Here is a 72,089-nt window from a genome sequence, read left to right as displayed (position 1 = left end):
GATGTCCCTTGCCTGAGCCCCTGGGAGACAGCAGACTTCCCTGTGAGTTGAGAGTCTCCATGTTGGGCCCTCTGTTCCCTGTAAAAGGGAGCCCCTTACTAAAACTACCTTTCTTTTCTTGTTAACAGAGGAGATAGTGATGTGTGATAACGGTGTTATTTTAGGAGGCTCCACTATTCCAGATGGACTTTCACTCATCTCATCAGCTGTCTGGCCTTCAAGTTCCAGAGCCTCATACCTGCTGTGGGAGGTACAAGTCCTCTTTGTCAAATTCTGGGAAGGAGGAGGAACCTTCCTCCTGGTATTTACCATGACCTGCTTCCGTCCTTCATCTTTAACTGACCCGTGGCTAACAGTGCTTTGACTAATTCCCCTGCAGGGTTCTGAGTCCACCTGCTTCTCCACTACAACGGAGGGTCAGACTCCTGAGAATCCTGAGGCTGTAGCCTCTCTGAAGATAACTGGTCAATCTCTTGCTCCTTCACTTGAATACTATGTAGCCTGTTCACTTCTTCCTGTAGCTCCTTACCCTGGTGACACAGTTCCTCAACCACAGCACACTTTCTGCCCCAGCCTCACGGAGGGGCATCAGGCACTCCCAGAAGCCTGTGACCTGGAGAGCTGTGTCTACCTTCAGCAGGTCTGGCTGGCTGGAGGCCTCTGACATGGCTGGTTCAGTGACCCTCACAGCTACATGGGTTTGAGCTCCAGAACATGTCAGTACCATATTTGAGGAAGCTTAATCTAGCATGCTAAAAAGACTGGAGTTGAAAAGATCTCTTTGCTCTTCCATATCAGCTACTGGGTCTGTTTCCTGACTCTACTGGCTGCTCTCACATGGTCAGAGAGCTGTCCTTCCTGCTCGCCCTGCTGCAGGAACTGCTGTACAAACTGCCCTGCTGTGCCCTCACTACCCTGCCATGCCCCCACTGCTGTGCCCCTGTTTGTTGCCCAAGGGCTTCAGAGTTGTGATGAGGCTTGGGGGCTGCTGGATGGGTTCCTGAACTTGGGAACCCCTCTATGCAGCACAGTCTCACTCTCTGGCCTTTCTGTCAGTCACTGCTGCTTCAAATTAAGACATAACTGTAAAAATTTCAATGTAGACTTGCAGTTGGATACAAATTTTCCCTACGTACAAAGAGGACAAAGAAGACATGCAAAGTCCCCAACTTCATCTGAAGCTAATAATCCAGATAATACAGATGGAAAATAGTTTTAGGCAACTTCTCTAGAAAAGGTCCTCACAAGATAATGTATCTGTTTCTGGGCCACTTGTCTCCAAGACTTTTTCCAAGAATGTGGCAAGCCCTTTTCCAACGTTCTCAGGGACAAAGAGCCTAAAGCATCAGATTCCAAATGCCATCTCAGTGTAAAGTTCCTGCTAAGAACCCAGTCTAAGTCTGCTCACCTCTTCCATTCAGTTCAAGGTCATGTCCCCATCATATCAATCAATCAATCTTGTTACTTTTTTTCAGTAGTTGGTATCACTAAACTGATAGATTAAAAGGTGTCAGGTCGGCCTGAGTACACACACAGAGTAAGCTTCAGAATTCCTGTCATCTCATCTTCTAAATTATAATAGCTTTAGTGAAGTTGTTATTCCAATTCTGTCAAATCTGGATAACTTTTCAAAGTGGTGATGCTATTTAATCTAAATGGGATCATTTCCATTCTTGGTATTTCCATCATATAATTTAATGTCAAGCATGCAGGAGTTTAGCTCCTCATCAAACACCCAAAACAAGAACGGTTGGCAATCAGTGAAATAGATGAAAATCGGTTAAGGTGTTCTTATGCGAAGAGCCTACTTGGACTAAAGATACAGTGTGCTGCTTTTTAAGTGGAAATCATACTGATATGAAACATTGGACTCAAAGTTAAAGCCTGTAGTAGCTTTGTGGTGTGAGATCTTAAGTCTCATTGACATTAATTGTATGTATGGTTCAAAGAGATGATATACACCAGAATATTTTAATTAATGTAGCTGAAATACAAACCTCACTGCAGGCAGGTGAAAATATTAAGGATCTTATTTGGCAACTGCTTTCTCATCTAGTTAACTACCCTATCACAGTGCATTTACCTACATGCAGGAGGGTTGACTGAGAAACAAAATGAGACAAAAACACAGAAGCAAAAGGTACATGGAAAATTTCCCCTCTCTTGGTTACAAAGCAGTAAATCCAGGAAAAGTGATGACTTACATGGGCTTATGCTAAATATGCTCCAGTTAACAGAAGGATGCGTGATCTGAGGTGCTCTCAGCAAAATAACGTTTTTTTGATCCTTTTGATCACTCATATTTTGATCTGAGAGGGAAAGCATTCATTTTCCTCTACACTCGTCTTAACTTGTTTTTGTAGTTCTGTGCGAAGATTTCTTTGACCAAAAGATTCTTTAATATCCAGGTGAGAAAGGGGAACTTTATGGTGTCCTGCCTGATAACAATTATGGCTAGTGCAACCACTGCTGGGACCTGGAACAGGAACAGCAGTAGCCTCTGATTCCTCAGAGGTTTTCTTCTGCCACTTCTTATCTCATGTTGTGACCTGATGGGAAACATGGCTGCCTTGGAGTTTAACGAGTGCCTGAGCTCCTTTCTCTCTTTTTTCATTTTTTGAGTCCCTCCATGGAGTTACATCTCCATCACTTTTATATCCAGGTACCTGCTGGGCTCAGAGCCAGGTCTGACACCATCTCAGAAGCTTTACCACAATGCCCTCAGACTCCTAGGGTCTGCGTATGTCCTGTTTAAGGCTGTACACTATACACAGGCGTAGGTAATGCATGCCAATGAAGTCCTACATTGTTTGTGAAATGTACAGGCTCAGGACTATATAACTTCTGATCTTTTTTAATGGAAAGCATTACACTGAACTTGACTTTCTGACTGAATGCAATGCTGCTCTAATAACATGTCTATCTCATTTGTATTGCTCAAGGAAATTCTGTTCTCTGTGACATTACATTTTATCTGTGCCATCAATCTCTAGTAGAAAGACATACAGAAGCTCTGCTTAGGCTGCAAATTCTTTTTTATTATTATTAATGCTGTACATAACCACTTCATCTTTGCAGTCATTATTTTCAGAATTCATCTGTTCATTTTTCTGGAACTTGAGAAAAATGTAGTTTTTATGTCTTATTTAACGAACTGTGGTTCACACCATAATGGAATAGCAAATGACTGTCAGATCACAGATAATATGCCATCTGTGATGTTATACTGAGTTGCTGGGCCAAATATTCTGGTGTAAGTCAGCGCAGCTTAATTTATATGAGCAGAGCCTTTCAATCAAACTTAAAATAAAAAATTTCATGCTCTCAAATTATCTTTTCCTTCTTCTAATTGCAGGACCAAAGTGCAGATTTCAGGAGTTGTATTACAACTTCTGGGAGTGTGAAAGCACTACAGCAGGAAAGCAAGCAAGCAAACAAATCAAACCAAACTTTATTTTTTTGTGTTTTGTCTGCCTCTAAACATTAAACCATTCAATCTGTAGTGGAATTTTTATGTTCAGTCCTCAAAATTTAGTGCATGAACAGAGTCTTTTCATTTTTCAGTGTGCTGAAGATTCTCAGGGACAGGGAGATTGCTGTTGGCAGCAGATTGTTGAGACAACTCACAGACCTCACATCCCCTCCAATGATGGAGATATAACTTACCCAGATTCTCACCAGACATGTGATGACAGAAACAAAATTTTGGTAAATGTTACAGGCACGTCCAGTCATTGGACAAGAGAGAACATGGCTTTGCAGTGCCAGCATGTGATGTTATATGACTTGTTTCTGTTATAACATTTTCACCCTGCACTGGAAACGCAGAGTCACAACTATTGCCCTTATCAGGCCCTGACCAGGGTAAGCGTAATGTGAATGCTGGGACTGGGCTGCCTGTGACTTGGTGAGGCAAGAAACTCACAGCAACTCATCACGTGGGCAAGGGCACAGGCAAGTAAGAGAGCAGCACAGGTGTGTTCAAAACCTTCCCAAATTCTACACTTCATAGCAAACTGGAAAAGATTAAAAACCCCCATGAATTCCAGGGGGGGGGGGGGGCTTTGCGGGGGGAAGCTGATTTAGGACCTTTTGGAAAGACATAGCAATAATTTCAGCAGTTACAGATACACCCACAGTCTGTTTAACACTCGGCAGCAATAGAAGTTCTGGACTGAGAAGGTGAGAACTGAAAGCCTGCCATTTTTATCCTCTGGAAAAAAAAAAATCTCTTTTACCTTGCAGTGCATCAGCACAAACAGGTCTGCCCACATCCAAGGACTCAGAAACGTATTGCCAGGACTCAATCATTGTTTGAAAAACAGGCAGCTTTGGGAAAGAAAGGATGGGAAAATTTTTCCACAATGTTTGGGAATGCTTGGCATGCAGAAAACCCCTGCTGGCTTCCTGCCGTTCTGCCTGGGAGCCAGAGCACAGAACTGCAGATTCCAAATGTATTAATTTTGCTGCTGCTTTGAGTGTTTTGCATCATCCTTGCCCAAACCAAGAGAAAGACAGGATGGACCTTTTACTGCTCCCTTTGAAGCAGGTTTTCCTTCAATGGCAAAGTGTCAGAACCTGTGCTTGACCAAACAATTTTTTCTGCAGCAGACTGTGTTTCCCTAAAAGTTCTTATCTGAGCCAGAGGTCCCAGCCATAACCCCATGACTCTGTAGGAGTTGGCCTTGGAGCTGGCACTCTTTGTAGATGATGCTCCTTCATTTACCATCACCTAGCACAGTGAACCCTGGATGTCCTATTGATGGCAATGCCCCCCCAATGTCTGTGGGGCTGTGCCTACTCCTAAAGTCGTATTTTAGCCCTTCTTGATTTTCACTTTCACACTTGCACTCACACTGAGGCACCAGCACTATCTGTACTAGAATCTTGTCAGGTCAGGGCAGGAGGGATCATCAGGGTAGGTTGGTTATCTTCCTATATTGACACCTTGGTTCTGGTCCTGCAGCAAAGTGTTTCCTTACAGGGAAAGTCATAAATGATGTCCTTGGTGACAATTCCCCGCTCTGACTCTGATGCCACAGGGTGTTTGAGGGATGTGACCCTTGAGCTGAATGCTGTAAGGAAGCAAAAGATTCTCACACTGTGTGCACCCAGAATGAATTTTGTCCTCAGACAGAAAGGGCACTGGTTATGTTAACTGGAAAAATAAACTCCACCCTTGAACACCATGCGCACCCTGGCTGTAACCACAAAATGGTTCACATCTGTGTGCAAGGCATGCACATGCTCCTGTGGTCCCTCCCCATTTGTGGCAGGAGGGATCAAGGAAAAAGCTGTAAAGAAGAAAGCCTTTACAACATTCACCACCAACTTTTCAAAGTAAGTGGTCCAAATCAGTTTGGACCTGACTCCTGTCTCACCACCATAAGCAAGTAAGATGGGAGCACTGGGAAATGGTAGCCCTCCATTTTTAAGCTCAAAAGCATTGAGAGGAGTACGGCACTGAAATTAAAAATAATATGTGATTTCTGCCCCCAGGAGATGCATACTTTCCTACCAGGGAGATCAGATTTGAACAGGCTCAAAGAAACATTTACTAACAACAAAGTGTGCTGCTTCTTACAAGACTGTAAGAAACAGCATACTGTGAAAGGGATCTGTAGGTCAGAGCTGAAGTGGCATTGATTATTCTGGTGATAACAGTACTCAAGCAAATAAACCACAGGGCTTTGAGAGCACATCCGAGTTACGAGATACACATTACTGCTTAAAGCATTTAGATGAGATGAGAAATGAGCGTGCTGGAGCTATTCCACATCTGAACAAGATGCAAAGTAGTGGAGTTTGCAAGACGCTTGTGTGCACAGTGCTAACAAACACAATCAGGAAGCAGGAAGCTCAATTACGTGTTTTCACAATACATGTCATACATATTGCTCTCTATCATGATGTGATAACTGTTTGTATCCGCAGATTCACACACTGTAAAACAAACAGCAAAGGACTGCATTGCAAAGCGGTTTGTCACTGCTGATTCTCTAAGCTTTCAGTGACCTCTGTTTTGACCATATTGTTGGTGTTTGTCCTTCTAAAAAACATGTGGCAATAACACAAGCATCAGAACAGGAAGAAAGAAACATCGCTAAGGCAGAAGTTTAGCTGTGTCAATCCTTGCTCAAAGCAGAGCAAGTATTAGGCATCTGCAGCCTGGACATTGAAGCACTGCACCTTTCCCCTTCCTCTCTTAACATCATGCAACTCGCAGTGTTACAGAGTGGCCTTGCACTCTTCTGCAGCCTAAGATCCCTTGTTGTGTCTCTGATTGTTTAAAGCAAACAGAATATATGTAGAGTTTCTCTGAGCCTATTCCTATAATTAAAAAATACCAGGTCACAAGTCAATTTTATTTTGCCTTTTATCCAAATTTCACTCAACTTCGCAGACAATTGTTAAACCTCACAAACCTCATACAAGAAAATGTGTCTGTGCATTTTGTCAAGATGAAAACACAAGAACACAGAGGTTAAATGACCAAATGAAAAACATACCCGACAATTAGTGGCAGCACCAAGAGTTAAACAAAAATAAAGAAGTCCTTTCTCAGCAGCCATCTTGTACCAGCCATGGTACTATAGAGTCTTCATTGTCCTTAAATGCAGTGCATAGAAGCGTATAACTACTTCCAGTGGTGCTCTACCATTAATAATATTTTTCCATGCAGAAGGGAATACAATTTTTCAATGTAGATTATTCCCTGTCTGTAACAACTGTCTCTAAAATCCTTAAGTGATTCTCCAGTGTTTTGTGCTTTGAAAGCACATCTTCGACAAATTTTACTTTTTGATCAGCAATAATTTAGGTTTTTCTTTTTCAAGTAAGATATTGGGATAACCAGAAAAGATGACCCTCTTCTTTAGGGAAGTCTAGTAAGGACAATAATTTTCTTAAATTACTTCCATGCAAGTTGAACACTAGGGGTCATATTTAGATAACCACTGACATACTGCAGAGCACATCCAGGAGAAAGACAGCCACTCACTCACCAATGACCCATGAATGTTAAACAGTTTGCTGAGGAACAGCAATTATTTTCGTGGTATACATTGCTGGTTTGCTGTAAGTGCTAGGTTGACTCCTATATTTCTGTGTTTTTGACAGGAGCTGGGAAACAAAACGAGAAGGCTTACAACATGCTCACAGCAACAGACAAGCTCTATCTTTCTCTTGATGGGGACTGCCCCCATCCAGTTATTTCAGTCTTGTGCTTTTGTATTTTCAGAACCACAATAGTTACAGTTTAGGAAAAGGGGGGAAAAAATTTCTATTGTTGAAACAAAGTGCTCTGGAGAAAGCTGAAAAGTTCATTTAGGAGTCAGAATCAGAGGCAGCAGTTTTCATCAGTTCTACTAAGCTTTTGTACACTTACACATTTCCTGTTAACTTTCACCACCTATAATCCCCACAGAGAATAGAACTGTCTCCAAGCAAAGTACCTTGACCTTACGTTTCCACCATTCCTACAGTAGTAGGTAGAGACAGCAAGGAGATACACGCAATTATGGAAGTGAGGCCCTACCAGTGTTGAGACACAGAGGTGTTCCCCTCCATCAAGCAAGAAACGTGAGGAGTGGCCTGGTGGGTGTCTTTGCATTCCCACTGTCCCCAGCTGTGCTATGGTTCCCTGATGGCTTCAGAAAGCTTGTGTGCTCACGCTGTTATGGGTTGTCATAATTCTGGGTAGACTTCAGCTTGCAGCATGGCCCTGCTGCAGTTCCATGCAATGAAATGCAGATGTAGAGTACAAGAGTTAGCTCAGGCATAATACCTTTCTGCCCACATGGCTTGCTTGCTTCCTGTGTTATAATTTCCACTACATAGTTGTCCAGTCACCTTAAAAGTCCTAAATACTGGAATTTCCAGCTTTTCCTTTAGAAGACTATTCCATAACTTGAAATGTTTTGCTGTCACAGAGGTTTTCCTTACATCCATCCTAAAATTTCCTTCTCTTAATTTCATCTCACTATTCGTAATTAAACACCCAGGTAAAAAATTCCTTCCCTCAACTAGAGCCATATTATGGCTGATTTTTCAAGCACATGCAAGCTGAAGAAGAATCAGAGAAACTGGATTTCCCTTTGCCTGTGAGGTAAATGCAAAAATAGCATCAAGATAGTCTCTAAAGGATATTCTTCCAAATTTGAAGTGATGAGGGTGTTAATATATACAGTTAGTTTGAACTCTGATGCTGAGGAAAGTGTCAAACAGAACTGAAAATAAAGAAGCAGTTCAAGACAAATAGAAGGTCTAAAGGTTCTTTAAAAGCCTTTACCACTCTTTCATATTAAACATATTGTGTCACAAATATGTCTTTCAATCTCGTCTTCGAAAATGTATTGCCACACTTAAATATCCCCACTGTTTTGTGGATCTTCTTGTGAAACTCCCTGACCAGTGCAACAACTTTCCGAAGTGGTTAACAAGTTATTCCAAAATCTTATTGCTGATAACTTAGTAGTAACAGATTATTGGTTGAAGCAAGGATTTGTGCTCAGGCAAGGTGATAAGAAATCCTGGATTCATAACTTTGACTAAAACTCATCAGCACTTTGCGCAATAATAAGAGAATGCTCCGTGTTGGCTTTGTTAAATTGATTTACCTCTATTGTGTTTACCTTCAATTTTCCTGTAGTTTCAAATTGAAAGGGCTGGTTTTTAATACCCTTTGGTTTGTTTATATGTATCACAGACACTGAGCCTTGACACTGAACCTCAACACTGTGTGAAAAAACTGATGAGATACTTCAACCTCTAAACAGGAAATCAAAAAATTCTATTCATATAGAAATTTAGCAGTATAGACACTTCTCGTTAAAACACAAAGTTCACAAAATTTGCTCATCAGAAACCCATATTATTCCATTTATCTCAGGTTTGATTGCAGAAAAGTCAGAACAGTGTCAACTGAGACTCAAAAGGACTAAACTAACATTTCACAGTCAAAACCCTACAGAATGAAAAAGAACCTTTAAAAAATGCTGCAATTGCAAACATTCAAAACAGCCTTGTTTTCTTTAAGATCTCTGGGGAGAGATCATCCTTAAAAAACTGATTGATTTTTAAAAGCACACCAAATACCACCTGTTGAGTCTTAGGTCTATTAACTGGGATACCAAAAAATTACATTATTTTTGTTATTTTTTGCTGCTTGGGACAGAGAAGCTCCACAAAACTAATTGCTGAAACATGATTTTTCCTATGTCATGCATGGCTGAATTTGTGGATTTGTTTCCAACCCTAAGGCATGCCAAAGAGTGTTGGGTAACTGTCCCACCCCCCAGTTCATCTTGACAGGGTAGATTTTATCTGGGGACAGTCAGTAACATGATGCTGACCCTGATTTCAGGGTGGATAAGGAGAACACATGTCTGGATCACGGCCACTAGGGATGGGCACTCCTGTGGATTTCAGGTGGAAAGCCTGCTCTCTGCTCTGCCAATTGGAAAGGGCCTTGTCTGGAGAAAAGCCAAGCAGGCAGTCAAATGGAAAAAAATCTGTTTTCTTAGATGCCCACAGACAGTTTGTGTGCAAAACAGGTGTAGTAATAGCATAATTATGTATTAGCATAATTTTTCTTCCTTGGGTATGATGTGACAAGGGAAGCATGTAAGGCTGAGGCTGGTAGCTGAAATGGTCTTCTTGTGAGTTATCACAAAGCTTAACTGGTAGTATTTTCATGCTGATAGGTTTTAAACAATTTGTTGCAATCTATCATTGTGACCCATTTCAAATCACAAGGAGTTCCCTATTAATTCTGGAAAATGTCATTTCAAAAAGGGGAAGGTTTTACAGACTGTTGTAAGCTCTGTGTTTTTAGCTACATCTCAAAACTTTAAACAGTAGGATCCCCACCCCATATATACATACATATGTATACATACATAGAAAATTATTTTATTGAGCATTTATGTTTACTTTATCATAATCGATTCCTATAATCAGATTAAAACTAGAAGAGGAGGATAAATATTAAAGTAGAAAGTTTCCATTCAACAGCAATAGAGCACTATTTTTATCAAATGACTTTTGGACAAAATAAACACCTGGTGTACAAAAGTAAGGCAGACGGCGCAATTCATCTACGGCAGGTCAGAGGCTGGAAGAATTAGCGCAGGACTCTAATACAGATCACCTCTACTTGATATGTTTTTGAATTCCAATAGGAAACCACATAAACAAAACCTGTACACTTAAATACTGAAGTTAGCATTTCAAATCACAAGTTGGACACCTTTTAAAAGCTAGTGAGAAGACTTATCATGGGAACAGATTATGCAAAACACTGAAGCATGGACATTTGCTGTGACAATGAAGAGAGTGACTCATCTTTGGAGTACTAGCTTCGCTATTTGACTCTTCAAATCACAGTTTCCCTGCTTGGGAATAGAAGAGGCCCGTACAAGGCACGGGGCTGAACATCCTCACTTCTTCTTTTTAATGAGGATCGGTGAATTCAGCACCTTGCAAGAACTGGATTATGTTTGAGGAACTAAGTGCTGTGTTTTGTTGTAATTTGCTGCAAATCTGAGAAAATGTTCCCTCAGTAAATTTGTGGTTGGAGAATTATTTTCACCCTGAAAGTCAAATTTTCGATACTGTAAGAACCAGGATTATATGCTGCAATCTACTTATCTGGGGTTTTATCCAAAACACATAAATAAAATCAACTGATTCAATAGGGAATACCCCACAAGTACATCTAGACCAAATATTATTGTTCTGCTGTAGCAAAAAAGGATATAAAAATAGGAAGTCTATTTCTATGGGCTGTCCCAAGACGCACAGCAGCAAACCAGCAGCAGCAAACAGCAGCAAACCAGCAGCAAACAGCTCAAGAATGGGAGAACTAAAGACCACTTGACTCTAGCCTTCCCTAAGGGAAACAGAGGGTGGGAGTCCCTGGCTGTCCCAGGAGCTCTCTTTGCTGCAGATGCGGAGTTGTTGATCCAAGAGCTCTGTGGAACTCCCAGGTCGCCTTGGGATGAGGGGCTAAAACATCACCTCTGCCCTTTCTTTCTCATACACCTTTCAGAAGGTGGCTGATTGATGAATCTGTGGGTTCATGACATGACATTTTGGTGACAGAACCTGCTCAAGATGTTGGAGCCCTGATTTCTCCACCCTGTATGCATCCTGTGTGGCAGTGCTGCAGTTTCTAAGAGACCTGGCAAACAGAGACTATTCCTTTACTTCGGGATGGATGAATCATTGTACCAGGTGTGACTTTTAACCACGAAGTCTCTGCACCTCAGCACTTTCTGCCCAAAGCATTGCAGGTCTGTCTTAACTTTTCATTTCCTCTGTCACCAGTAGCTCATTCCTGTCCCACTGCAGCCCAGCTGGAAGAAAAATGACTGCCAGCACTGGGGAGCCTGCTAGGGAAGTCACAGCCATACAGCAGGTTCTCTCATGCTCTTCCTTGTGTTCCAAGGGGTCCCAGGGCATAGAGACATTTTAGGGCCAGATGGAGAGGGAAGTGAGACAGCCATGAGACTAGTGAGGGTTTTTGTAGATTCAGTTTCTCCTTTGAGCTGTGATCATCTCCTAGGATGCTTCATAGGACAAGTAGAGCTTATCTAAGGCAACATAAGCTCCCTAGAGGTGTGTTCACACTGTCAAATTTTAGACATCTAATGTGTGTGCTCTGACTAGTTTTCTGAACAGCCCTGTCTCTCTCTCCATTAACTCTGTGGGAGCTCAGGCATCCAGGGTCTCCCCAAGTTCTTCTGCACTGTCTCCTGCAGTTGTAAGTCCAAAGTGGTCTAAAATATTGAGGCCATACATTTGCAGAAGCTCCACTCTCTTGAACTCCAGCAGCAGGAGCTGCTAGCTGGTGCAGGAAGAAAAACTCCCGCAGCATTTCTTCTCCTGATGGACCACCCCTGCTGGGGGTGGCATCTGGGGCATGAGGTGGTCTCCCTGTCAGCAAGCACTGCTGTGTGTTTGCACCCACAAGTTCCTTGTGGTACTCATCTGAAGAGACCCCTTTGACATGAACAACCATGCTTGAGCTTCCTCTGTCTTCCAAGGGAATGGCAAAGGGACCCATGAGGCTAGGATTGTTATATCAAAGATACATAGGATGAAATAAAAAGCCTACAAAATGAATATTTTTTGTCTTTTCCAAGACCAGCTGATACTTTTATGAAGTGTTTATCTCCCACTTTATTCCCGCATAGGTTGTGATCTGTTTTGTAATTGCAAAGTGCTTCAAATCTTACATTCAGTGACATTGTGTTGATGTGAGAATGCGATGCACCAGAGACTGAAGACTGTTTTCTTAGTAGGTTATAGAAGCAAATTGTTATTGATAACACACAGCTGATCTCTGTGTGATTATCTCTCCATGTATCTGGTTCAGTGACAGCTGTTGCCAAGGAAGATAAAAAGGGGCTCTATATTTCAAACAGACATGGGAGAATTAGAAGGAAAGGAAGGAAAAAATCTTCATAATCTATGAGGTTTTTTTGTTTTGTTTTTTTTTTTTTTATCATTGCATTAAAGAAGTTTTAGGACAAAGACAGCTTCTTCAGAAATATTCGGGAACCCTGCAACACTGTTGCAGGAGTGATAACTTCCCAGAAGGGGCATTCTGTCAGTATGCTGATACAGAATGATCACCAGCAGAGTTGTATCAGAGTATGCTTATGGTGTATGAATCAAAGCGAGCAGCTCTGAATAACCAAAAGTGAGTGTAGAGCTGAAGAAATTCTAGTGACAAGAATTCTAGTGTAGTCAGAGTTTTTTACTGTGTGTTTTTCCCCTGTGCTTTAAATCATAACTAAATGCTTTTCTGCAAAACAATAGCAGTCTTAGCAAAAGTGTTTTGTTAAAATAAAGAGTAAGGTCTGAAAACAAAACCCATTTAAACTTTTGGAAGAAGAGAGGAAATCTAACAAACCTAAGAGGTCTGCTTTTCTTTTCCCCTAATTATTCTTGTTTACATATATTAACACTCACTTTTTATTTATTAATAACAGCTTTGAAGTACTGTAAGCTCATGTGTCAATCCATATGCCCTGTCACTTACAGTCAATCAGTTTACATTGTGACTACTGGCTGTAGTTTTTAATACATGTATGGGGCCTAACACAATTATCTCCAGTTATGGGGAAGTCTTACAGCAGTCAATAGGAGCATCAAATGAATGAGGACTTCAGGAGTGTTTGCTCTGCCTAATATTCTGAGGAAAAAAACAAACCTCAAGAGAGTCCAACCCCAAACCCAAAATAAGGAAACAAACAACCCCAAACTCCAACTAGAATTTCCTTCCTTCTGTCCTTCCTTCCTTCTGCCTTCCTTCCTCCCGAATTCCTTCCAGATTCCTACCTTCCTTCCAAATTCCTTCCTTCTGAATTTCTTTCAAATTCCTACCTTCTTTTGGTTCTCCCATTCTCTCTCTCCTCCTCTCACCCTCCCACACTCATGCTACAAAAAAGCTGTAGGGACACAATCTATCAGCATTCACACTGGTATGGCGTACATTATTTCCCAAGAGTTTTTTTGTCTCTACAGTCTAGCAGCTATAAATCAGTGGTGCACCACTAGGTAGCACTTCATTCTTTTCCTCTCAGAAAGGACTTTTGTACAGTGCCCACAGGATTTCAGCTGTAGCACAATCACTGGATACTTTGAAAAAGTATCAGAAACTAAAGCTCAAAAAGCAGTACTGCCATTCATTTCATATAAGACAGAGTCTACATTAGCTAAGAGACTAAAATATTTAAAATGAAAATGACAGCAGCTGGAGACTGATTGAAAAAAGAGATAAATTCATACTCTTTTCAAATTAATTTTGAGATAGAATATCAGGCTTCTAGAACAAGTAGTTATATTATCAGACCTAACAAGGTAAGAAGCATCACTATACAGGGAAGAATATGCAGACAAGCCTTTTCTTCATATTTTGTGAAGCCTTACACACTTTACAACATTAGATGCCCAGCCTTCACCCATAAACATATTAAGTAATTTCAGGTGCTACAGTATGTTAATTGGACATCAGAGTCCATGAGCATACTTAATTGAGCAACATAACCAAGAAAGACAGGAACAAATGCTGGATTTATTTTCCAGTCTAAGTAGAGGTAAAACTGCAGGTAAAACTGCTGTCAAATGGCCGGTTTGAGAAACCACCAAAAGACTTGGTGGATACTTTGTCAACTTTCCACATGTTACAGATCTTCAAAGTGACACCAAATTCAAACATACTGACCAAAGCCAAGTTCATGTCCACCTCTGACCTGAATAAGGCTCACAATCCTGCTCTCATAACTTCATGCATGTTAAAAGATGAAAACACATCCTCTTAATCAGACCATCATATTTTAAAATAGCTTTTGATCGTATTGTTCTAGTAAAGGTAGTTGTGATGATTGCATACAGAGTACAGGAAAAGCATGTCTTTAAAAGACTGCAGCCAATGTCGTTTACCAGAAATGAGCTTGGCCCAGGATAAGTTGTAAAGGCCACTTTAAATTATAATAAAGTGTTTATTGTCAGGAACACTACTCTCTTTGGTACAAATTTCCACATTTCTCTCCCCAAAACAATTGACGTATGTGGTTGGTCCAAAAGTTATAGTCTGCAAATGTTAATTGTTCTTTAAAGTGGCGATTAGGCATTACCTGTCTCAAAAGTAAGAAATACATTGATAAAACAGTAGTAAATTTGGCTGTACAAACACGTACTCATGAGAATACTCTGGTCATACTATAGTCATGAAACCACAGGCAGTAGAGTAAAACCTTTGGAATATCTCCTAGCCTTTTAATATTTTATAAGCTGAGAAACTAAATGAAACACAGAGTATGCAGGCTTATTGTGTCACAATATAATAAATTGCAAAACATAAGCTCATATTGGTAACTAGAGCTATATCCTCCACATGCTGCAGCACAGGAGTTCTCTAGATTCAGCCTGTACCTGTCTCTGGTCCCATTAGCCTTCTGCCAGCTTGTTCCTGAACAATCTATGTTAAATATGCAACGCAGAAAAGAGATCAGGAAAGCACAGAAGAGAGCGATTTATGCAAAACTGTTAGGTCTTTCAGTTTTTTTGTCTCTGAATGTGAACGGTATCATTTTTACTCAGCTAAAATGCCACAGGTGTGCTGTAGACCTGGAGGAAGTTATTAATCTTATTTTTTGACAGGCAGTTCAGATATATACGATTATAAAGCAATGAAGAAAACCAATAAATGTTCCTGGGTTTTGCCTCTGGTTTCATTTTCTCAGGATGAAATGGGATACTATTGCTGGTGCAGTTACCTCTGTGTTGTCTCCTATTGTGCTGGATAGAGGCTGAGCTTGTTTATTCCATTCTTATTTTGAACATATAGGAAAGTATCCCTGCTTTCATTGGAAGGAGACTGTGAAACAAAATTTATTCCTCAATGAAGCAAAAAAGAAAAAATAAATAAGGGTCTTAATTTAATATATCCTAATCTAATTAAAGCTCTAGTCTAAACATGTATTAGAGGAATTTTCTTGGTCTTCAGAACTTACCTTGACCATGAACACAATAATGTCTTTTTCATGACCTATCCATACAGAACATTATGTACTGAACACAGGAACTACTTACACTTAATGTTGTTCCTCTAACTGCATTGAGGCAGACACTGAATCTCTCTGAATTTGTATCAGTGCCTTCATTTTGGTAACAGTAGAGTGAGAAAAGGTAAAAAAAGAAACAACAGAAAACCAGGCAAACACTTCTTCCAGAAATGTTCTGAAAAACACATCAACTTGTCCCTTCAAACTTGGGTAAATGTCATAGTATCATGCCTTGTTACTTGGTTTGCACGACTCTAGATACCAAAGATTTTGTACATGCTTTTTTTTTTCTCCATGGTCATTAATTGCACATTGACCTGACATGCAAAAGACGTGCATTGCAAAAGACATGACCTTGCAAGGTATTTTTCTGGCACGAAAATCACAGTTTTAGTGCCTCGTTCTCATTGGGTTGTGATTTTCTGGCAGCAGTTGGGAGAAATCAGCAAAAGTAAGAACAGGTCAGGTACTTCAGTGGCTGCATCCTAGGAAGCAAGATTACTCTACCTGGACTTGTCTGGGGCAACTAAGTCCTGACCTCTTGGGTGGTAGAAAGGCTGCTGACAATGGAGCCTGAGGTAGGATTAAGTGAAGGAAGACCTCCCATCTCCTGCTGTCCTTGCTGAAGAAGGGCCTCTCACAGTCCCCTTCAATCAGGATAGAAAAGTCTTATAACCTATTGAAGGCATTTCATAGATATTTGCGTCCAGCTCCTTAGCTTTGCAGTCCTCAAGGAAAGAGAAGAACAAGTATAGGACTGTGACAATTAAGTCCTTCACAGAGGACTATGCAGACTATCACATACCCTCAGAGACTTACTTAAGAATGATCCTAACTTAATCAGCATAGGTTTTCAAATATGCTTCTGTATTGGGTTCCCAGTGGAGAGAAACAAAACCCTGCATAATGGCAGCCTACAGGGTCTCATTAGCCTGTTGTGCCTGGCAAATAAATAAATTAAACTGTCTGGAATGGCCTGGAAGTTTCTACTATCTTCAAGATCATGAAAAACAATTTTGAAACAAAATTAATGGTTTTGTGCTATTAGGCTGACCCTGCAGGACAATACATTACTTCAGTGGCCTTCCATACCTCTTTCCTTCCCTTGCGCTCAGTATGCACAGGAGATATGTTTGATTAGGACCTCCATTCCCAAGGGAGAATTAAGGACTTCATTTGCAGTATATAATCTAAGTGCATTGTATTCTTTTGCTTTTAAAATTCACCCTCTTGTTATGGTTTTGCCCATTGCAGAAAATCCTGGAGATGTTGTAAGGCCAGAGATCACTCACAGCACCTGCACCACTCTGTCAAATACTGATGTCCCTTATCAAAGATTTCAGTTTCTAAATATTAAGATAGAAGCCTTTCCAACAAAATAATTGCTAGATATCTTCAGGAAACAGCACCAGGAATCACATAAAGAAACACAGGTGCTAAAGAGCTATTTCCTATGTTGGTTTAGAGCCTATCTATTCTTATTATTGTACAATAAATGAAATAGTAATCTTTATGGGATAACATACGAACTTGTCCTTCCATTAAAACTGGATTTACAGCAGTAATACAATTATTTCAGCAGCATTGATCTAGATATTGCTTCCAGAGCAACTTCTGGATGCAGAGGGTGTAGGAGAAGGCCTCTTGAAAAGGCTTTTTAAAAAGTCTTTCACAGAAATCAACCTGAATTGCTTGTTGAGAAGCAGATCCAAATTCACTCCTGCATTACCAGACAAACTAAAAACATAGCTCCCGTGACAGTGTGAAGGTGTTTACTGGCAAGTATGTTAGGATGAAAAAAATTAATGGGGAAAGAAAGGGAGCATCTAATCACTATAAATGACCTTCAGATGACAGATAAAGTTAGGGGAAAAGATACAAGCAAACAAAAACACAGTGGAGCACAATGGGCTAAACTTATCCCAAGTATAACTTCAGCCAGCTGGCCAGTATCTGGTTGTGAAAATATGTTTGATGGGGAAAGAAAGAAAGGAACGAATAAAGTATAAAATCTGTTCTAGAACATAGTACATTGGTTTTGTTTGGATAAATCAGTATGCCTTCTATGCTGCCATTCTTTGAAATCAATTATTCGTTATTGCACTGCGAGTATCAGGCTGGGATCCTTGCCACTTTTCTGACCCCTTTTATCCCCCTTTTTTTCCCCCACAGTGTTCTATAAATAGCCAATGTGCTATTTTCCTGTGATCAGAGTAAAGAGGGGGTTTAGGCATTTTTTTACCTATATCACCATGGAAACAAGATCCGTGTATACATCTATGATTAGTCTTTCTCTAGAGTAAAAGCCTTCATTATCTATGCAAGCTTACGGCTAATTGTTCTGCGTAAGATATGGGTGTCTTATTCCTACCCACTACTTAGGAAATTCATTTCATGTAGTTGCACATAACAAGCTGTAAAGAAGGTTTTATGAAGCCATTAATGCAGATATAATACTTGAGGAATTCCTTTTGGATTGGATATATTTATTTTTCCAAACATTTTGTTTGAGAGAAAACGAGATTGCTATCTGCTGTTTCCTTATTTTTTTGCAGGAAAGCAAAGGGTTGTTGACTTCCTCTCCCCTCCCTTCCTTCCTTCTTTCTGAAGGTACTGTACTCATCTGAAAAAAAAAAAGAGAACGAAATGACTGTTCCTGTTCTCCTTCTTAAGTCATTTGAAACATTGTCCCTGCTAGTTTTCTAAGTTTACTGCAGTCTCTGCACGGGGGGGAGGGAGACAGCGGGAGAGAGAGACAGATATTACAAACATGAGAGCAGGTAGAGTTTAGGGCAAGATTCCTTCCAGCTTCAACAACTGGTAAGTTAAGTAAAATGCTTTTATGGTTAACTCTTTAGAACTGCAATATATATATCTGCTTTTGTATTAAGAAAAGGTGTTAATCAGATACACATTTAACTGATAAAAGAATAATAACCATATGCATTAACAAGAAGTCTATTTACGCTAGAGATACCTGCAGTCTGGTTTTTAGATACTGGTGCTATTACCGTATGGTTTAACCTATGCAGATAGGAAAGTATTTTCCAACAAGGATGATAATAGTCATAATATAACCTGCTGTGAATTTTGCATATGTAAGTTCTGCTACCAGAATCTTCTTACAGGCTTCACTAACTTTATCCCAACAGTTTCAGCAAGATTCAATGGGCCATTTGTAAAATATAGAGAGGAGCTGTCATAGAGAAATCAATGTATTTCATTTATCATCTGCCAGTACTGAAGTCTGCTCCAACATGCCAACCTGTGCTATACTGGGAGAAGAATTACTGGGGCTGTTTTTGTTCCCTTCAAACTGCATTGTGTTTAGGATTACACATGTTTATCTCTACTCATCTGTGTATATGATTAGTCTAGGAACAGTGACATTTAAGAGGTGGTAAGATAGTTCCTGGCTCTCACTTGAAATACAACAAAACAAAAGAAAAGGTTCATGTTGCGTAGTACATAACAACACTGAGGCTGATCATCCACATCAGTAGTAGGATGGACTCAATTTTGTATCTCTTGTTTGCATTTTTGTAGACATCAATAATGTTTTTCATGCTGTTCATAAATGCATCAGAATGATCAGAATTGCCATGTAAAATGAGTGATTGAATGCAAGCGTATGTTTCAAATATGGCATGAGAAAAATCCCCCCCTGCACACTTTTATAGAAGCAGAATGCAGAAGTGGGGCACATATAGGGCAGGTGTCCATTTCTTTGCAGAAGGAGAACTTGTTCACCTTATGATTCAGTATTTCTTCAAGCTGCTGCTCTCTGAAGTGCAGAGTCCTCTGCAGGATGCCCAGAGCCCAGACAGAGAGGCTACAAGTGGTGGGCAGATATTGCAGAGGGCTGGCAGGCAGGTCCAGCTGCCCTGCTCCAGCTCCTGTTCCCGCCAGGGTACCTGGGCTGCGCTTCCGCCCTGGGACAGCCTTCTGCTCCCACTCCTCACTGAAACAACTAGTGGAAAGGACTTTTTGCCTCCCTCTATCCGGTGTCTTTCTGCAAGTTTTTCCCCTAAGAAGGCATGATCTACCACAAGTTCAGCCCAGTTTCTGGGTAAGTTGTAAATTCCTTTTGCTTTGGGAGCAGCCAGAGGGGGTTCTGCCAAAGGAGATGGAATAACTTGTTTCTTGAACTCCTTAGCTTAATGTTGCCGCTCAGTCTAGTTTGCTACCAGTCAATAGTTTATTTGGTTATACACAACCCACAAACAATTTGTTATCTGCTAATAACAAACGTATGCCACTTCTTGCCATGAAAACCATTTGCCACATCTTCCACTCGGGATATCTGGGTTTATTTTTATGTGACTAAATACTGATTCAAATTAAAGAGATGATTTGGACAGCTATTTTGACAGTTACATGTCAAACACCTGGAATACCAGTTTTTACATCAAGTGAGACGTATAGGAGTCTTCCAAACACACACAAAAAATTACACAAGCTCTGTGTTTTTAGTGGTATTTTGTTCAAACTGCAGGGTATTAGTCTGGATTGCACTCACTTGTAAGTTTTGGTCTGGTTAGCTCAGAAGTTTAGTTTATCATGTAGGTAAGAGCAAGCTGCAGCCTTTAGGTACAGATTTTGTTTCTGAACATGATAAACATTGGTGTATTCTTGATTTAGATCATGTAAACAATATATTCTTTCTCTGAGACACTGTCTGAAATACATAAATAAGAACAAGTTTGTTCAAATCCTGGTAGGTGAAAAAAACCAGTATATACTGTTTTCAAACCCAGTTCCCAATAATGAGCACAGAGAAAGAGGTTTTTTAAAGGAACACTTAGTAATTTGACAGTTAAAAACAGACCTTGAAGTTTGAACGTCATTTGTAGATTTTACCTATTAGGTTTACTTTCCTTCAAAAAATACATCTTTGCAATCTTCTGGAGTTTATTTGTTTTCGCCTCTATAATTTATTGCCAGAACTATTGTAAGATGATTTAATACAACAGGAGCCTGTAACAGAACTAATATCTTTCTTGAGGTGTCAGGATGATGATTTTTGTTTTGCTGACATGTTATTCCTACATCACTGAGATATTTACAAGCAGAGAAAGCTATAGTCTGATTTTGGATTGGGTACAGATTTACTACTGCAGTTCACAGCACAAATTAAATGTTTGTGAAATGAATTTTCAGTTATTCACCCCAATATTTGTGAGAAACTGGACTGTTAATAGTTAATGACTCAAATCTTAAAATGATAACAATTATTCACACAACAAACCAAGAATAAAAAGAGACAGGTTGTGTTTATTTTGCTTGAAGTCTTACTGCTTCTACTGCTTATAGCCACAGTTATGTGTATAACATAAATAAGTAAATGGTCAGTCAGTGTATATATTTCCTCAGAGAATTATTTAAAACCATTATTTCCATTTGATTTGTTCTCAATTATAATGAAATAAAATATAGAAGAATATTGCTTTTGTTTGGAAATAGAAAAACAAAACTATACCAGTAATGGCAGAGAAGTTACAGAAAGAATTTGTAGTCCGTGGAAATCCCAAGTTAACAGATCTGGTTCAAAAAGCATAGAAATTAAGAGAAGTTATTCTGTAAATGTCAATTACCTTTTTATATTTAGGACCAGCCTCTTTAATGGTGTAAACTATTGACACTTTTCAGATACAGAATAGTAGCACTGAGTTACACTCCTACTAACATTTTGGCATGTCTAAAGTATATTTTTGACCAGGAGATAATTTGAATATTTGAATCTCAAGGAGGTTTTTTTCACTTGTTTTTCAGTCTTACAAACAAGCTTATCAACCAGAGCCTGTTTTAGGACTATCTGGGTGCAGAGCAGTGGTAGTCTGAAAGACATGATGTGCATTTCATGGATAAATGTAGAGTCGTATCTTTAAGTGCTGTTCCTAGTAGTGCCAGAGAGATATACACAATTTAGAGTAGGATACACATGAGGGGATGCGAATCATGGAAGCAACCCAAGACAAACCCCATATACTGAGACAGAAGAGTATGGATCTCAGACAGCATTTATGTTGTTTCCAGTCTTTGAAACTGCAGGCTCAATGGTGCAGAAAGATTTCTGAGTGGACTGCTCCACTCTTCTGTATGTGTCAGCAGAATGGCACCATAATAATCAAAAGCAGTAAAGGCTGCAGAAGGTAATAGGGCTTTCCTGTGGCTGTGGTTAAAGGACACAAATCAACAGTGTGTAAGGCAACATCTTACTTACTACTTGATAAAAAATGATCCATAGTTTCTGAGCATCAACGCACGTTCTTCAGTAGCAACTGATCCAATCAAACTACTCCTTCAAACAGACCTTATAAATGCTGTGAGACTGCTACAGATTGTTGTCAAATTATTCATTTGTTTGATGGACTACTTTTATAACCCAACCAATTTTTAAAAATAAACCACCTATGAAAACCAAATAGTTACTTTCTTCTTAAGTGCAGTAGTTTTCCATGACCTAGTTTACGATCTCAGAAGACCACTGAAAAGGAAGGAATGTCATCTTGTAGGTGAAAGAATTACAGAGACACAAATAATGCAAAGCCTTTAAAAAGAAAGAAACAAATCTGGCGTTGGGGGTGGGGAAAGAGACAAAAGTTTAGTTGGGATTATTCTTTTTTTCTGAAAATCTGATATTCTGAAATTGGGACTGCAGCTTTCCATTGCTGTAAAAATGCAGGGGCACTTTATAAATGATATTGAGATTTTTATCCAATGAAGAGGCCTAAGTTAATCCTCAGCACTTACTTAAAACACACATAGAGTTGCATGCTGGATGTGTATATTTTGTTTATATCTATCTGGCAGGGACTACTCCTTCTTGCCTGACTTCTAAAATACTAATGATCCAGTGAAAAATATTACTTAATGTTTGGTTAATTCCTTCCAAACTTTAAAACTTTTTGACTTGCTTCTGTAAAGCGAATGATTTTATACATGTTACTCTGCTCTTGATAAGCAAAACACAGCATTTTCTTTCTCAACCAACAATTCTTAATGTACTGTAAAAACTTGTAATGTCACTGGTAGTAATTAAGCTAAGTAATCATGTAATAAAAGAAAATATTTTTGTGCTCTGGGGGTTATGGGAAGAAATTATGTGAATAATTGCCTTTTTTAAACTTTCATTTTTTATTTCCTGCTTTTTATGTTAGAAAAAACCCATTATTAATTATTTAAATGTAGGATGAAAATACCACCCTGTTTATAATTTCTCTTCCCTTCCTCTCTCTTCTACCATGACAGCTAAAACACTAACACATTTTCCTTCTACTTTGCGGATATGCAGGAATGAATTTGATTTAAAGGAAAAATCTTAGGGTAAAGATCATGTTTCCTGAAAACCTATTTTTCCCTTGTGAATCTTCGAAAAAGCAAACCTGGAAACATGCAATTTTTCATCTGCATATGCTCATTAGAAGTACTAGAATTCAGAGAACACTGAAAAATACAAAATTGAAGATTGGTTTAATTGCTAAAAGCTACAAGGTAAAGTGAGCTTCCTACACTGATAACATCTTTACCAATTTGAGATTGAAATCAAGGCCATGAGAAGCAGCATACATTTTTAGCTTAGTTTTTCTTGGATGATGTTGTAGTAGAAGGGATACTAGTGCACAACAAGTAGGCACCACCCACGCAGTCCTCTGATGAAGGCCTGACGAAGAATAGACACCACCTAATTTCCCTACACGGAAGAATCTTAAAGCTTGGTCTTCCCACAGTGGAGGACCAGATGTGGTGGGTCTGGGAGAGAAGCACGTGGCTTCGCTCCTTCTTGTTCTGACACCAGCCACTCTGATAAGCCGCAAGTGTGTTGCCTGGGAAGGACAAGATCTCTTCAGGTCTTCTTTTCATTCAATTGCTGCTATTCCTGGCTCCCAAAGAGCCACTTCAGTCTTCTGTGTTCAGGGTTGCAATGTAACTATTAGACTCTTTTTACAGTGATGAAAGACCTTCTGTTTTATGGTGGGCTCTAAGCTGGACCTGCCACTAAAGTCTTTGTAAATTGGAAGGAGTATGTGCTCTTACCAGCATGCAGTACACTGGATTTAAACCAAACTTGTACTTTAAAGTTGTCCAGGATGGATGTATCAGAAAGTAGTGACTCTTTCAGGTTTAGTTGTTTCTCTGAGTTGCTTTTTAAGCCATGTAGTATTTCAGCTTGGTGCTTCAGCTCCAGCTAAAAATTATTAGAGAGCATTACTTGAAAATGGAGTGTCTATCATACAATACTTCCAGTTAGCATAATATTTTTCTACTAGTCTGCTTTTTCTTAAAATTATTTAGAGTATGTGTGTAATGAAAACAATATCAGGAGGTGGAAAGGGAACGATGACCTGTTTTTAGAGCATCTGTCAGCTTCTAAGGAACAGCAGAAGTTGTTTGAACTATCTGGTAGGCACCAGCCCACACTGGGTCAGTTTCTTAGTGCAGATTTCTGAAGCTATGAAGATCACCCTGTATTTGTCCAAAACCATTGTCCTGTGATAGGAATTCCAGAAAACTGTAGAGGACTTCCTGGAAGAGCAAGCTGACAACAATTTGTTCATAGATTCACCAGAAATTAAACCCATCCATTTGTAAATGTGCAGGAAAATATTTTTTCTATAGAACCACAGCAAGGAATCGCACCAGCATGAATGCTATATCCAACAGTTTTCCTGCGTAATGCTGCACTCACAATATGAAGTCATCAAGATTTCCAGAAGAATTTTGTATGTCTGTAGGCAGCATTTTGTTGGGATGTCACAGAAAAAGTCACATACATCAGAGAAATGGTGCTCATCAACTCCTCTTTCTTCTGCCAGAAAAATGGAAACACCAATCTTTCATTCCAAACACATTAACTGATTTTTTCGCATCCCACAGAAAGTGAATCCCACCTAAACTTCAGCCACAGGTAAAGAAAGCAGTTGAATGGCTATCACTGGATTCTGCAGGAAAATGATCAGGACTCAGGAGTCACCCTAATTACTTGCTGTAAGGATTTTGACTAGTTTGTTTCCTGCTAAAAAACCATGATCAGGCTCCCACTGGAAGGCACTGAATGTGGTTAGGACAGTAAGTCATGACAGAATTCACTGGATAATGTTCCCATGCTCAGACCAGACCCTTACCTACTATTCTTTATAAAAGACAGCAATAATTCCTATTAAATTTTCCAGGTTTTTGTATGTGATACTTGTTTTTTTTCCCAGGGAAAAAGTCCTGGATAGAATGATCGGGGGTAGGGTTATGGAGGTGTGGGCAGGGATTGATAAGATAGTTATATTAATATATATGGTGATTCCTCGCAAAACTTCATTTTATAATGCTGGTTGGCCATTCATGCAGTCATGCTGTAGAGTCACAGTGGTTTGATGGGGTTTTTTGGTTTCCTTTTCTTTGTGATGAAAATCTGAACTGAGTTAGTATCCAGAACAAGCCTTTGTCATCACTCACGGTGAAGGATTAGTATTAGAGTGGTTTGGGAAATGTTCAGAACTTCAGGTTTTGAGCTATATTGATTTTCTTCTCACTATTTTTTCTTTTTTGTTTTTTTTCTTTTCTTCCCCCCCCCCCCCCCCAAATAATTGCTTACTTATTTGTGATTTTAGTCTCTGTTCCAGTATCTCCTGGTGATACTCGGCTAAGTGTGAGCTGTCTTTCCCACTCCATATGTTAGTTTATTGAATTCAGTAAAACTAGCATTTTAAATCTGTTTCAGTTTAAAATAATTAACCTCAAGTATTTCCCCCCATATTTACCATAGGAATTTCTTTTCCAATTGATGAAAATTACAGAAGCAAGATAAAATTTGTTTCAAATTTCAGATTTTCTGTAGTTTTGGCAACAAACTTGTGCTTCTTTTTAAGACTTTCTAGAAGTTAACAAAATAATTAAGAGCAATACGTAGAATGTGTTTTGGGCATCAGACAGGGAAAGTATTTTGTTCAGCCAAGGACAAGATTCAAGTCTGGCACCACAAGTGAAGGGAAAAGGCAGTGAGCAAGGTGTCTTAAATTATTTCTTGCAGGTACTTCATATGATCAGATGAAAATACCATTCTCTGCTGGAACTGAGGAAGTAAACACATTTCTCTTCAAACTAAATAAACTGATTTTTAAAAAATGAACCCTCATTGAATGAAATTGTGAGATGTATATGCAAGTGATATTTTTTCTGGACAATAAAGGCATATTCAGCACAGTTTCAATGCTTTAACAGAGGTTTTATGCTCAGGCAGTTTGGAAGGCAGAATCAAATTGCAGATAAATCAAATGAAGTTCCTTCCAATGCCTCAGCAATTTGCCTTAAGAGCCTTTTAAAACTCTGTCTTATTGATATGATTCTTAATTTTCTTTCTTGTTGGGCCTCAACAAAATAAACACAGTGGTGTCCTAAGAATAGCATTGATATGTTTAATTCCTTTACTGTTTTCTCTTGTACTTAGGTTCAGAGGGAAATATCTAAGTCACTACTAAGCCAGCTTAATTACAAGTGAGTAATGGAGGCTAATAAGGATTAATCAGTCATTATAGCCAAGCAGCTTTTCCAGCAAGAAATCTGCTCAGACTTCAACTGAAATAAATTTTATTCATCTTTCCTAAACAAATAGGAAAGAATTATCTGGTAATTACTTTTAATAACTGGACACCAAGAGAAGTGTTTGGTAGCAGATATATCTTTATAAACATGTACACACATTTTTATATATACACTTCTGTCACTCTGTGGGTGAAATCCTCTTCTTTCAGTTCTTATAGGATATAATATGTCTTCCTGAAACACACTTTATGAAATACCTACCACTTTAGCGACCTTCAGTTTCACTATGAGTTTTGAATGTGTGAAACAAGGAAATGAGCACAAAAGAAATACAAAAAGCAATGGTCCTTCTGAGGACTAATAATCCTCTTCCATGTTTAAGAAAACCTAGCCTTTCATTAAAACTTAATCTGTTTTGGAAACTTTTTATGAAATTTCTTCCATACAACCCTCTTCTCACTTGGCCCTTCTCCAGCCATGTGTACACATTTTATCTGGTCCTCTTTTTTGAGGTGCATGTGATGCCCAGAAGGTGCCATTAACTGCTGATGGAGGGAGCCAGTGGGCTGGCTTGAAGAACCAAGTTGAAGGTGGCCCTTAGCTACCCTTTAAGATAACAAAGACATGGGAGGAGAACAGACCATCTCTCTGGCCTCCATATAGGTGATAAGGACACTGGGATTACAGTAGGAAGGAAAGCTCTGTGTATTTCCTTTTTAAAGGTCATGAATGCCAGTGAAAGGTTTGCTTTCAAAATAACAGCTCAAGCAGGACAGCATGAGGGTTATGGAAGGGCATGCTTTTTTGATCATTCTAATTTTGGATGTTCTGCATACTCTTTTTTTTTTTTCTTAAAATAATAGCTCAAACACTCTCCATTCTGCTTATAGTGTTTAATGATTGTGCATTGTAGGTGGAAAGATTATATCCAATCTCCTCAAGGACTCCACACTCTATCAAACATCGGTATTTTACTACAAAATCCTTCCTAATATTTATATTATTCATTTGTTCTTCTGTTCACCCTGTCTTTTATAATATCTGTATGGAGAGAAAAAAAAATTCCTAAAGCTTCATGGACGCTATTTGATAATTTTCCAGAGGAAAAACTATTTAACACATAGGATTCCTACAGTGCCAAAAATGTATTATTTTAATTTGCTGTGGCAGATATGGGATAGACAGGAAACAGGGATGGAGTGATAGGACTTCTATAAACAGTGTTTAAAGTGACTCCACATGCTTTATAAAGGCAGGGACATATCCATGGTTCCAGTCTATGACATGAGATCTCCTTATCTGCTTGAGAAAAGGAAGAAATTTGTCTGATTGTCATCACCTCACTGCAGTCTAATCCCAAATCTTGTTCTCAGCTACACCCCAGATATTCCATAATTATTTCAGTACAAAAAAGGTGATGTCAGGGAGAGAATTAAGTCGTCTGCTTAGCATGAGAGTTGTTTAATTGAGTAACTGATAAAGCTGGCCAATCCATCATTAATTCCAATGCCCAGTGAGGGCAGGATAAAACTGCATTTCCACCCTGTCTGCTGGCACCAATTACACTTTGCATATTTGAAAGTCTTCTACTACATGTGCTGCAAATGTCACTGTTATGGCCAACTTGATCTTGTCAGCCCTGAGCTTTGGGCAGGGTCTGAAAACTCAGGATACCTATACCCAAATGCTCTTGGGAACCCAGTCCTGTAAGTTTACATGCAGCTGAATATACACTGACAGCATCAAATTTGGGGCAAAATACAACAGGCACAAGATGGTAGGCTGATTCATTTCCTTCTCAAGGAGTTTGGACTCACACCTCTAACCTCTTAGGGGAGTGCCCCAGCTAAAGCCTGTGCTGGTGACTCTGGTCTCCTTTGGCTGGAGCTGGACCTTTAGACAAACAGAAGTGCAAGTGCCAAGGGGCAGGGAGCAGAGAGAAGTCAGATGTGATTGTTAGGGGCTGCAGACTCCAGCCCTCTAGAATCTGGATTCCTCCCAGGTGTAACTTCAGGCTACCATCTGTTTGTGGGAAGTTTTTTAAGATGCCTGAAGATCAGGCTGGAAAGTTGACATAATACGCCTTCCTGTTTCTTGTACTCTTCATAAGACCAGTGTCTTGGGTTAGCTACACTGCTAGCCTGAGCTGACATGCCTGGTTTTACATCCTCCTGTGCCTCACCAGAGGCTCTGTTTCCTCTCAGCTATGCTTAACAGGTTTTTTTGGAGGAACAGAGAAAGGCAAGAGGTTAGGCCAGAGCCACCCTGCTGTGGGCAGAGATGGGGCAGGGCTGCACTCTGGACCCAGAGGTCTGCTAGCAAACAGCTGTTCCCTCTCCCCTTCCTTCCCACTCCAAAGCAGCCTTGAATTCCATGTTTGTACCAGCAATTCAGGCAGATGGAGGTACTCAGCTGAGAACATAGTGTCTTGGCCCCCTTACACACTTTTAGACCAGATAATTTGCTGTGCCTTGCAGGCTCCCGTTATATGTAGCTGTGGTTTGGGGTGACTTTGTGTAAACAGCTAACTTTGAATTCAGAGTCTGTGATGTAACATTTGTTTCATTATGCAGGTTTTCTCTGTGTTGGTGAACATTTTAGCAAACAGAATAGAGAAGTAGAGAGGGAGTGAACAACAGATGGAGCACAGAAGTGAAGAGGGAAGAACATATAAGAGAAGAACTAAGAAAACTCATAAAGAGGAAGAAAAAACAGAAAAAAAGGAGAAAGGAGGATAAGGAAAAGAAAAATAAACCAGCAGCCTAAAGTACACTTGAAAACTACTTTGTACATAACCTGAAATGACTAGAGGTCCACAGGGCTCAAGTACTGCTAGGGGCATTGCTAGTAAGGCCCTAGGGCAGGTGATCTGTGGGGAACCCAGCCATACTTCTCTGTCACCCTCACCAGAGAGGAGAGTGGAGAGAATGACAGCAAAGGTGTCCCTAGAGCAAGGACAGAGCACACATAAAAGTAACAAAGGGATAGCAAACCATTTTGCTAAACTGACAACATAGCACTCATACTGGAGAGCAGAAATATATCTGCAACTGCCTCACTACAGCACCCGCCAACTTCTTTATTTTTGGTTTAAGTCTAATCAATGCAAACATAGAAAAGCAAATTATGCCGTAATAATTTAAACACTTCTGATGCCACAAACAGTGCACAGCTTTGGCAGTCTGCATGGTGGGACTGCTCCAGACATTCAGCAGAGGAAATCTGAAAACCTACTTTAATGCTTTCAGTAATTATCAAAATAAAAATATCTGTAAGTTATGGAAACATGAATGTGCATAATTTTGATACTATTTTAAGGCATTTTCTCTATTATAATGAATACCAAAGAAACTATACTCTGTGAAAGTGCTCATAGTGTCTTGCTTTCTAAAAATGAATACAAACGATGAAACGAATACAAGCTACACACAAATACAAGATTACTTCAAAAGACTAGTCTATAGTCAGTGCAGGCAAATGGGTATGTTAAAATTCTGTATTTCCCAGCTAACATACAACAAAATTTTGCAAGTTAAAATGCTAAAATTTATGAAAAGCAAAGACAATGCAGGGACACTATTTCTACTGCTGAGTTTTCTGTGAGAAGTCCCATTTCTTTGTATTGGTGCCACCTCCCAGACAATATTAATGCAGCTATGCTGGATAGGAAGCCCTTAGACCAGAAGGAATATCTAAAGTAACCAAACTTCAAACATGAAGCTGGGATGATGCCAAAATAGCAAATGAAGGGAAAAAAAATTATTTAATAAATAAGATATCCTTGAAAGTTCATTGCTTGTTGCATCTGTTTACTCTGTCATGTCAAGCTGTCATATTTTTTTAATCAACTAACTTTCTTTGATTTTCATTAAGCTTGTCTGCAGAGGTTGCCGCCTGCTGACATACTTTCTGAAGATGTAAGTATTTTTTTCAGTTGGTTGTGGAATAGATGGGTTCCTACCTCATTGGGAAACAGAATGTATAACAAATAGTAAGGCAAACTGTGAGAAGTACTTTCAGACTTCATTGGAAGTCTTCCCACAAGCCTTAGTGAGCTCTGATTATGTCCTATGAAAAATTATCAAGGTTATCACTTTTCTTTTACCAAGCATTTACTGTGAAAAAAACCCCACATTTCTTGATGGAAAGAAGAAGTTTTTTCCTGAAGCCTGCTACCAGCAGATGATGGTAATTTCCCAGGGAGAAGTGAAAAGACAGTGAGCTTCTTAGTACTATCATACTAATGTAGGAAGAAAAAACCTGATCTGGCTCACTTCTCATTTTCAGTCATTCCAGGTCATGTTCATGAACAATTGTTTATTTATTACCAGTTCCGGTTCTATTAGTGATGGTAATCCAAAATGGGAAGAAAAATATTTAGGGCAATATCTTTATCTTGATTGTGTTCTCCACTTAAGCAGACATATGCCTCATAAAAGGCATGGGGCAAGAAGCCTTATCTCCATAGACAGTTAAGTTAATGATTGAATCATGGACTTCATTTGTACACTGGGTCTACATGCATGTGAGAGTGAGGAAACAAGTGTTTGTAGAAGTGGTATTGAAAAAGATTTTACTAAACTCAATGACTATTATTCCCAGATCAGGTCTGTTTTTCTAAAAGCTTCCATTATATTTGTGTTGCCTCATCAGCATCTGCACTCATTGATTTTGGATACTTTCTGTAAATCCATATTTATTTTTACAAGGTAGTCCAAATTTCACAAGGTAGTCCAAATTTTTCTCTTCTCCCAGCTCCAAACTGTGGCAGAAGTAATCTCTTCATTTAAAATGTAAATAATCTTTTAGGTTAGCTTTGGATATTGTAGCATAGAAACATGACGGCTGATTTGGGTGTCTTAACATATACTTAGTTTATATATAATATGCACACGGTGTATATACTCAGATTGAATTTATTAACATACACTTTGTATGTGTTAATGGAGCCCGTTTTTCAAAATGTTCTGCTTGAAATGTGGATGTTTATTCCTGGAGAACATGGATGGAACACACATCTTGCCCAGACTTCTCTAAAGAATAGGATAGTAGGTTTGACACTGATTTTAGAGGAAGTCTGATGTGAGCTTGGATGTGATTTTTTACCTTCTGCCTAGAAAGATTCATGCTGCCACTGAAGGAAAATAGCAGGGAAAACTGTAAGGAGGGATCAGATATGTACTACCTGAAAATACTTGTTTACCAGTAATGGACATATTCACCTTTGCACAGGTGTTCTTGTCATTTTCAAAGTTTGACAAATAGCTTAAAGTAGTGTAGATTCAGTTTGGAGCACTTCACTATATAAATGAAATGAATTCATTATAATAAAATCCCTTGGTCAGATCCTGAGACAGATGCAAGGTTTGCATAAATAGCAAATGAGAGAAAACTGTGTAAATAATTAGCTGCTTAGTTCAACAGCTGTATAACCGAATACATTTAAAACCAAAACATATTTGGAAGAGCAGACCGAGAGTTCATTAAACCTATTAAGAAAATGATAATTATCCCCATAATAACTGTTGACAAGAATCAGTGATTGAAAAAACCCAGCTGCTTGTTCAATAAAGCTGAAGCTCAGCAACTGCTCAAGTTTAGCTCAAGAAATGTATTAGTGTTATATTCATCACTAATCCTTACCACATCCAACAGAAACAGCTGTTAGTTTTCATTCTTTGTTTGTAGATGGCCATATTTCAGGGCCTCAAATTGCACTCTTACAGGGCATGGTTTCTACAGTCCTATGTGTTCAATTAAACATGGAATTTCTCTTCCAGAGAAGAGAAGCTCTTTGGCCAATTTGGCCCCCTTTAGACTTCCTCCACTTTTATCTGTTTCATCTTCTTCTGAAAGAGCAAACATAAGTGCAAACCTCCTAATAAAGTAACCCATTTCCCTTTGTCATACCACTTTCACTCAGCCTTATTTCTGGCTTTGTGATTGTGTTGCCCAGGAGAAAAATCAGAACTGTAGTAGTCAGTGTTTAAATTTGAGAAACTTCATAACCTCACGTTTTTATGGCTGGACATATTATTAGTCTATAGACAGAAAGATTAATCCAGGAAGCAGAATCTTGATTCTACTGAATTCTTAAGAAAATTTGCTTTGACTCCAGTACCAGGTATTAACTGGAGCCTGTAACAACATATTTGCTTGTAGAGCGAATAGCATCATTTACATACTTTCTTGAATTGTTTGTCTTAGAAATGAGTGGACATGAGAAGGTAAATGGTAATTCATATTCTGCATTAAGCTCTCTTCCTCTTTCATGGATGTTAACAAGATTATTAGCCGCTGCATAGATATTCTATTTTGGAAATTCCTCAACAACTATCTCAAATCACTGTAACATTTCTTTTCTTGTTTTGAAAGGGCAATAAGAGCTAATTTTTGGTTTTATTTTTTCAAAATATTGTATTTCCATGTGCATAAAGAAATAAAATTTGGGGATGCTTGTCTCTTCTACAGAAACTGACTTTTTAATAAGTTCTGGAGTGCTCAGTTTAGTGGAGGGTGCTATGTTTAAGGGCCAATACAGCATGGAAATCTCCATCTCAGTGAGTTTCCAGACCAATTTTTCAAAACCAAGTAGCAGATATATTACTGATAAAAGCTAGAATTTGCAATGACCATCCAATGTTTAGAATCACACTACATAGCACTACATTTTAAATAATAAATTCTGCAGAAAGAAAAAACTTTTAAAGTACTTATATAAGAAACACAAAGGGTTCTTAGGTGATAATTTGAATACAAAAATATTTAAATAAAAATATATTAAAATAATGCAAAAAAATTTAAATTCAAACTCCCTTCCCGCCTTATTTGTTGCTGAGTATTAAAATGACATCTGCTACTCCAGAGCCAGAGAGTAGAAAGAGTGTACTATGGACCTGTACTAAAACTTTGAAGTACTCTGCTGAAGTTATTTAAAGAACAAGGGACTGTTCCCTAACTATATTTTGTATTTTCACCAAGAGACAAATCTGTTTTCTCTTCTGTGGTTTCCTCAGAACTCATGTTTTTGTGGAATTAGGTTCTGGACATAGTTAAGATCATGCCTCCATTCAATTTAGCAAGGCTTTGCTACCAGAATGGAAGAAGAAATAATTAATGTATATATTACAGCAATTTAAGGGGGAGAAAAACCAACAAGGTGATCCATATTTAGACTTCCCCTTTTCTTTTAAGTCCTCTATGTGTTGGATTATACAGCACGTCTCTGATTGTGCTGGTCACTGACTTAAACACTTTCCCTTGTAGGATTGGTCCTGTGATGCCTGTAGCTGTGGCCAGTGGAATAAGCCCATATGCTCGTTGAAAGCAGTCAAAGGTTAGTAGCACAAGGAAATAGTTTCTTTCTTATTTCAAGGAGTTCTTCATCTCTGTGTTCCATAAAGAGTGAAACTTTGCACAAAACTCTGTGTGGAAGAAGGGAGTAACTGGAAGCCAAGAAAAGAGAGAGCAATTAGACACAACTCACTGTAATTTCTGTGTATTTTTGGCAGCATTTCAATAATCCAACAAGAGCAGTAAATAACATAGCTGGGTCCTCAATTGCTTTGGGCTTTCTAAAGAATTTTATACACTTATTGCTGGGAAAAAAGTGAGATACAAAGTTGAAAGATGTTTGAGGCACATACTTTATAGGGAAAATCTTGATCTAAAAGCACATCCCTTTATAGAGAAAATCTTGATCTAAAAGCATTATGTTCAGATTGTGTGAGTTCACTCTGCTAAAAAGGATTTTTTAAAGCAGATGTTTTTCTTTGGGAAAGAAGTTGAGAAGTTTTCAATATTCTTGGGATTCCCTTCCCCTTCTTCCTTTTTAATAAGTCAAACCTTTGTACCCAAAGAGTTTTCAAGATCTAACTGTTGTTATTTTCACCAGGGAGTTAGGGTGACAAGGAAACAGTAGGATGAATACCATATGTATATATATATATATATATGCATACATGCAGACATAGTGTGCAATTTAGGGTACCACATTATATGAATGATATAAATCTGTTACAGGGTATCCTAGGGAGGGCAATGGAGGGCCGTGAGGGGAAGCCATATGAGGAGCAGCTGAGTTAATTTGTCCTATTCAGCTTGCAGAAGAGGAGACTGAGGGGAAATCTCATTGCAGTCTACAACTCCCTCATGAGGGGAACAGGCAGGGCAGGTACCAATCTCTTCACTCTGGTGACCAGTGGCAGGAATTGACGAAACAGCCTGAAGCAGAGTGAGGGGAGGTTTGGTTTGAATATCAAGAAAAGGTGTTTCACTCAGATGGTGGTTGGGCACTGGAACAGGCTTCCCAGGGAAGTGGTCACAGCACCAGCCTTACAGTGTTCAAGGAGCATTTGGACAATGTTCTCAGGCACATGGTGTGATGCTTGAGGGTGTCCTGTGCAGGGCCAGGAGTTGGACTTGGATGATCCTTGTGGGTCCCTCCCTTCCAAATCAGGATGTTCCATAATTACATGAATTGATATTGTGTATATATAGGTACACTACTTCCAGTCAGTGCACTATCAACTGAAAGTGATATTGTGGTGTAATTTTTAGATACTTGTCCAACTTGTAAGCAATTATTTTATCTTTTACCTCTATCCAATGTGGTTTTTGAGTTATAAGTTCAGATAGCATTCAGTTTTTCCTTCAGTTAGTCCTTCTTCGTGCATTGTTTGATCCCATTGTCTAAGCTTTCCGTCTTAAGAGTTTTGTCGCTGAGCCTTTAGCTTCACTTTTTTATCTGAAAGATAATTATTCAGTCTACACTATTAGAAAGAAGCAATCTCTTTGCAGGAAGTTTTTTAAGATGCCTTCTCTTGTCCATGGCCTAACTAGGTCACAGAGATGTGCTTTTATCTATCTTTAGAAGAAGGTTTATCCAGCATGTAGCTTCCTGAAATAGAAATAGGAGTGTATTTAGTGCTCCACTCACCTTCATGCTCTCCACCCAGCATTTCCAAGAATGATGGTATAAATAGCATCAACATGTCACAGGTGATAGAGGGAAAATGTGTCTAGTTTTCCAACCTAACCTTTGCCTGGTTGGCTAGATACATGCACACAAACACACACATTCATATAAGTGCGTCCCTCAGGAGGGCCACAAGGATGTCACAAGCTTAGGCAGAGAGAAAACTGGAATGGCCAAAGCCCAGCTGGAGCTTAATCCTGCTGCTGCCACAAAAAATAACACAAGAAGCATCTATATGTACATTCACATCAAAAAAGCAGGCCAAGGAGAATCTTCATTCTTTGCTGGATGTGGGGTGAAACTTAGCATTGAACGATGAAGAAAAGGCTGAGATACTTTGTGCCTTCTTTGCTTCAGTCTGACATAGTCAGACCAGTTGTTCTCAGACTGCCCAGGCCTCTGAGCTGGGAGACAGGGAACAAAATGAAGCCCCCATAATCCAAGGGGAAATGGTCATCAACATGGTACAATGCTTAGACGTGCACAAGTCTGTGGGACTTAAGGGATCCGCCCAAGGGTACCAAGGGAGCTGGTGAAAGTGCTTGCCGAGCTACTTTCCATCATTTACCATCACCCCAGGTTGTTTGAGGAGGTCCCAGCTGACTGGAGGTTGGCAAATATGATTCCCACCTACAAGAAGGTTTGGAAGGAGGGTTGTAGAGCAGCTCATCCTGAGTCCATCACACAGCACATACAGAACAACCAAGGGATCAGGCTCAGGCAACACGGGTTCATGAAAGGCAAGTCCTACTTCACCAACAGGAACTCCTTCTATGACTCGCTTAGTGGAAGAGGGAATGTATTCTGTGTTCTAGGACTTCAGCAAAGCTTCTGACACCATTTCTCACAGCATTCTCCTGGAGAAACAGACAGCTCATGGCTTCTTGGGTGCACTGTTTAGCATGTAAAAAATGTCAGGATGCCCTGGCCCAGAGAGTGGTCGTGGATGGAGTTATATCCAGCTGGCAGACAGTCACCAGTGCTGTTCCCCTGGGCTAAGTACTGGGGCCAGTTCTGTTTAATATCTTCACTGATCTAAATGTGGGGATCAAGAGCAGCCCTGCTAAGTTTGTGGACGACTCCAAGTGGGGTAGGGGTGTTGATCTGATGGAGGGATGGAAGGCTCTGCAGAGGGATCTGGACAGGCTGGATCATGGGCTGAGGCCGATGGTGTGAGGTTCAACAAGGCCCAGTGCCGGGTCCTGCTCTTGGATCACAACAACCCCAGGCAGCTCCACAGGCTGGGGCAGAGTGGCTGCAAAGCTGCCCACAGGAAAAGGACCTGGGGGTGCTGGTGCCAGCAGCTGAACATGAGCCAGGGTGTGCCCAGGTGGCCAAGAAGGCCAATGGCATCCTGGCCTGTACCAGCAACAGTGTGGCCAGCAGGACCAGGGCAGGGATTGTCCCCCTGTACTCAGCACTGGTGAGGCCGCACCTCAAATCCTGTGTTCAGTTCTGGGCCACTCACTCCAAGAAGGACATGGAGGTGCTGGAGCGTGTCCAGAGAAGGGCAGTGGAGCTGGGGAAGGGTCTGGAGCACAAGTTCTGTAAAGAGTGGTTGAGGAAGTTGGAATTTTTTAGCCTGGAGAAAAGGAGACTCAGGGGAATATTATCCCTTTCTACAACTGCCTGAAAGAAGGTTGTAGCCAGGTGGGTATTTGCCTCTTCTCCCAGGTAACCAGTGACAGGACAAGAGAAAATGGCCTCAAGCTGTTCCAGGGAAAAAACCTCTTACGGAAAAGGTGGTCAAGGAGTGAACCAGGCTGCCCACAGAAGTGACTGAGTTACCATCCTTGGAGGTATTTAAAAGATGTGTAGATGTGGGGCTTACAGACATGTTTTTGTGGTGGACTTGACAGTTAATGGCTGGACTTGATGATCTTAAAAGTCTTTTCTGACGTGAATGTTTTCTGATTCTATGACTCTAGAAGGACAAGGGAAAAGGTAGCAGCCTTATTTAAGATGAACCAAAATTTAAAATCAATGCTTTAGATGAACCACAAATTCAGATGAAGCTCCCCATATGATCAGTGGAACATAAAATTTTGCTAGGCGAAAATTATTAATCTGTTTTATCACATTGTATCATCAGATATGCTCAGAGCATTTTTAGGCGTCAGTTACTCTGGAGTCCCAAGGGTTCTGTTGACATCAGCTCTGTATTTAGTTTTATGGTGATGATTTTGCCCACCTGTTTAGAAACAAACAAACAAACAAATCGTAGATAAAACCTACTAAACTGAATTTAATTTGGAGAGTTGTCAAATGTCTTTCCTCCCCCAGATCTGCCAGGCAAATATCTCTGGGATTAAAACAAAGAAAATAAATTTATCTCCACCTTCTTATTACAATACAAAGTGAGAGTAGCCAGGAAACATGGCGCAAAACCTGATGGTACACAGTGTCCTTAGATCACTTGGCCATTGTTTTCTCTCACAGCAGCACATGTTAATGATACAAAGAAGTTTAACATTTTTTGGCTTTGGCTTTTCATGTCACAGCCATAATAAATGTGCATATTATTGTTTGTATTGCCATATCCTTTAGATGCACCGCCAATTTCTAGAGCCTGTGGATGTGCAGCCAAGGACAGAATTTTGCCCACAAACAGACTGACTGAATTAAATTAAGCAGAAACATTGCCATACAGATTCAGCTGTGAAGTAATGTGTCACGGTACAGAATGTTTATGTTGTAAAAATGTTGTGTGGGCCAAATCTGCTGCATGAAGACCAAGGCTTTTTTGCTTTTCACTTAACAATTTAATTCTGCTTTAAAAGGCCTTTGTCTTATATAGATTAAAGACGTCCTTAATTGTATTTAGTTAAAAAACCCAACAACCTTCAAAACAATAAAATAGTCAATAGAATGTTAAATCCAGAAGAACAGGAAGAAATAAAGACATTTGGGTTTTCTTTTGCTTATTTTAAGGAATTTGGGTCACGGAGAAAAAAATCGAATATGATGAAGAATGAAGAAACAAGTTTTAACGTGGACAATACCCGAGCCTCTCCCTTCTCCCGCTGCCTGCAGCCACTCAGCCCTGTTACAAAGCCACACAGAACAACTCCGTTTGATGAAGAATTCAGAACACACCTCTCACATTTCTGCTATGGTCCTTCTCCTCTTGAAAACATGGAAACATTCCAGGGGTCCTTGGAAGGAGGGTCTCGTAAACGCAAGAGCATGCCAACAAAAATGCCTCCTCCCATCACGCTTGAGGATTCCTCATCACCACCAGACAGACCTGAAGATCACAATGACATAGGCCCTTCCAGTCTCCCTTTGGTGTTCCAACAGCCAGCTCAGCCCAAGTACAGTTCCCAGATGATTGACCTCTGCAACTTTGGTTTTCAATTCTACAGAACTCTGGAGCATTTTGGAGCCAAGCCCATTAAGAAAGAACCAGTGAAGCCTAACATGGCATGGCCCAATAGCCCAGCATTCATGCAGGCTCCTTACCCTTATTATCCTAAAGTCCACCCTGGCTTAATGTTTCCTTTCATTGTGCCACCAAACTTTCATTTCAGGAACCCTTTTCAAATGAAAAGACCTCCAGAACCACCCTTCAGGAGGGCTGAAGTAAGAGAAAGTGGTGAAAACAAACAGAAGGTGGAAAGAGTAGATGTCAACCTTCAGATAGATGACAGCTACTATGTTGATGTGGGGGGTGAACAGAAACGCTGGCAGTGTCCCATGTGTGAGAAGTCCTATACATCCAAGTACAATTTGGTGACCCATATCTTGGGGCACAGTGGCATTAAGCCACATGCTTGCACCCGGTGTGGCAAGCTTTTCAAGCAGCTGAGCCACTTGCACACACATATGTTGACACATCAGGGCACTCGGCCACATAAGTGTCAGGTGTGCCACAAGGCTTTCACCCAAACTAGTCACCTTAAGAGACACATGATGCAGCACAGTGACATCAAGCCTTACAACTGCAGGATCTGTGGCAGGGGATTTGCCTACCCCAGTGAGCTGAAAGCACATGAGTCTAAGCACGAGAGTGGACGAGAGAACATTTGTGTGGAGTGTGGTCTGGACTTTCCAACTCTGGCCCAACTGAAGAGACACCTAACCACCCACCGTGGCCCTATACAGTACAACTGCACCGAATGTGATAAGACCTTCCAGTACCCAAGTCAGCTGCAAAACCACATGATGAAGCACAAAGACATCCGCCCATACATCTGCACTGAATGCGGCATGGAGTTTGTGCAGCCCCACCACCTGAAGCAACACTCCCTGACTCACAAGGTAAGCCTTGCATCTGAAGGTAGCATGAGGATTACAGGCTACTAAACACAAATATACCCACCTCCTCAGAAACATGGCCTCTTGCCACCTGCAGAGGCTTACGCAGAAACCTCAGCATTGCTGGCAGTAGTATAAGCCAGATGTCTTTGTCAGTCTTAAGAATGAACACACACAGCCCAACTATGTTACAAGCAGGAGTTCAATTAAACCACCTGTATTACTTCCCCAAACTGGATTCACATCTCTCTGTTTCTTGGGGATTTTTTCAGAATGACCTTCTGTAAAATAACATAATTTTGCAGAGCTGTATAACCACTCCCCAACCCCAAAATTTAAATTTTTTTTTTACTGAAAATAAGTTCTCCTACTTTGTTTCCTTAATTAGGTAGTAGATGAGTTTGTAGCGGACCGCAGCCAAAAAAAAAAAAAAGTTATTACTCATCAGGTTTTGAAGAATCATTATAATGAGACATTTAAAAACCAAAAAACCCTAAGAAAAATTCCCCTTTGTGTGTGTATTATCCAGAATGCCGATTAATAGAAATGGACAAGCAGGATCATAATCACAGCCAATTCATATCAAGTGGAAGTCTTGCCACTGCTGAGAGCGGTAACAGCAGAGTCAGCTTGGGGTAGAAGCAAGCTCTGGAACATTTCCAAAAAAGATTGCTTTCAAAAATAGGAAAAATGTAATTGTTCTATTCAAGAACGTCTGAAATTGACTGTCCACTTTTACAAAAATAGTAAGACAATAATAACACCTTCCACTTTAATAAAAATTTTCTTCCAGGTTTGCATATTTTTCCTTTAACATTTGAATTTTGGCTTTTACATGAAAAGCATTAAAAATACAGAAAGCTAGAGCACTTGAGTCTTATAGTCACATATTCTTTGAAAACCCGACAACCTCTACTTCCACATTTACTTTTTCTTTTCTGCTTCAAGATTATAATTTCTCTTCTTCCTGGAGATTCCCTGGTCTTTGAATTTACCATGCAAGATTCCACTAATTGAAGACTTGGTCGTTTTTTTGTCACAGTAAACAAAATGCCCCTGAGCCCTTAGAGAGCTTCTGCTTATTTGTCCACAGCGGCAGGTGGATTCAGCTGTGAATATAGTTCACAGTACTTAGCTGACTAAAGGCAGCATCATATCAGATGAGCAGACACTTGAAGCTGCTGTTGACATTCAGTTTTAGCTTTGTAATTAACTGTGAAAACTTCCACTGACAGTCATTTCACATGTTTTTAAAGAAGGCTTGTGAAGGAGTAATTGCTCTCACCTAGTAAACCCGTATTACCTTCTGCAAGTTAAACTCTCAGGCTGTTTAGTAGCAAATTCTTTGGTTTTCATAGTATCTAAATCACTCTTTGAGAAGCTGACGGACCACACAGGTGTGAGTAAGAATATTGAATTATGCAGTAGTAAATTGAGTGGTTAACAAAAAAGGTGATAAAAATGTTCTATAAATCTCATCTAAAATGAGATCATTCCATTAGGGTTACTAAAAATCCCACTAAGAATAAACAGATTTTTCTCTCTTCAATAAATGCAAGATGTATAATCTTATTTGGTGGTATTGCTTGACTACTCTCAATTACTTCAGATTATTTTATCTAGCTTTCTTCAAAATAGGGCTGTGTCTTTTTCATAATCCTGTAATATTCAATTATTAAAGGCAAGCACTACTTTAGTCTTTTAACTGGTGGGCTTTTATTTTGGTCAATACGTGTATATGTTTGATCAATACTTTACTTAAGCAGCAGAGCAGGACAGGGAAGCTCTGACACTGTGTCACATTGATTTGTAAACAAACTTCATTATTTCATTAAGCTTACATTTTGTTTTACTTCTCTGCTTCTCAGAAGCTTGTAAGAGTTAGTCAGGAAAAAATACACAGGTACCTATTGAAAAAATATTAAAAGTGAAATAATTTATTATCAGCTTTGCCAATACAGAATGAATAATTCATACACTGCTGTACTGAAGATTAAATTTTCTAGAAAATTTTCCATCTACAGAATTTTTCTTTTCTTTCAGGGTGTGAAAGAGCACAAATGTGGAATTTGTGGTCGGGAATTTACCCTGCTGGCCAACATGAAGCGACATGTCTTGATCCACACCAATATCAGAGCCTATCAATGCCATTTGTGCTTCAAGAGCTTTGTGCAAAAGCAGACTCTCAAGGCCCACATGATTGTTCACTCTGATGTCAAACCCTTCAAATGCAAGGTAAGTGCATTTGGTGGCAGAGGCATTAACCTACAGTATATAGCATTTTATTATATGGTAGAATTAGAAAAACAAAACATGCCAACACATACTGCAGTTGCACTTAAACTAGCATAAACCAGTCTGGTTTTCTTTTTTTTATCCAGGTTCTGCTTATGTAGCACAAAATAACAGAGGTAAATACCTGCGGTTTACTCCCTTTCCCTTCAATATCAGTAACTTTCATCCTCACATAGTTTTGGGGGTTTTTTGCCTTGTGAGAATTTAACTGCCACAGATGTTTGAGGACAATAAACATATCTGACATTTGCTTTGTACAACCACCCAAATGAAGTCTAAGTGCTTAATAGCTTGAAACACTTACAAAAAGCATTAATCAAGTCATGCACCCTGCAGAGGATCATGGAAAAGCAGCAGCTACAACTTCCCACAGTGATGCTATGCAACAGTTCAAGAAAGCAGTCAGAAAAAGCCACAGCAAAATACAACTACAGGAGGGATTTGAAAGGGCCAAGTGTAATTACCAGACTGAAATTCAGGGCAGGACATCGGTATGCTAACAAAACAGCCTCTGAGACCATCTGGCCTTTCTTACAATCCTGTGCAAATTCCAGTTTGCTCCTTCCCCCCAGCACTGGAGGCTGACATACCCTTTCCATCCTCTCTTCTCCTCCCTCCCCATAAAACATTAAGGCTTTCTTGACCCTGTTCAACTCTAATATATTCCTTATGAATTATTCATGTCTATATTCTTACTCAGTATTGGATGCTACATAAGTTCTTTTGCTGCCAGTCTGGTTCATTACTGTAGTCATACCTTGTGAAGTCAAAGGTCATAGATTTTTTCCCCACTTTAATTTGCTCTAAGAGGGCTCTAAATACAGAGTGGAGCATTACCCAGCTTGTGCATAAGTAACTGAAGACTGATTTGGAAGCAATTTCTAGAACTCCTTCATCCTACATCTTTATGGTATTGAACATTTTCTTTAAAGGAATATTTCATGAAGAAGCAGAGATGGATGAAAAATTTAAAGGGAATTATTTTCTCTTGAAAAAATGTAGAAATTCAGAATGTCATAGGAATATATGATATTCAGTGCTAGTTTTAGTAAGAAAATGTCAAAATGAATCTTTCTGACTTCATAATTTTTCTCTGTTAAATTCAAAAAATTTTCCTTTGTAAAAACTAGCAGCAAATTCTACCGACTTCAGTATTTTGTTTTATTTTAATTTATGTCCTATTAAAATATTATTTTGTATAGTAGGGCTTCCATTATTCCATGTTGATAAAAGAATTTCTTTTACTGAAATTCTTAGGCTGTAACATGTCAGGTCTGCTGGAGATTTTCATTCTTTGAGAACATCTGCAAACCTCCTTCTTGCTTCTATTTGGTTGAAGTCCTCATCTGACTCCTCAAAGCTCAGAAAAGAAACTCAGTTTTTGGATCAGATTTTGTGGGTGCAGTATGTGGATACACATGACTTTTTAGGTACGTGCAGATAAGCTGGAAGGTTGTGCTCAGCTCAGTGTTTGATGATGACAGATTATTGAAACTTGGAGAGGGCAGTAGTTGGAACTGGGAAACAGAGTATCACCAGTATGTTTTCCAGCCAGTAACAAAAGCTCTACAGGAACACCTGTTTTTCTTATTTTTTTACTTTTCTGTCCCCACCCAGTGTCCCTAGGAGGAAAGAAACAAGTAAGCACAGCGAATCTGTTTCTCGTATGGCTGCAGCAGTGTGAACCAACATCAGTGCCCCTTACAGAGACGATTGCAACAATAAGCAAAGGCAGAATCAGGAATTACTCTTTTGTATTAGGAACATCTTAACATTAACTCTCTGACAGAGCCCTCAAAAGACTCTTGAAAGCAAATATTTCTGGCTGGTACTCGGAGGGTTAAGGCAATGACCAGATAGCAGCCTTTTGGCACCAAGCTCCTCCTCAGCAGAAGGAAGGATATAGCTTTATGAACAGCCTGCTTAACAATGGCTCACATGTCCCCGGGGAACCGCCTGCAAATAGATTTCATCTTGCTTTCTCTTGTACTTTTCAAAGCTTCCTGTTTTCTCACGGTCCTTTTGGACAGTTTACAGTCATTCTCCCTCTCCTTCTTTCTTTGAGGAAAGGAACACCCTTCTTATGAAGAAAAAAAAAAAAGAAGAAGAATGCAAGGGAAAGAGAGCACAGCAGTAGCCTTTATACTTCACCACATGCAATGGCTTTCTTTACCTTTTTCTCACAGCAAAGGAAAACATGAGTTTTCCTATGTGTCTAATCACAACTAAGCACAGACTATCAGAAGTGAGGGAGTAGCAAATAGTTGTCCCTTCTGTTTCCTCATCCAGCTGCAGCCTGGATCTCTGTTTAATTTTCCTCTGAAGAGTGAACTTGTCTGTAGAATTTAAAGGCCTGAGCCCATGTTGCCTTGTTTATTTCTGTTTAAGATAAAAAAAAGACTAAAGAGTTATGAAGGTTTTACACCAATTGGTGCAACAGTACTAATTCTGATCTGTAGAGAAAGATCCCATGGAATTTACTGTTGCTTTTAGTGCTGAAGGAATCAGTGTTTCAGACCTCCAATAAGGGATTCAACGGATTTTTCTTCAGCCCAGACAAACACACACTGCAGCAGATACTTTGAACTCCACCTTTTTCCCCATCTAAAAATGTGTGTTTTAAACAGGAGCCAAAACCAAAGAAAATGTGAGAGAGAAGTACTTTGAGAAGAAACAAAACAGGCTGACAAATCTAGAAGGATGATACTTCACGTGATGGCTTAGGAGGAGAAAATCTAGGGTTGAACTAACAGAGTTTTGTAGCAAACTATACTGAAGTCGTTTCATCAGCCAGTGCAACAAAGTCTCTTCAGCAGACTTGCAGCTGAGGTATTTCTCTTCAAGATGTTATTTTTGTTTTGTCTCAAGTAGACAGCCTAACAGAAAGTCCACAAGTAAACCATGTTGTTCCTGATATTCCAAGTTCTCTTGCATAAACGTCTCATCTCCCTGAGCACTATGGTGCACTGTAGAGAGTTCTGCTCGAGCCCCCCCCCCCCCCGCCATGCAGCTGCCTCAGGGTCATCTTTCACACTCTGCTTAGTCAGTGCTCACAAGCCTGTTATGTCACAGAGAAAGAAAATCTTGTACCATCTTCTAGTTTGATCTGCAGACTCAGGCTCTTCAATGAGCTTTACCTGTGTATTCCAGCTATATTTGAGTTGCAGTCTTCCAGCATGAGTGAGAAACCTACTTCCTTTTACCTCTGGATCATAGATATTCATCTGGAAGGTGTCTTCTGCCTTTTTAAAAGGACCAGTAAAACAGAAATTATGCCACAGAGACCCATCATTCCAAAAAACAATTTTCCTATCTGCATTACTTTAATTTTCCTGCCACACCTCTGCACTTTAGCACCATTTCCTCATGTCCCCAGAGAAGATTTCAGGACATGAACACATTACACATCTCTAAGATGTGCCTGACTTTGGGACATGGAAAACCTGTCAACTTTATTGAGAAACACAGAACTCTGATGCTAAAGAACTATCCTTTACCAAGTCCCTGTCTTTTTAGTATGAAGAAAGAGAAACAAATATTGCCTTGATGGAAAGAAACCAAATGCTCCTCCTAGATCAGTTTTAATACTCAAGACCTTAAACAGATACAGTTTTGCATGCAGTACTCTAGCCACTCATCTATTCAACATGATTTTCCGTGGTTACCAGTTCAGACAGAGAAGACCTGCTATAGGAAAGCAAGTCCTGGTGACAGCATAAGTCAGCCACAATACAAGCAGATAACCAGAAGCCTTCAGCAAAGAGGTGTTAGAGAGATACTATTGTTGACATTTTTGTAGGAAGAGTAATATTGATATATTACAGGCTGTTCCAGCAGCTGTCAAGATACAATCAGCTGCTGTTATTCCTTGCAAATTTTCTGTGCCCATCAGTACTTCTTCTCCTTTGTTTCCTTCCAGCACTTTCTGAGTTATTTTTTTGGTTCCAGCATTTTTCTGAGTATAAACAATCCTGCATGTTACCTTTGTTTGAATGTGAAGAAGCCAGTATTCTTTCCTCAGTGGATGGATGACCCTTGGAAACAGATACCTTACTTTGAAAAATTAATTTTCAGTGGCTATTCTTTTTTTTTCCACCAAGTGTCTTGTCTAACACTTTGCTGATAAATTTATTTGCTAGAATTTTTATTTTAGCAAAATCACAAACAGAAAATCACAAAAGGGTACATAACCAGGTGAAGCAAATAATTTTTTTAAAAGCAAGTGAATGTTTTCAGAGTCTTTCTTTTTGCTTTTTGACTCAGCTCTAGCTTTTATTTTAAAACAGTATACCTGCTAAATTTTGTGTTAATGAACTGATTCATTAATTAACATTCATTGATTAACTCAAGAAAGGGTTTAAATCACAATACATACAGTACTGTTTCTCCAAGGACCCTTTTTTTATCTACATTTCATCCAGATATTCCAGGTGATGACTTTCTGAATTTTAATCTACAAGTTCTGAATCAGATCTTCTGTAATACCCAATAAATAAAATCAGAATTCAGATTATACAAAAATTCTGGTGGATTCTTAGTAATTTCTATTTAGTAATTGTCTGCCAGATGGTTGCTCTGCTAGATGGAGGTTTCAGTTACTCAGTAATGGTGATTCTGGCTCATATAGTAATAAAGAAAACCTTAAGAAATTAAAATCTTATGGTAAAACAAGTCAGGGGAAAAAACCCAAAAGAAGTAGAGAGCAAAGAGAGAAGTTTGCAGAGGATGGAAATAGCCACTTGAATGTGAATAAAATTATAAATCCTGATAAGGAAAGCCCAGAAGACAAGTAAGACTAGATGCCTGTAATAGTGATGTCAAACTCTCATGTCTTAAGAATGCATAAGAGTCCAGACTACAAAAGGGCCCATCTAAATAAACAACAACAATGAATAAAACCCACCCTTATTGTTCCATCAAAGGGAAAATTGAATGATCAATGGCTTGAGCTGGCAGAAACATGCTTCAGGGAAAGCTGAGTCATTCTTGCAGGCTCAGGAGTGTTTAAATTGCAGCTTGCTCACCAGAGACACCAAAACATACCAGTTGATAAACAAAAGATAAAGCCATCAGGGAAAAAAAGGGTGAGCAAGAAACACAGAAAAACGAGGAATTGCTTTTTCTAACTTTTAGCAAAATGTGCAGCCATTTAATTTCCATTTAAAGAGAAGTAATATTCTGCTTGACTGTTTCACAGAAACCCTTAATTGGTTTTATTTTGTAATTCCATCTCTGCCTGACACTGTCCTTCATTAAAGGCTAGATGTATAAACGAATGGAGTGGTTCACCAGGGCAGAAACTTGTGCTTTGAATCTCATCCAGATTAAGAGCCTTGCAGATTACTCCCTTAAGTCTTTCCCCTCCTGACAACAACATGGACTGCTTTTGGGGAATCCTTGACTATGTGTCCTGGTCACCAATATTAAAAAATGTCAGCAGTTCAGAACGCCTTAGATAGTCAACCATATGTTTTTGTCTGTAGGACTTTTGCATGGAACTTTGAAAAAATATATTGCAGCCAAAAACTGTCAGGGTTTAAGTTGAGAATTGTAGGTTCTATTTCCTTTAAAAATGTTGTCCTTGAAAACACTGCTTCAAACTAATAATTTTCATTTTTACCATTTTTACAGCTGTGTGGAAAGGAGTTTAACAGAATGCACAATTTAATGGGACACATGCACTTGCACTCAGATAGTAAGCCATTTAAGTGCCTCTACTGTCCCAGCAAATTCACCTTGAAGGGGAACCTAACCAGGCACATGAAAGTCAAACATGGGGTCATGGAAAGAGGATTTCACTCTCAAGGTAATAATTTTCAGCAAGATTATTCTCTGTGGGATCTGAATATGCATATCAGTAAACGCAAATGGGCTTTGTACTACAGATCCACCAACTTGTGCCATAGATCCAATGTTATTGCAAGAGGTAAAATCCCATAAGCCTAGGAAGTTGCTATTAGCTATATTACTATAATGTTACATATCAGAGATCCCCAATAAATCCTAAATTAATCCTAAATTCACAGAAACAGAGAATCTAAAACACTTACGGTTCTTTCTCACTGCTTATTGGATTCCAGTCAAGAATGGGAATGGAATCCTCAGACCCCTCAGTGGGTCTACATCTAGGAGACTTGGTCATTCTGTGCTGTATTGACATAGCTGGGGTCAGATAAAGGCCATAGGCTCAAGATCTCATTTACAAAGAAGCACGTGTACAGGAGGAGATATTCCTCCCCCATCTCAAAGTAAAAGGATTTTTGACTACCGAGGGTATCCTGCAAAACATTTCCTGTCTGCCACCTACCACATATACTTCCTGAAGTCATCTTCATGTGTGTAAACATGTCAATGCTATCTAAAGAAGTGGGGCAATTAAGGATAATTTTTTTGAGGGTTTGGGTATCCAAGATATGTTTTTCAAGATTTTGCAGATAAATAATTCTTTAATGGGCAAGATTTCTTGTTGTCCCTCATATTCAAGCTTTACGGCAGCCTAGCGCATATGTAAAACGCTTCCTCTAATGACATTCAGTGTAAAATTTATTAAGATCTTAATGGCTAATGAAATAAGTGTTTTTTCTGTAAATCTCCTACAGCACCATGCTAGTTAGACAATTATTTGTAACTGGAGATTGCCTAAGAGCTTTTCATTGTACAGAGATTCTGCAGCCTTTGAGGCTTATCAGATACAAGACGATTTGTGAGGCCTGACACCTGTTTATGAACTCTTTTAACAAATAAGGCTTGTTGCAAAGTTACATCTGCTATCTAGTGAGACTGCATAGATCTTTCAGAAACTGGATTCAATTACTGAGGAGAAAATAGAAACCAAAGAAAGCAAAAGCAAGTAAAATATTGACTTTCATAGCTGTTTGCTATTGGGTGAAATCCTCACCCTGTATTTTCACTAGTCTTTACTGAAGCTGGACTCTGCCTGCAGTATCTGAATTCTTTTCTATATATCCTGATGATGTTTGGGGCATATCTGAGTCCACAGATGCCTCTTGGATAGTCTCTATTTACAGCAAAAGGGAAGACACTGACAAATACTAAGACAAACAAGATCCAGGACTAGATGCAGATTTATACTACACTGTTCAAAATCATCATTTGTTTGTAATGATTTCCTCAAGCTGAAGCACTGTCCAGTGCACAGAGCTTTTCAGTTGATTGGTTTCTCAGTGCATGAAAGAGGAAAAATTAAGGGGAGTCATAGGCTGCTGAGACTGTTGTCTTTTCATTTTTAAAGTATTAACTTTGAACCACAGTGTCCATAGAACAAACACATTAACATGTTTTTAGTGTCTTCCACTCCTCTGAAAAATAAGATACAAAACCTGGGACTTATATTATGGACTGTGATGCTTTAGATCCGAGTTTTCTTTTAAAAAAAGAATAGGAAGGAGGAAGTGAGTAGGTTGGTTGGCAAAATTCACTTTACAAAAGGCCAGACCACTTTACTTTATTCCCAGCTGCATCATCCAGAGTCTGGCATGAACAAAACGATGCTTTTTGTGTCCTAACCTGGCTGTGAAGTGTACACAATAGCACTTTTTGCAGCATCTCAAAGGAGATGCCATGAGACATAAACAATGAAGTACTTGGAGATAGCTGGATGGAAGACAAAGGTAAAGTATGAAATTCAAAGCCACTTCAGATTTTGTTTTTTAGCCATGTATCAAGTAGTAAAATTTCCTATATATAAATTTTTCCTTTTCTCCTCCCCTCAAACCACTACAAGGTTTTGGAAGAGGAAGGATTACTCTGTCCCAGACAAATGTCTTGAGAAGCTTGGAACAGGAAGAGCCATTTGATCTTTCCCAGAAAAGCCAAGGGAAGGGAATCTCATTTCATTCCGATGGTGAGAGTGCCAAGGGAAGCTCATGCCAGGAAGAAGAGGAAGACAACTGCTATGAGGCAGAGCGGTACAGCCCTGCTACATACCACCATGATGACAACAAGCTGTACATGGCTCAAGATCTCTCTGGCAAACCTGAGTGCATGATGAAGGACTTCAGAGAGTCCTACTGCAATGAGAAGGAAGAAGTCTTAAGTGAGGGAGGACTGGGGAAGAGAATAGGAAATTCCGACAAAGAGGAGAGGTGTGGAGAGGGAGAGCTTGCAAACAACAAAGAACACCTCAGCTTTAGATCCTTTGAAAAGGCCAGACTTGGTCACTCTCTCTCTGATTACTTGTATTTCAAGCACAGGAACAAGAGTTTGAAAGAATTGCTGGAAAGAAAAATGGAAAAACAAACAATGCTGATAGGCATTTAAAATGGACATTTAAAAAAAGCTGGAAAATGGTAACCAGACAGATTTTAACATGAACTGTAAGCTACCAAAGCCTGGAAGTCTGTAGTAGTATTTAGAAATAAATAAGCCAAATTATTAAAAATAATTTAGGGTAAAACACATACATTACAAGAATAAAGCAGCTCAAGGTCAGCAAGAAATGCAATAGATATTGAAAAATAACACTTTTATCTTTATCCATTTGATGTATAACAGCCAATGGGTTGGGTACAGAAGTTTACTTCCTATTATATGGGGATAGATACTTACATGCAATTTTCTACTTAGCAGAAAGCAACATACTTCAGCATCTGATTTATTACCTGACTAAATATATATGAACACTTCTAACCATATGCCTCAAAAATATCTGAAAATACTAAGTATTTCACGTTATAAGCCAGAGTACTATTAAACACAGCATGCATGAAAATGCCGTCAATATTCAGAACCAAATCCTTTGGTTTACTGAAGTGACTCTTACTTCAACTACTTACAAAGAGAAATGGGAAACAAATTAATACGAAATACTATTTCTTGGGAGGCAGTAAAGGACAGCTCAGTAATGCTTTGAAAGGACTGGAATTTTTAAAAAAATCTAGTCCTCTGGCACAAGAAACATTTGTGCTTTGCTGTGTGTCAGCCAGTATGGGAGTATTCAGAAATTTTTGAAGTGAAATAGCATAGATTGTGTTGACATTTTGCTCTAGTGCCTGCTTAGACCTATACATTTACTGGGCAGCATCAGCATGCAGCATTCACAATCTTGCCGTAGTTACACGAGCGCAGTATGAGTCATTTCACTGAAAAAATTACGCAGTTTTGCCATTTATCTCTTCAGTTTATCACGACCAGTAAGAATAATTTTGAACTGCACAGATCTGATCAATTTTTGTTTCAGAAGGTAAAAATAACCCTTCTAGAACAAGCAGTACCTCACAGAGGAAAACCTTCCTCTTATTGGAGTCAGAAATTTTCTTGTATTACACACATCTTGAGCAGTAAGCTGCAGGCCTTTCAGATGAATTTCACTCATGATGTTTTTATGGAGTCAAACCCAGCTTTTCATCTTCTGATTCCCATACAATTATAGGTTTATAACAAACATGGAAAAAGCATTTTCCACTAAACTTTTCATTAATTGCATGAATACTTTGAACAGCCTATTAGTTCCTGCATCTTCAAGAAAGGTGAAAAGCAGCCCTTCACCATCCTATTGCTTACATGGAAATAAAAATTTAATTAGTCATAAAATTTGTCCTAAGTCCTTCGGACACCCCAGGTCAAAAGGTTGAAATCCATATCTATGGTACATCTCTTCCAAATATTACTCCCTTCTTCACTTACCTGCCAAGTTCTTGATTTGAAATACGTTCCAATCATGCTCTCTATATATAGCAAGTTAAAATTAAATATATCTTATGGTTTGCTAAGACAAGTCATGTAGCTGCAGCTCTCTGCACCTATAAGAAAACATGTCTTTCAAACTAATGATCCTCATGCCTACAAGTTAATCAGGGCAAAGTCCTTATTCCTCATATAAAACTGGGTTTGTGTAGTTTGGCTGCAGATGGTGTTTTCTTTTCTCAAGGCTGAAACATGGCAGAACACATGCAGAAATTCATGCAGAGAGATCTGTTGATAAAAGAAACAGTAACATACAGGTGATTCTTCTAAACTAACTCTATGCCAGATGTGCATATTTTTTAAAATAGAAAGGTTATGGCAAATTGAACAGAAAGGCAGGTCACTTTAAACCTAGAATTTAAAATTCTTTGAAAGTGACGTGTATTTTAGAGGTACATAGTCACGTTTCTTCAGGGATGAAGAGATGTATCATAAACATTCCTCTTCCTTGCTTTAGCTGTAAGATGATGCCTATTGAAAAAGGAGCCATCTTTCTTCCAAGGAAGACATCGTGGTCAGGTAGGAAAATTTGAAAATTTCTAGAATAATGAGTGTAGCTGTAGTCTTTCTTAGACTATGGGAGAAATGATCAGGTAGAAATTCAGCATGGTCTAGTAGGTGGTCCCTCAGAAATGGGAGCAACTCTTTCAGTTAACTTGGCTCTAGATTGTCTCTGCCAGACAAAAGCTCCCATTTGAGTATATATACAGCCAAGAGCTGGGAGTCTCTAACTCCTAGAATTGTCTCCCTCTTGGTGGTGTAGTTTCCAGATGTGCATGGTTCCAGATCAGTCCACTCCACCTTTCCAGACATATTAGTTCTCATGATAAGAAGAACAACCAAGAATCAGGAATCTCTTCACAATTTCTGGAAAGGTGATCATGCAGATGGGTTGAATTTAGCAAGCCCTTCACTCCTGTAGTAAGCAAAGCAGGAAGGTACACAGCCCTTCCATTGTCTGTTCATTGGAGAGTGCTATGGGACAGCTAGACAGCCTTTATCAAGAAAGAAACAAAGTATTACATATCAATTTCAGTCCAGACAAATGGAGCAAAGGAGACACTTTCAGCAGAGTTCAGCTCCCAGCCACTAATATCAAAGAATGTATTCTACCTGGGCTTCAGCAAAGCCTTTGATACTGTCTCCCACGGCATTCTCCTGAAAAAGCTGGCAGCTCCTGGCTTGGGCAGATGAACTCTTCACTTGGGTAAAAACCTGGCTGTATGGCTGAGCCCAGAGAGTGGTGGTTAAAGGAGTTAACTGCAGTTGGCAGATGTTCACCAGTGGTGTCCCCCAGAGGTCAGTAATGGGGCCAGCCCTGATTAATATCTTTATTAATCCTCTAGATGAGGAGACAGAGAGCCACTTCAGTCACTTTGCCACTGACACAATGCTGGGAGTGAGTGTTGATCTGCTGGGGGGAAGGAAGGCTTTGCGGAGGGGTCTGGATTGACAGGCTGAGGGCAGTGGTCAGGTTCAACAAGGTCCAGTGCTGGGCAACAACCCCAGGCAGCGCCACAGGCTGGGGCAGAGTGGCTGCAAAGCTGCCCACAGGAAAAGGACCTGGGGGTGCTGGTGCCAGCAGCTGAACATGAGCCAGGGTGTGCCCAGGTGGCCAAGAAGGCCAATGGCATCCTGGCCTATACCAGCAACAGTGTGGCCAGCAGGACCAGGGCAGGGATTGTCCCCCTGTACTCGGCACTGGTGAGGCCACACCTCAAATCCTGTGTTCAGTTCTGGGCCCCTCAGTTTAGGAAGGACATTGAGGTTCTGGAGCATGTCCAGCAAAGGGCAATGAAGCCAGACACCATCCCTGGAGGTGTTCAAGAAATGACTGGATGTGGCACTTTAGTCCCATGATCTATTTGACCAGATGGTGTTTGGTCAAAGGTTGGACTTGATGATTTTAGAGGTCTTTTCTTACCTAAATGCTTCTGTGATTACATCATTCTGCAACTGCAAAAATTAGGTCTACTGGAAGCATGCAGTCCAGAGTTTCCTTACAGACCTTGTAAGAGAATGTGTCAGATGTGTCCCTAGGAAAGGAAATAACTGTAGATAGTTCTGGGTTGTCTAAACGGTTAATCCAAACTCCTTCAACCATACTCACTGCATTCAATTTACTCACTTCTACAGTTGCAGTTCTCATTGGAGCAGAAGCACCTGACAACCACATACAGACAGATGGAAAGAAATCCCAGAATGGCAATACTATTTGCAAATAATTCATAATGTGAACTCCTTTTCACTGCATTTTTCTAGAAAGCAGAATATTTCTTCACAATGAGACTTTGAGATTCTGCCCGGTCACAAAGTCACACTAAGCTAATTCACAAACACCTAAGTCTAATTCATGATAGAATTCTAAAAAACTCATCTAAAACGGTAAATTATCAATAAGAGAAATTGCAAACAAAATTATTACTGAGGTAAGGAGACAGTGCCAAGTGACTCAAGTGAAGTGGTTAGGAGATGATAGACCTCCCTACCATAGAACATAATGCAAATGGGTCTAAGACACTTGTTACAAAATGGCTTCAAGGGACAACTTAAAAGTGAAATAACAGCCTTCGTTGTGAAGCACCTTGCTTTTCAAACATAAGTTATTTTCACACTATTTACATTGGCACCGCTTTGGGAACAGACAGTAACAGCTTTTGCTTTTTAATAGCTTTGAAAATGCTTTATAGAAATTTGCTCTCATAATGAAGCTATTTCCCATTTGTAATTTTCAAGAGATTAGCTTCCTTATTTTGCCTTGTGTAGCGGCTCAGAAGTCCAGTGGAGACATTGCCTGTGTCCTGGACATTGGGGGATATATTTTCTTCTTTTTCTCATTCCTAATGTGAGTTCATCTACCTTCTTCTAGCTATGTTGTGGAAAAAAAGTATTTATCTTACTCTCTGTTATTTGGGTTTTCAGTTTATGGGGACACATGAAACTATAGCCCAGTCTCCACCACCTCTATATAAAATCACATCTATGCCAATTTCCTGCACTGTTATATGCAGTCTTGTTTCATTGTTTTGGAGAGCATTACAGCAAGTAAGAGTGGCTACAAACTTGTACAGCTGAGATGGCTGAGATGCTTCCAGAAGTCCTGCTGAGAAAAGGTAAATTTGCCCTACTATAATGTATCTGGGCAACTGAAGGCACATTGTTTGTTAAGTTAGAAGCTTTTCTGATGTTAAGGATAGCAGGGAGAGTTTTGCAAGACACTTTGGAGTACAGAGTAGGTGGAGGAAAAGCCAAAAGCTGGGCTAGTAAAGTTTAAGAGTGAAGATAGACAACATATTTACAGGGAAAGTGAAGTCGTATGTGACCTTGGAACAAGGTGTTTCAGTCTGGCCACAAGGACTCGGCCATCGCCTTGTGAAACTGAGTTTTCCTGGCTGCCAGACAGCCTTCAGTTTATGAGGGCAAAGATAGGTGCTCTGTATTCAGAAGCTCAAAGGGTAAAATACTTCATGATAATACCATAATTAAAGTTTATCCTATGCTGTTTCCTGTAAAACAAGTTACTGCACCCACCTTTTCACAACTCTGTGTTTGTCTACTACCTATTCTTTGACTTCTCTCTTCATATGGTGCTGCTGGACTCTGCTGTTTTGAGTGTACAGTTAAGAAGTAATATAAGTACTGTATTTATTATTCCTAGAAATCTTAATAATTATTAACACTTTTGAAAATGTCATGTCTGCTTAGCTGAACAAGATGTAATAGAGCTAACATTTTGTACTCCTAACAGATTTTGCAAATAATATGTTGCATATTTATTTCATGTAGAACATCAAGTTCCTATTTAAAGCCACAGCTCGTGAAGTGAACCAACTATATGTGAATCTTTAGTTTCTGGCTTTCTGTCTCAATAGTAAAAGCATGTATGATGTATTGTATTAATTTAAGCAAATAAATATGTACTGGAGAAGCTGCTGTACTTTGTATTGAAATGGATCTGGAGTTCTTGCTGTTCTAGGTATTTTATGTGGCAAATGCATGGGTCTGGTCTGACAATGTCATTCATCACTGAGCACCACTGAAGAGTGGTTCTTGTAAAGGGAAGGCTAAATCACTGATGGAGGACTAGTTAGACGACAAGAGCAGAAGAGCTGCCAGGTACTCTAAGGACGAGAGATCACTTTATTATTACAGACTACACAGAGGACGTAAAAAATGCTCTGGAGTGATTATGGTATTTGTCAGCATGGCTTCAGACAAGCTAAAAGAGAAAGATCTTTTTCTTAGAGATTTTTCAAAGAACTGCATCATGTAAAAAGAGAGGAAAAAACAACCAGATGTATTGTAAGATTGAAGTTAAGAAAATAGAAATACCATTATAGCTTAAGGAATAAGCAGAAGACTGAAATCAGACCTAATGTTACTTTTTCTAGAGGAAAGAATCACTTTTAAGTACTAATTAACCTCTTGAATTTGTTTGCTTTAATGAGATCCTGATTGAATTGGCATCATCAGACTTCAGAGAGAGCATTTCAAAGTGGTTTTGAGCATACAGAAAGCAACTGGAATATTTGCTATATGGTAACTCAAGTAATAATAAAATAGACGTTCTGTTTCTAATTCTCAGAGGTATATGCCTTAAAAAGTGGAAGAAGGCTTATGCAAACACTAGAAATACATGCCAGAGGCTAAAAGAACCCCAGAACTAAATCTTTATCTTCCTCCCCATTTTCTTTTGTTGTCCCTCATGCTTTGATTGTAGGATTACAAGCTACCTTTACATAAGGAGGATGAGGATGTGTTGGAGATTGACCTAGCTCATTCCCGTGTGACTCGGTATCAGTGAATCTTGAAGTTTCTCCTTTGTCAGTCACAAAAATCTGATTTAGAAAAATATGTTTGGTATTTTTCACAAACTTCCTCTTCAACTTAGCTCAGTTCAAAACTGAGCTATGTTTGCTTTTGTTTTCATTTACATTTTCAAACTAGCTGAAATTAAGTACAAGAGAAAGAGAGCCTCTCAGATGTTCCCGGGGGGCATTTCTGTGACTATAACGACATGCTGAAAGGCCCAGAGTATCTAAAGATATGGAGACAGCCAAATTAATACACAGCCTCTTACCAAAGTTGTCCCATTAATACACTCTTAGGCTCACGTAGCGTCATACAGCTAAATATATTTGCCCACTGGTTCATAAAGTGAAAATCTGATCTAAAAACACACGCAGGATGCCAGTAATTTCAGCATTTACAAATGATGAAACACACTGCTAATGCTGCTTCTATATATGATAATGTGTGATATGATGGTGTATGCTCTATGATGGATCATATAGCATAAATTTCCCTAATGATCACCTGTAATGAAAGTACAGCTGAACAGAGAACAGACACATTATGAATAAGTCTTCTGATGTCCTATCATTCTGATTACACTCTCTGAAAAAATACTTTACACCTATCCCATCACAGAAATTACTTAATTTGGATGAAGCCAGACTTTCCCTTTACTGAATTATTTCCTGTACTGAATTATTTCTTGTAGTGGGAACATTTTATTCAGAAGACCTCTGTCAATTTACATCAGTAGACAATGTTAGCCTGTGTTTTTGGAGTTGGGATTTTCTGATTGTACTGTGTTTTTTCAGTACTTCAATACCCTTACACTGCTGAATGGAAAATCGTTGAAGAATAAATGATGTTCAAGACACCAATTAGCCAACTAAAAAATGTGTTGCAGTAAAATGAAAATGATGGAGTTGTGTGAAAACCCGAAAGGTATTTCTACCTTGTGGGGAGGTGGAGATAGGAACTGTCTAAAAATGTCACATAAATGTCTAAAGGAAACACAATTATATAAGTGGCAGATATAAACTCAGAATAATATTTATTGATACAGAGTGATAAGTTGCAAAGGAATTCTGCAAATTGCTTTATTCTTTACAGAATTTCTACTACAAATTATAGGACCTTTCAAGAAACACTAAATCATGATCTTTTCTATTTGTTTCAAAGGCCAAGATGAGTTTTTAAAATCAGTTTATAAAGCCAGCCAGCAACATAAATATGATGATAACTGACAACAGTGGTGAAGTCTTGCTGTGAAGAAAGTTACACTAAAATTGAAACAGTATTGTGCTTAGTACAATCTATCCTGGAAGCATGTGAGAGAAGCATCAAGATCAGACAGGTCCAAAATTATATAGGTCTGATAAACATACTTGCAGACACTGCCTGGAAGCTTAGAAAGAAATACAATCTTAGGTGGAAAAAATTAGAAGTCATTCCCTAATGAGAGTTTTCATTAAAGCTACTACATAGCAAGTTCTAAAAGGATTGCATGAGGCAGACCTCACATGAACAGTCAAGACTAGACACCAGCAAAACTAATTCCACGGAAATATTTCCTACAGAAATGTCTGGGGTTGCTCACGACCACAGTGGCTCATACATGTTTGTTACCAGCTCTCTGTGGGAGAAACCACCCCCAGCCAGCTGGCAGAATGGATCATGAGGGAGAGTTGTGCAAATGTCACCCATTACACAGCAGCTAGTTCATTTTAAATATATTATCCCCTGGTTAAGCAAACCTGTCTAATTTCACTCTGAAGGGTATGAGGCATGCTTCTGCAGCCTGTCCAACCCACTCTTTTGTAACATGCAGCTGTGAGACAGAAATGTTTTAAATAGTTGCAGCCATTTCACTAATGAACATCTGATGAGGACATGCACTAGCATTCCTGATTTCAGCAGTGACATCAGCAGTCTTCCTACCTGACTTGTACTAGCAGATCCAATACCTGTACAGCATGAAACCACCCCACTACTCATACCTGTTGGATAATGTAGAACCTTTGAATTTCCATTGTGCTAGTAGTCTCATTGTTAGGAGTCTAACCACATCACAGATATCTTGACCTATTTCCTCAGTTTCTTGCAACCCCATACTAACAGATTTATTTTATTCTAGGGCTTTAATTGTGCATTTTTAGGCTTTCATGTAGAGCTAATATTTGTGTAGATCCTATTATGCATATAGAGGAGAGTGAATGATTAATTGCATGTGTTTTTGACAGATAGTGGCCAAATAGCAAAATATATTTTCTTATTCTTCTGCTCTTTTTTTTTTAAATTTTGTATTTAAAAATAAAAAGTTTCTTCTCTTTTCATTCTACTTGTTCTTATTAACTCCCAAGCCCTAGTGCTTAGACCACCAATAACCTTTCTACAGGGGATTCTAAGTGGTCAGGATGATCTCTGAGAGCACTGCTGCAGAGCCATTTCTGTCCTTTTCTTATGAAAAGCTTGAAAGTAAAAAGAACAACGTAGTGTGACAGATGAGCAGACAGAATGACAGACATGGGTGCACTTACCATTGTCAAGAGATTGTACTGTGAGTGCAGTACAACAGTCCTTGTTCTAAGCAAGATGAAGACTTAATAAATTTTAGATTAATTTTAAAAAACTCTTTCAGGGTTTACACTTTTCAGATTACAGAGTGAATATGTGAGTAATAGCACACAGTCAGAACACACAGATTTGCACAGAGTGGTCAAAATTTTTAATCTCACTTTTATTTTTAGATCTCATGAATTAACAGTCTAGTTAAACAGAGTATACTTCTGATGAGTCAATTTCCATATATGAGATTTTTCAAAGACAAATGAAAAAAAAATTGCTTTGGGTTGACAGCAACCATGAAATCCTGCAATCAGATTATGAAGAGTGGTTCCATCCTGTTCCTATCATCCCAAAGCAACAGCTTTATAAAGCAACACAGCCAGCAAACCTACACTTGCTCTTGGGTCTGTGTGGGCTTGTTGCAAAGTTAAAGATCTGTTTGCCAAGAATTATCTGCCACCTTCTGTTTTCAGCTCAAGCACCTCAATTACAGTGTTGTCTAAAGGAAAGGAGCAATTTCTTGCACATCAGAAAATTTCCCCTTTTCAATTTTTTGTTTTCAAGTGTCTTCAACTTTTCACCTTAAAATCTCATCCGAAACAGCCATGAGTCATGCAAAAAGAGTTAGGGAAGCAGGGAAAGACAGCATAATCCTTTTGGAGGTCTATTTGATTAATAAAATAGATAATCTTACTAATATTAAATGCCTTCCAAATTGTATAGTAAACATCCCTAAAAATTCCTTTTGTTTTAGAGCTGCTTTATGTTGTTAACACACAGACAAGGCCTAGTTATCCAGTAAGTGGAAAGCTGTCCTACACTGTTCAAACCTGAAAGGCCTCCAAAACCATTTAATTAAACATTTAGCTTTTCAAGATTTACACTGCATTTTTTTCTTTGCTATGTTGTACTTTCCCAGTATTGTACTGACCCTCCCACCACTTTCTGATGCAGTTACACAGAAGGATGCCTGGAGGCAAGGCCACCAGAGGAACCACATCTCCCTCGCCCTGTAGCTCTATCCTCTCCAGCCAAGGAGTCTCCTGCATTTTACAAGCTGGTTAGGGAGAAAAAACTTTTCACCTTGAGATTATGGGGTATAAACCATTGCAGTCAGGTTTGTGGGAGAGACTTGAAGCTTTTCCCCACTACAACAGAGGGTCACAATCTTTCTCCCTGTGGCTCCCAGGGAGAAAGTGGTCAGGGTTTCCCTGTGGCACACAGCAAAATTGGGGTCAGCCTCGCACTAGGGAACAAAAGGGTTGAAAAGGTGTACAAAAGAGAACTACATCTGTATGCCACGACTACCATGAGTCAGCACTTACGATTTCTCCCATAAAGCACAGTCTCAGTGGATGCAAGAGATAGGGTCTTGATTAGACCTGCTCTGCACATTGGCTGGAATTATTTTAGGAAATAGTTTTGAAATCTGCCTTTCAGGAGAGCATGAATACACTGAGGAGCAGTCAATTATGTTGAAAACCAGCCCCATAGCTCAATCAAGGGGGAAAAATGCAGTCATAACTGAGATGCAGCTGTGTATTTCATTGCTTGTAGCTCCTCACTTAGCTCTACCTCCATTTTCTCAGGTCCTTCACCACTGCAGGCTACAAGCCATTCTCACAGCCAATCTCCAGCAAACATCTGACAAGGATATCCAGTCCTTGTGCTCCTTTTCTCATTTTACTGTTTCCAGCCTCTGTAAAACAAACATACCAAACCCTCAGCTTTAGCTCCAAGCTCTGGGGAAACAGTACTCCTTCCCTTCAGCCCTCCTGAATGCCTCTCTCCATCTTGCTGCTTCCTCAGCAAGGTGACTGACCAATCTCCCTCACCGTGTGAGCTCTCTTGGTTTCCATGCTGATGGATACATTTGAACCAATTTCATGTCCATCTCCTCACACCTTCTTTATTTCTTCTAACCTTTGGGTGTTTGACTTTACAACCTGAATAATGTGCTTTTTGGGTATACATTTAGTTGTTATGGAGCTCTCCTTTGTGAGAGGAGGAATAGTGTCACTTGCCTCAAGTGCCATCAGCTGTCTTTTCTAGCAATCTTTTTTCCCCTTCTGCTCTATCTTCCTTTAGCTTATTCTTTCCTCTAGGCAGCTGCTACTGGCACATCCTCTTGACAAGTGGGAAGCTGTAGGCAGTTATGTTAGTCAGACAGTAAGACCAAATATAGAGCAAAACTGCATGCTGTTTCAAAGTGTGTTAAGGTTCACTGTGAGAGAAAGTAAGAGTAGCTCCATATTTGTGGAGGATTGGATTGCACTCTCCATGTCTAAATGCAATTTTTAATTCTCTTGTCCTCAGCCGTCCTATTAATGTTGCTTTTTAAAGGGTAAATTTTAAAGCCATGATCTATGGGAAGGTTGAATTGACTTTCAGAACTGACATTTTTTTTACCACAAGCCAGGTGTAACACATGTGAGAGTAAAGAGGGCTTCATGGAGACAGTTCAGCATGCTTGAACAGCATCTCAGGTTTGTCTCCTGTCTTTAATGGGCAGCAGCAGATTGGTCACTTCATCAAACGGCAATGATGATATCAACCTGAGCTGTTTGTCCTTAGGTAAGGCACGCAGGCAGAACTTACAGGACAGCATAGTCTACCCCACAGTTCAGATGGAAAGCAGCTTTAGCTCTCAGTTGAGGCTGCTGTCTGCAGTTTATGCTTTCAGCCCATTACTGAGGAAGGGTATGTTACTGTACCTAAAACAGGTGCCAGTAGACCTTTCAACTTTGAATGCCTGACCAGCTGCCAGTTTTGTATTTACAATAGAAGATAAAATAAGGTTTCTGACAGCCAAACTTCCTTTTCTCTCTCTTCCTCCTCCCATGGCTGAGCAGACTCTGATCTGCAAATGCTCCTGTGCTGGTGTCTGACTAGACAGTATTACCCTGGCAAAGTGTAAACCTGACCCAGTTTGACTTGGCTGTTCAATTTTTCGTGGCACACAGCCAACTTGCTACCAGTTGGGCTATTCATGCTGCAATAGGAAGCAATCTTCCTGACATGCAAACTTCCTTCTTCTTCTGCCTGAGCAGCATGCAGTCAAAGATGCTAAGCTAGATAAAGAACAATTTGACCCTATAAAATATGGGTCTTGACCCAAGGCTTTACTTCAGCTTTATTGTGCTAGCCAGCAGAAAAAACTATCATTACCCATGGCAAACCGGAAAAGGCAAAAATGAGTTCTTGCAATAGAGAATCACAGTTACAGCTCCTAGAGAAGCACTTACCCCATATTCAGCTGTAAATTTGTAACCTGCAAATCTCTGGGAAAAGTTGGACCATGAAAGGTGGTAATCAAAACAGGAATTCAAGGCACCACTGTGGAGTTTGATTAGCTTTATCTTGCTGGATAGGAATACTAATGCAGTAGGAAGGGCTTCATCACTTGTTGGTTAAATTGGTTATACAAGATCACTTTATTCCTCTTCTTTTCTGTCCTCATGGAAACTCCTAATCCTATTAAAGAAAAGCCTGAAATGGGTTTCACAAACGGGTTTCATAGTCTGGTCACTTAAACTGATACATAGTATTCTTCCTGGAGGACAGAAAGTTAGAAGAAACTTCTGTCTACGAACATCAAGACATCAATATAAGCCACAGGTTTGAATAAGGCTCTCCTTAGCTCCTTAGCTCAAGGGGAAGGAGAAGCTTGGACTAGCAGCAGGAAAGAAATGGGGAACCTTTATTTTTGTCTCAAACTGAAACAAAAAGCCTTGTTACAGCCTATACCCTAACACCCTTATAGTTTTGCTGTTTAATTGAGCAACTGGAAATTAAAGTCACTGATAAGAAAGTCTTTAAGGAAACTAGAATAATTTGAAGTTTTTAATATCCAGCCATATGGTCTGTATTGTATAGTCTATTTGACTGAGTCAGAGAGATAAAAAATCCACAACAGGAATAAAGTAAAGGTATTCATAGAAGAATATCATACTTCTGCCAGAATAACTTTCCCTCCAAGCTGCTTCATCATTGTGACCATGGCAAGTTTTTGAGTCAATACTTCATGAGAATCTTTTACCTCTTGCTGATCATTTCCACTAGTTTCCAGCAGTTTCGCAGAAGACTGAGAGGTGTATTAAGGCAAGGGACATTCTCACAAAGTTGCAGAGTAGGATGTGGGTCCACATTGGCTTAGAACAGCCCAGGCCAGCATGCAGGGAGCTTCCCCAGGAATGAAGACTGTTAACCATCCCCTCAGTTGGTTTACAGATGATACTAAGTCAGGTGTGAGTTGATCTGCTGTAGGGAAGGAAGGTTCTGCAGAGGGATCTGGACAGGCTGGATCATGGGCTGAGGCCGATGGTGTGAGGTTCTACAAGGCCCAGTGCCAGGTCCTGCTCTTGGGTCACAACAACCCCAGGCAGCGCCACAGGCTGGGGCAGAGTGGCTGCAAAGCTGCCCACAGGAAAAGGACCTGGGGGTGCTGGTGCCAGCAGCTGAACATGAGCCAGGGTGTGCCCAGGTGGCCAAGAAGGCCAATGGCATCCTGGCCTGTACCAGCAACAGTGTGGCCAGCAGGACCAGGGCAGGGATTGTCCCCCTGTACTCAGCACTCAGATCTTGTGTTCAGTTCTGGGCCCCTCATGACAAGAAAGACATTGAGGTGCTGGAGCGTGTCCAGAGAAGGACAACAAAGCTGTTGAAAGGTCTGGAGCACAAGTCCTGTAAAGAGTGGTTGAGGCAGCTGCGGCTGCGTTGCCTGGAGAAAAGGAGGCTCTGTAGAACATTATTACTCTCTGCAACTGCCTGAAAGGAGGTTGTAGCCAGGTGGGGATTGGCTTCTTCTTCCAAATAACAAGTAATAGAACAAGAGAAGAGGTACTCAGGTTGCTCCAGGGAAGGTTTAGACTGGATATTAGGAAAAATTTCTTCACAGAAAGGGTTGTCAAGTATGGACTATTCTGCACAGGAAGTGGTTGAGTCACTACTCCTGGAGGAGTTTAAAAGATATGTAGACATAGTACTGAGGGACATTTTTTAGCGGCGGACTTGGCAGTGTTATGACTTGATGATCTTAAAGGCCTTTTCAAATATAGATTCTATGATTCTATGCCTTTCTGGAGGCGCACTTGACATCACTGGGCAGCAGCGCAGGGAGAGAAAGATACAGTGACTTGCTCTGCTATTTATGTCAATGCACAATATGCACAGAGAAAAAAACCAGTTTTGTTTAGATCTTTGAATTGCCTACTTTTTTCTGCGTAAGATAAATACTCACTTGTAATTGTAAAAAAGTTGAGGAGTAGAACTTGAAAAGGCAGTGGATTTGAATCAAGTATCAAGTACCCTGAGGTGTATATTTCTGCTCTCGGCCAAGAGCCTTTACACAAAACATGTTAAATCTGGAAAGTTTGCAATTTGGGGTGTGTGTTGCTCTCTGTTTACAAAGAAAGTACACAAAATTCTCTCTCTTTGAATACAGTAGGGACAAGCAACAGGAGGCAGTTTCTTTGTTCAGAAAACCAAATCTGTTTTAAGCCAGCATTCTGTCCAAAATTAGAACTTTCTCTCCCACTCTGGATCTTTTCCAGGACCATCCATGCTGCTGGTACTTCCTCGGCTGGTTCTGCCTCTTTTTTGACTGCATTTCTGTTAGATTCATGTCACACTCACACATATGCACCCTTATGATCTAGTTTCATAATCATCTGTGTTTGCAGAATACCCTAAAGAAAGCTTTTTTGACCGGTACAGACCAGGCTTTCCTTAGAACCTTGCTGGTCTGTGACTCGGATAGCAGTTTCTACCGTTTCATCTCTTACTAAATAAAAAGGTATCTAATAATTTTCTTAGTGAGATCTATATGAGAGTCTTCTAGCCAGCCATACTGAAGTTTGAGAACCACCAGTATGTCAAATTATGAACTCTGACAGCTACCAGCATCTTTTAGTCTAGAAGTGTTCTATTTGTTAAAAGAAAACAAATTTACGTATGCAGGAGTTCAACTGGCAGGTTGGGAATTAAGAAGATGAATATGAACTATATGAAAGTATGCATGTAAAGAGGAGCATTCTTACAGATTTAGATTATTTAGTGCTACAGTACTGTGAATAGGACTTGATTAAATTCCCTTCGAATATGAATTAAACTAGATAAAAATTTGATTCTTAAAAACAGTACTCAAAAAGGTTAAATGCAGCTTACCTTAGGTACTTTAAAATTAATTTCGTGTCACATCTCTGAGTGTCATCTTTTACGTCTAAACCTCTGACTCCTTCTGAAATGAAATATGTCTGTTCAGTGTAATATTAGTATGTACTGACATGCTTGAAGCAGTATGTAATAAGCATCCAGCATTGCTCTGAAAAATTACTCCAGCTAATGATATACAAGCCAGAAGGTATAACAATGCGACCCCAAAATTGCTCTTAGCAGCAGTGGCTATTAGTTGTGAGACAAAACTACTTCGATTTAGTAAATGCTTGGCTGCTTGGAAACGTGGCATATCCCTAGCTAGTCCATCTAGGACTCAAATAGGAGAGTTAGTTAATTCTTCAGTGGGAAATGGGCATGAGCAAGCTGGTGGCTTGGTCCTAAAGCCAGCTGAATCCATATTAATTAGACGGCAATTTGATACTTGTTTTATTGTTAGTGTAGCTGAAGAGTAATTTGAAACATTGCCATAGAAAACTGCTTTCTGAGCTCAAGCTTTTCCAGGATTCCCTTTCAGCAAATGGAGGGCAGTAACTGTCAGCCTCCAAATCTACTCTCCCTGTTCTTGTGACTCATCCTCAGAGAAAACAGATACACACAGCACTTTCTCTGCTGGTTGTGCAAGGAGACTGTCTTCCTAGTGAACACCCAGCTTACCTGGATAAAAGTTTGTAGCATATATACCAACTTCTTGTCCACAAAAAGTTACAGTATAATGGAAATCTAACTCACATGTTACACTATAAAATAAAGAGCTAGTGATGTTTCTATTAGGTGCCCAGAAACATTTATAAGCACAACTCATGTTACTTATGTAATATCATTTAACGACATCAAGTAATAATTCTTTTTCAGAATAGATTCTAAAATGCAGTCTGAAGCTTTTCTGAATTAAAACCCTTCCTGACTGCAGAAATTTTCACTGAAACCAGTACAGCTTTGCAGGAGAGAAAACGGTTGATTTGAAACAACTTTTTCAGACAGAAGTTACTCAGAAAGCAATTTTCAGTTGTAACCACTCCTGACCTTATAAAAACTTCAACTGTTCTCTAAAACTTGAAAGCTGTGATGGTTACATGTACAGTACTGTGTTCCTTTGACTTTTCCCCTTCCTTTAAAATGTAAACCCATGACAGATCCTTCTATTTGTTTATCTTTCACAGCACAGAGCCATGCACATTTCTTGTCCTATACAAATGATTAATAATGTCATGACTTTTTAGCCACTGACTATGAAGAAAGACTTTGCTTTTTACCCTCTGCTTCATAATTTGGAGTCTCCCACCCCCATCCATGACACACAGGCCTGTCATTCTCTTTCACTGTCATTTCCTTCTATTTTATCTAAGTGTTTCAGAGTTTTCCCCAGGAAATTCTTTTCTATTCATTTTTAGTGCTTTTAAGGCAGCAAACAAGATGAAAGCTTAAGGAAAAAAGATGTTGTCTTTCTTGACATTGTAAATATAGCTGATGTTTCCCTTTTTGTAACTATGTGGGATGCAATCTGAGAACTATTAAGGTAAATAGCAATTAGCAAAGACTTCATGTTACAGGATCGCAGACACTGCTGAAATGTTTCTAAATCACTTAAAAAGCAACACAAAATTAGAGAAACAGAATAAGGGATTTCTGTGTATATATAAAGCCTAATTGCTCCTTTCCAAAGCAAGTCAAGTAAAACATTTAACTGTTTGTTGGTTCTTAATAATACCTTTAAATCCAGGAATATAACTTCATTGACTTTTTTATGGTATAAACCAGGAATAATAATTTAACGTTGAATTGTTCTTACATGAGAGGCTGTTAATGAAACTCTGGTAGAAGAGATAAGAGCAGTTTCCCTTTCTCTAGCTACTTCTGTGCAATAAGCAGATGGTAAAATGTCTCTCCACATGTTTTACTGTTACCGACAGTCTCATGCAGACAATTTACTGAACACTGTCTTCCATAATCCCCATCTGATAAAGAAACAGCGTAGTGAAAAAAAAGATAATCCTGCGGTAATCAGGAATTCCTTCACCTTCACTGAGATCTTCCTGAAGTATGGTAATTAATCTAACAAGCAGGAAAAACTGAGATATAGGAATTCCCCTTGTTGCCATGAAAACTACCAGTCACCTGACTGACAAAGGAAAATAGATTTGTTGTCTTAATAACTTCAGCAGCTGAAGAGAACACAGTGTTTATAGAATTGAAGAATCACAGGATAAGTGAGGTTGGAAGGGACCTCTGGAGGTCATCTAGTCCAGCATCTTGTTCAAAATGGATCCAACTAGATCAGGTGGTTGAAGATGTCAGCTGAGTTTTGAATATATCACAGGGATGAAAACTTGACCATCTTTCAGGGAAATCTGTTCCAGTGCAGTGGAAATTCTCCAACGAAAATAGTTTCTTATTCCTGTGTTCTGATTTGTTCCTGTTCCCTCCAGTTCTGTCACTGGGCACTTCCATGAAGGGTTTGGCTTTGTCTCTATCTGCAACTGTCTCATGTCTTCCCATGAGGCAGTTGCAGATAGCACTAAAATACTCCTTGCAAAGTTAGCTTCCCATTCTCTGTAGTGTTGTACCAGGACTTTGGACTTGTCCTTGTTAAACTCCCTGAGGCTTCTGACACTTCATTTCTACAGGTTCTCAAGAATTTCATCTTCCTCTCAGCATGCCCTCCAGCATACCTGCCATCCCCTGGCTTGATATCACTGGCAGGCTTGCTGTGGGTGAAGTTCCTATCATCCAGGTCATTAAGCAGAATGGGTCTTGTACTGGTTCCCTGGGGAGACACAGTGAGTAACCAGTGAACACTCTCTGTACTCATGGTCACACAAACCCTTGAGTCCTGCAGTCACACCAGTTTTCCACGTATTTGACCGCCTGCATATCCAATCTCTAGCTCACCAGCCTGGGTACTAGGACACTACATTAGATCACTTCAAAAGCTTTGCAAAGTGTGGTACAGCCATCTCATAATAGGAGTCAGTAGGTTTAGGAGCACGGACTTTTGAGCTGCTAAGGATTCATTTTGATTTATTGAATTTTGCCTGCTTCTTTTAATTTCTTTTCTAGTTTTTACTCTGCTACTTATACACAGTTAAAACTTCAGGTTTCTGTTGTCCACTTGACACAGTACTGTCTGAAACCTCAAAAATCATGTGAAAAGGGTAAACAGAGGAACAGGAGACCATGAAAGGAGACCTGCACCGTCTTATGCCCCCTGCTAGTTGGCACAACATGCATATGAAACATTTTTTCCAGTCAGAATGCTACTTTTCTTTACTGACCATGTTTCCTGGCTGCCTGAAGCCTCTGGGAAGGCACTATGTGTTCTCCTGTTCTGAAAAGAAAGACTTCTTTTTTTGTGTGTGTGTGCTTGCAAAGCTAAGACGTGATAGAAAATGTTGTTTAATCATTGCTGATAGACGACACTTTGCAAAGACACCATTCAGAGAAGAGGTCTTTAATTTCAGTTGAAATGTAATAAACTTCAACCACAAAGAAAACCTTTACTGAATTCTAGGAATTCCATTATTTGGCCAAAACAAGGGTTGATTTTTCTTCATGGAAGACAGAATATACTTGGGGAAAATGTTCATTAAAAAATTTAGTTTTCTGTCAAAGAACAGTTCAGCCAGAAAATATTTTCAATCTGTTGGCTGAGGTTAGGTGTGGTGAGTCCCTAGAACCTAGATGAAAATTAAGTCATGTCCTTTAAAAGTAAAGATAGAACTAACGACACTCATGTAACCTGTGTGTAATGCCCCAAGTCACTACTAATAAAATGTCTGCTTGCAAACCACTATTGAAACTTTTGTTACAGTTATTCAAATAAATATTTCAAGTATTTTTTTGAATATCCAATATTAATAATAATAGCAACTAGTATCATTATTATTATTATTGTTATTATCATTGTTCTTGTTTTTGTTGTAAAACACATCAAACAGTGTGGCTGGTCCATTTATTTTCTTACAAATTCCTATAAAGAAGGAGAGCAATACAGATTTACAAAAGTTAACATTGTTGTGGGATGTGTCCAACATCCATGTGACCTCTTGAATGACTGATGTGCTCTAACAAATCTCCATTGCATTCTTTCTCAGGATGTTGTACTTACTTCCTTGAACTTTGCAGCAAAAGTATTAGAATTGTAGCTCCTGTGTCATTCTTGCATGACATCGGCTCTTGCAAACCCCTTATTAACATATATATAAGTAGTTCCCATTTGAATTTGTGTAAACATTTTGTGCTATTCTGCTAAAAATCACTTAATTTTGCACCTGTCCTTTCCTCAGTTAAATAATGTGCACATATTTCTCCTTCCTGCTATTGTTCTTCCATATAGGAAAAGTAAGAAGATCTACAGCGGGAAACTTGTAAAGGAAATTGCATTAATGTATACTGGAAAACTGCATTAATAATAAATGACGTAGCATGGAGAAATAGTCAGTCAACCTGTCTTGGTGTCAGTTCGCCTCTTAATTGGAAAAGGATGACTATTTCGCACAGCTGCTTCTTCTCAGGGAAACCACCTTCCCTCCAATCACATACAACACAGAAATTTAAGAGAACAAGTTCCAGAAACTTCATTTTCAAAGTATTAGTAAAAAGTGATTGGAATGGTTAACCTTTTTTATTGTGGAGTCTAAAGCATCTCTAGTCATGCCCATAGCAAATATGCAGGAGAACATCAGTACCTGTCTGGACAAGCTGCAGATTCACATGACACCAGCCTTCATAGTTGAGCATCCTAAATCTGTTGGAAAAATACCATTTTCATACAATGACATAAAATCTTGGAGAGAGCATTAAGAACATAATTCCTTCAGTGATGAAACTTTTTTAACTATGGTGATGCATGAAGGTCTATTTTTAGTCCTGCTGCAGAGACAAGGTGCAAGAACAGGGAAATCTGAGTTTCTGTTTTTGCATTTAGTGAAGGTAAGTTTCAGTTTTATTCGGTGGAATATGTTTGTACAGCATGTGAGCATTTTTCAGACATTTCAGGAGATTTTCTAGGTACAGTATCGGTCAGGTAATACTTGACTTCTTGCTGCTGAGAACCAGGGACACAAAACTTGGGGCACCAACACAGAACAGTATAACATGTATTCAGAATAGAATATTCTGAAAGTCCATCATGTTTAGTATATATGATGGGATTTTTTTTTTAATTTAGAATTTTGGTAATGTGCATATTGTGAGTCAAGAGAAGTAAATATCTTTAACCACAGAATTCTTCTAATTGTTCTTTTATGTGTAGAGGTGGATGGATGAAGGTCACTGTAACCTCTGGGGCATCTTTAAAATACATACATAAATAACTTCCAGCATTATTCTGTATTTCCATTACTGCCTGAATCTATTCCAAAAATGCAATCACTTTGATAGAATAACAGTTTATGAAGTTCTTAAGAGTTAACATCTCGTGCTCTAAATGATAGAGGGCATATTTTTATTTTATCAGTCTCACAGTAAGACAAATTTTAATTTTGTGAACAAAAGCTTTTACACAAGAATGTGTTTCCTCAATGTTCTGTCTTCTGATAGCTGAAACTAAGGTAATAGCCACATGAAGTTGCAAAAGCAGTAGGGAAGTTTAAGCAGAGCATCTTCTAGGTACTTACAAGTTTATTGTTGCCAGTAGATGCTTATTCTATCAGCAAGTGCAGTACAGAATTCAGCAAGTATGCAATACAAATCAAAGGTTGCATTTACTTGCAAAGAATCCATAACAGCAATATTTTTGTAAAGGTGTTGAACAGAGTGAAGAATCGTGTTGAAAATACCTGTTGTGGGTTGATGCTAGCACCCACCAAAGCCACTCACTCACTCCCCCCTGCAAACTGCACAGAAGAGAGAAAATTTAACCAAGGGTTAATGGGTTGAGATAAGGACTGGGAAAGATCCCCCACCAAATACCATTAGGGGCAAAACAGGCTCAACTTAGAGATACGAAGTGAATTTATCAGTAACAAAATCAGAGCAGGATAATGAGAAGTAAAATAAACCCTTAAAAACACCTTCCCTCCTTCCCAGCTCTGCCTCCTACCCCAGTGGCACAGGGACACAGGGAATGGGGGTTATGGTCAGTTCATGACCTGTGGCTTCTCCCACTGCTCAGGGAGAGGAGTCCTTCCCCTGCTGCACTGTGGGCTCCCTCCCATGGGAGACAGTTCTCCATGAACTTCTCCAGCATGAGTCCATCCCATGGTCAACAGCCCTCCCCAAACTGCTGCAGCGTGGGTCATTCTTGCACGGGGTGCAGTCCTTCAAGGACAGGCTGCTCAGCCTTGGAGCAGGGCCCCTCTCTCCATGCATCTCCCACTGGATCGCAGCCTCCTCTCAGACATCCACCTGCTCCACTCTGAGTCTCCTCCATGGGCTGCAGGTGGATCTCTGCATTCCCCATGGATCTCCTTGGGCTGCAGGGGCACAGCTGCTGCACCATGGGCTCCAGGGGAATTGCTGCACCTGGAACATCTCCTGCCCCTTCCTCTTCACTGACCTCGGTGTCCACAAGGTTGTTCTTCTCACATGTTCTCACTCTGCTCTTCTCTGGCCGCAGTTACAACTGCCCCACAACTTTTGTTTTGATTTCTTTTTAAGTATGTTATCACAGAGAAGTTACCAACATCTCTAATTGACCCAGCCTTGGCCAGCAGCATGTCCATCTTCAGAGCCATCAGGGATTGGCTCTGCTGGACATGGTGGAAGCTTCCAGCAGCTTCTCACAGAAGCCATCTCTATGGCCCCCCTGCTACCAAAAACCAGGCTGTGCAAACCCAATACATTACCCAAAATATGGGTCCAACTAATTGGACTTAGGTAAACCGTGCTTTCTGGGTCAATGACAAACTTGCAGTTATCCTGCTAACACATCCGAAATGTTATCTACATTCCTCTTTACATCCACAGTATGTAAAGAATGAATATTATTTATATGTCACTCAACAGACGCAGCAAATTTTAGGTAACTATTGCCTAGATGAAACATTATTTCCTAGTTGTTTGGGCTTTGGTTGGTTGTTATTTAGTTGGGTTTTTGGTTTTTTTTTTTTTTTTTGGGGGGGGGGGGTGGTTAGTCGGTGTTTTGTTTTGGGTTTCTCTCCCCCCCCCCGCGTTTTTTTGTTTTGTTTTTTCACTCTATGAATAGATTTTGTTCTGTGGAATATCCAGCAGAACTAGCACTTTCTGCCTGGGTCCCCAGCTGAAGAAAG

General features: G+C 39.5%; 1 protein-coding gene across 11 annotated transcripts; it reads left to right on the top strand.

The window, feature by feature from the left end:
* The first annotated feature begins 18,274 nt into the window (after window positions 1–18,274).
* Window positions 18,275–55,273, top strand: ZNF366 (zinc finger protein 366). Of its 11 annotated transcripts, none has more exons than XM_042012787.1 (8): window positions 18,275–18,395; window positions 29,985–30,028; window positions 33,378–33,447; window positions 36,763–36,887; window positions 38,020–39,348; window positions 41,389–41,580; window positions 47,272–47,446; window positions 49,385–55,273. In XM_042012787.1, the coding sequence occupies exons 5-8, from the start codon at window positions 38,050–38,052 to the stop codon at window positions 49,918–49,920; spliced, it is 2,202 nt and encodes a 733-aa protein (XP_041868721.1). In that variant the 5' UTR covers window positions 18,275–18,395; window positions 29,985–30,028; window positions 33,378–33,447; window positions 36,763–36,887; window positions 38,020–38,049; the 3' UTR covers window positions 49,921–55,273. The 11 variants fall into 11 exon arrangements, with proteins under 11 accessions (XP_041868721.1, XP_041868724.1, XP_041868720.1 ...); XM_042012790.1 differs by lacking the exon at window positions 36,763–36,887 and adding an exon at window positions 26,017–26,063; XM_042012786.1 differs by lacking the exon at window positions 36,763–36,887.
* Window positions 55,274–72,089: the final 16,816 nt, after the last annotated feature.

The sequence above is a fragment of the Corvus kubaryi genome, unplaced genomic scaffold (genome assembly GCF_017639235.1).
Source record: "Corvus kubaryi isolate FWS band 111438036 unplaced genomic scaffold, C.kubaryi_AGA036_p1.0 split1-37296, whole genome shotgun sequence".
Lineage (NCBI taxonomy): Eukaryota > Metazoa > Chordata > Aves > Passeriformes > Corvidae > Corvus > Corvus kubaryi.
Note: the sequence above shows the minus strand (reverse complement) of the source record. Positions and strands in the feature narration are given on the sequence as shown.

What these genes read in the sequence shown, in the direction of transcription:
- ZNF366 (XM_042012784.1), top strand. Translation starts at nt 19,384, where the DNA reads ATGCCCAGAGCCCAGACAGAGAGGCTACAAGTGGTGGGCAGATATTGC. An exon ending in AAGTTCAGCCCAGTTTCTGG is followed by an intron (nt 19,645 to 38,019) that starts GTAAGTTGTAAA and finishes GCTTATTTTAAG; the next exon opens with GAATTTGGGTCACGGAGAAA. An exon ending in AACACTCCCTGACTCACAAG is followed by an intron (nt 39,349 to 41,388) that starts GTAAGCCTTGCA and finishes CTTTTCTTTCAG; the next exon opens with GGTGTGAAAGAGCACAAATG.